This window comes from Musa acuminata, chromosome BXJ3-11 (assembly GCF_036884655.1).
Source record: "Musa acuminata AAA Group cultivar baxijiao chromosome BXJ3-11, Cavendish_Baxijiao_AAA, whole genome shotgun sequence".
Classification (NCBI taxonomy): Eukaryota; Viridiplantae; Streptophyta; class Magnoliopsida; order Zingiberales; family Musaceae; genus Musa; species Musa acuminata.
The window spans coordinates 9,394,891-9,460,261 of NC_088359.1; the positions used below are offsets into that span (position 1 = coordinate 9,394,891).

General features: G+C 37.3%; 9 protein-coding genes across 12 annotated transcripts; 7 read left to right on the plus strand and 2 right to left on the minus strand.

The window, feature by feature from the left end:
* The first annotated feature begins 240 nt into the window (after window positions 1-240).
* On the plus strand, window positions 241-5,315 carry LOC103971203 (ferric reduction oxidase 7, chloroplastic-like). Its single transcript, XM_009385167.3, has 10 exons — window positions 241-517; window positions 600-690; window positions 772-969; window positions 1,511-1,745; window positions 2,550-2,877; window positions 2,988-3,255; window positions 3,357-3,612; window positions 3,688-4,105; window positions 4,210-4,426; window positions 4,598-5,315. Exons 1-9 carry the CDS (start codon window positions 286-288, stop codon window positions 4,377-4,379), a joined length of 2,196 nt encoding a protein of 731 aa, XP_009383442.2. The 5' UTR covers window positions 241-285; the 3' UTR covers window positions 4,380-4,426; window positions 4,598-5,315.
* Window positions 5,316-5,408: 93 nt separating this feature from the next.
* LOC135653374 (methionine S-methyltransferase-like) lies at window positions 5,409-17,695 on the plus strand. Its single transcript, XM_065175290.1, has 12 exons — window positions 5,409-5,664; window positions 7,106-7,299; window positions 8,170-8,376; window positions 8,906-9,001; window positions 11,674-11,862; window positions 12,061-12,249; window positions 12,333-12,569; window positions 14,298-14,432; window positions 14,665-14,979; window positions 15,337-15,516; window positions 15,682-16,653; window positions 17,026-17,695. Exons 1-12 carry the CDS (start codon window positions 5,424-5,426, stop codon window positions 17,314-17,316), a joined length of 3,246 nt encoding a protein of 1,081 aa, XP_065031362.1. The 5' UTR covers window positions 5,409-5,423; the 3' UTR covers window positions 17,317-17,695.
* An 856-nt stretch (window positions 17,696-18,551) lies between these two features.
* LOC135583211 (B-box zinc finger protein 22-like) lies at window positions 18,552-26,001 on the minus strand. 2 transcript variants are annotated; one of them, XM_065175292.1, is made up of 3 exons: window positions 22,364-26,001; window positions 21,990-22,235; window positions 18,552-19,128 (listed from the first exon to the last, which is right to left on the minus strand). In XM_065175292.1, the coding sequence occupies exons 2-3, from the start codon at window positions 22,185-22,187 to the stop codon at window positions 18,730-18,732; spliced, it is 597 nt and encodes a 198-aa protein (XP_065031364.1). In that variant the 5' UTR covers window positions 22,188-22,235; window positions 22,364-26,001; the 3' UTR covers window positions 18,552-18,729. The 2 variants fall into 2 exon arrangements, with proteins under 2 accessions (XP_065031364.1, XP_065031363.1); XM_065175291.1 differs by having other exon boundaries at window positions 21,990-22,251.
* Window positions 26,002-26,233: 232 nt separating this feature from the next.
* LOC135652570 (uncharacterized) lies at window positions 26,234-33,212 on the plus strand. 2 transcript variants are annotated; one of them, XM_065173588.1, is made up of 10 exons: window positions 26,234-26,541; window positions 27,216-27,390; window positions 27,501-27,659; window positions 28,834-28,930; window positions 29,686-29,756; window positions 30,853-30,904; window positions 31,806-31,854; window positions 31,944-32,081; window positions 32,601-32,720; window positions 32,823-33,212. In XM_065173588.1, the coding sequence occupies exons 1-10, from the start codon at window positions 26,330-26,332 to the stop codon at window positions 32,956-32,958; spliced, it is 1,209 nt and encodes a 402-aa protein (XP_065029660.1). In that variant the 5' UTR covers window positions 26,234-26,329; the 3' UTR covers window positions 32,959-33,212. The 2 variants fall into 2 exon arrangements, with proteins under 2 accessions (XP_065029660.1, XP_065029661.1); XM_065173589.1 differs by having other exon boundaries at window positions 26,408-26,541; window positions 27,268-27,390.
* Window positions 33,213-34,854: 1,642 nt separating this feature from the next.
* On the plus strand, window positions 34,855-35,702 carry LOC135652220 (ethylene-responsive transcription factor ERF022-like). The gene has a single exon (XM_065173023.1). The coding sequence runs from the start codon at window positions 34,987-34,989 to the stop codon at window positions 35,566-35,568; it is 582 nt and encodes a 193-aa protein (XP_065029095.1). The 5' UTR covers window positions 34,855-34,986; the 3' UTR covers window positions 35,569-35,702.
* Window positions 35,703-37,320: 1,618 nt separating this feature from the next.
* Window positions 37,321-47,942, plus strand: LOC103971209 (protein TIC 40, chloroplastic). Of its 2 annotated transcripts, none has more exons than XR_001976120.2 (14): window positions 37,321-37,656; window positions 38,065-38,179; window positions 38,401-38,458; window positions 38,545-38,562; window positions 39,093-39,363; window positions 41,065-41,165; window positions 41,248-41,308; window positions 41,914-41,992; window positions 43,524-43,564; window positions 43,709-43,754; window positions 44,464-44,558; window positions 45,995-46,093; window positions 46,170-46,217; window positions 47,512-47,942. XR_001976120.2 is itself a non-coding variant. In XM_009385173.3 (14 exons), the coding sequence occupies exons 1-14, from the start codon at window positions 37,431-37,433 to the stop codon at window positions 47,563-47,565; spliced, it is 1,317 nt and encodes a 438-aa protein (XP_009383448.2). In that variant the 5' UTR covers window positions 37,321-37,430; the 3' UTR covers window positions 47,566-47,942. The 2 variants fall into 2 exon arrangements, 1 of the variants encoding a protein (XP_009383448.2); XM_009385173.3 differs by having other exon boundaries at window positions 45,990-46,093.
* Window positions 47,943-48,306: 364 nt separating this feature from the next.
* LOC103971210 (dirigent protein 21-like) lies at window positions 48,307-49,196 on the plus strand. Its single transcript, XM_009385175.3, has one exon. The coding sequence runs from the start codon at window positions 48,431-48,433 to the stop codon at window positions 48,956-48,958; it is 528 nt and encodes a 175-aa protein (XP_009383450.2). The 5' UTR covers window positions 48,307-48,430; the 3' UTR covers window positions 48,959-49,196.
* Window positions 49,197-49,347: 151 nt separating this feature from the next.
* On the minus strand, window positions 49,348-50,249 carry LOC103971211 (thioredoxin M-type, chloroplastic-like). Its single transcript, XM_009385176.3, has 2 exons — window positions 49,883-50,249; window positions 49,348-49,789 (listed from the first exon to the last, which is right to left on the minus strand). Exons 1-2 carry the CDS (start codon window positions 50,109-50,111, stop codon window positions 49,467-49,469), a joined length of 552 nt encoding a protein of 183 aa, XP_009383451.2. The 5' UTR covers window positions 50,112-50,249; the 3' UTR covers window positions 49,348-49,466.
* An 827-nt stretch (window positions 50,250-51,076) lies between these two features.
* On the plus strand, window positions 51,077-58,375 carry LOC135652710 (probable L-ascorbate peroxidase 6, chloroplastic/mitochondrial). The gene is made up of 12 exons (XM_065173882.1): window positions 51,077-51,327; window positions 51,427-51,552; window positions 52,822-52,942; window positions 53,012-53,112; window positions 53,232-53,319; window positions 54,504-54,571; window positions 54,649-54,735; window positions 57,174-57,248; window positions 57,327-57,404; window positions 57,507-57,611; window positions 57,792-57,872; window positions 58,085-58,375. The coding sequence occupies exons 1-12, from the start codon at window positions 51,127-51,129 to the stop codon at window positions 58,235-58,237; spliced, it is 1,284 nt and encodes a 427-aa protein (XP_065029954.1). The 5' UTR covers window positions 51,077-51,126; the 3' UTR covers window positions 58,238-58,375.
* The last annotated feature ends 6,996 nt before the right edge of the window (window positions 58,376-65,371 follow it).

A 65,371-nucleotide genomic window follows, 5' to 3' on the forward strand; every position in this document is an offset into this window, starting at 1 on the left:
AATTCTTCTTTTCTTGTTTCAGTGTGTCTTCAATTATTTTCTTGTGTAGACTTTTCTTTCTTATTTCCCGTAGTCCTTCAATGTTAACAAAGCTATCACATAGCTAAATCCTGATGTTGATCGAGTTGGTGAACGACGAGGAACTTGTGGCTTCTCTCGACGTTCTTGTCCATGTCTCACCCACATTCCCATCATGTACAATCGAATCTCTGCAAGATAAATTGAGCGGTTCTTCTTCTTGGAAGTTAACAGTTACCTGAAGCACCGAGACTGCCTCTCCCACCCATGGCTGAACTCCTTGCCCGTGAACCCCTCCTGCCAAAGGAAAAGCTCAGCCATGGCAGTGGCAAGACTACCTCTTTCTTGCCTTCTCTGGCTAGACTGGGGCTCAAATCACTGATGTGGGCAATCTTCCTGGTCTGGGTTGCTGCCATATTCTTCTTCCCCACCGAGTTGGTGAAGAGCTTGTTCTCGAGATGGACTAAATTGACTGAACAAACCGTCTTCGGGATCACAGGTCTGCTCTCTTCCTACTGTTTGATGTTTGGCTTAAGAGATGGCAGATGTCTGACTGATCAAGTGTGGCTTCAAATGTGCAGGAAGTTTCTTCCTTGGTTTCAGCGGCCCGATCCTTGTTATCGCTCTTCTCGCATTCGTATACATAATTGCCTTCCCCAGAGACGATTTCAAGTATGCGTATCGATCGTTCATTCGATTTGAGTTAACTTTTGTGCTGCAAGAATTCAGAACTAAGATGCTTCTTTTTGTCAGGAAAAAGAGTGCGAGGCTTCCGAGGTTTCGGCTCTGGACGTTCCCGGTCATCGTTGATGGGCCTTTTGGTGTTGTTTCTGCTGCGGAATTCATCGGGATAGTCTTGTTTTCCGCTTATGTTCTGTGGACGATCATCGCTTACACCATGGAGAATCGCAGCTTGATCTCAAAGCTCCTGTTCCCTTCGAATATTAAACTGTATGTCAGCTCCGACATGATCATCTCACTTAAAGATCGCGAAGTTGAATGTATTTCTTGTAGAAAATTGTTATGCTTTATTCTGCATGCTTAGATTTCAATTTTTGGGCTCCATCAACGAAACATAAATTACTTGTCAAGAATCATCAGTGGTGAGGATCTTCAGTCATATTAGTCATGTTCAGAGCTTCAGTCCATGTTGCTGCTAATGAAATTGTAGCGAAAAACAAAACACTTAACAGAGTATCACAGTATCATTAGATCTTTGCAGAAATCGTTCTCGATGTTCTTGATGATACTTTTTTTTTTTTTATGAGGTTATGGAATCTGCACATGGTTTAATTCGCTTCCATCATATTTGCAGTACTATCTGCATGCTGTGCTTTTCTTGTTCTTCTTCCCTATGTCACAAAATCATAAAACCCATAGAAATCGTCATTCTTCTTCATCCAACAATAATTTGAAGTTGAACCTGTGACTGCCATGACTTGAGTAGGTAATGCTTGGCATCCTCTCTAATGTAGAAATTTCAAGCTTTCAGGTACTTATTCTTGGAGCTGACTGGGCTTCGCCTAGGCTTGATCGGATTGTTTTGCTTGGCATTTCTATTTCTCCCAGTCGCGAGGGGATCGATTCTTCTCCGCTTAATAGACATCCCATTTGAGCATGCTACCAGATACCATGTGTGGCTTGGACATCTCACAATGGCCATGTTTACATTACATGGCTTGTTCTATGTCATCTCATGGGCACTGCAGGGGCGCCTCCTGCATGAAGTGAGCTTGACTTCCTTTAATTGTTCTGCTTAGCAATTAAAATGATCATAGAAATAAATCACAATGGTGATAGTATCTGAGATGCTGCATTTGTTTCTACTATTGCCTCCTGGATTGTTTTAACCTTATGATTTGCTTAGACAAAGTTAGATAGTTTGATTTCCACAAAGCAGAGTATATCTTCAAAAAGAACTAGTTTCGTTTGATTTCCACGAAGCATAGTATATCTTCAAAGAAGCACTAGTTTAGTATGAATTAAATATTTTTTTTCAGCGGTTAATCTGTTATTATGCTAAGCAATTGCTTGTGATACATATTATAGCAGAAATAATTCGATATTAAATTAGTCACATTCTAAGATTTTTTTTGTGGTGCATTAATGATGTTTCATACTTTCATTTTCCAGGAAAAGAGTACCTTAGATGCTGATCTTGAGCAAAAAAGAGTTACTTTTTATCTAACATACTACTTTTCTTTTCAGTTATGTTTTTATGCTAAATAATTTTTCTTACCAAATTGGACTTGCAGTGGGCTTTAAGTTGAATCATTAACATTATTATTGAAATATTATTCTGTGAACATTGATTTTGTATGTCCACTTAAGTTTTATATTAAATATTCAAAGAAGAAAATTCTGTAGATAGAATTTTACTTGTAGATTTCAGTGGACTCCCATCAGATCTGAAGGGGCTTATGTACTCATGCAACACTACATGTTTATGTACCGAATCTGAAGCGGCATGCTTGGTATAAACCACTCAGATTTATCTGCTATGTTAACGCAAGATGTGAACTTGCATGCAGATTCTGGAGTGGAAGGACATCGGAATTGCCAATCTCCCGGGAGTAATCAGTCTTGCCGCTGGGCTGCTCATGTGGGTTACATCACTCCACCCTGTGCGGAAGAACTATTTCGAGCTCTTCTTTTACACCCACCAGTTGTATGTGATCTTTGTTGTCTTCCTCGCCCTACATGTTGGTGACTTCGTCTTCAGCATCGTTGCCGGAGCAATCTTCCTTTTTGTTCTCGATCGCTTTCTGCGATTCTGCCAGTCGCGGACCACCGTGAACATCCTCTCAGCAGCTTGTCATCCATGTGGAACTGTGGAACTTGTTCTCTCAAAACCAGCAAGTATAACTTCTTGACTATTTCCAGCAAGATTGGGAAGAAGTTTATCTTTTTCAGCTGATCTTTGTTTACTTACTGATCTCCTAATCAAACTCCCTGTTCATGCACTGCAGATCTTCGGTACAACGCACTCAGTTTTGTGTTCCTGCAAGTACGTGAATTGTCATGGCTGCAGTGGCATCCCTTCAGTGTTTCCTCCAGTCCGATGGATGGCAAACACCATCTATCAATTCTTATAAAAGTTCTTGGAGAATGGACAGGGAGACTACGTGACATCATCTCCAAAGTCCCTGAGCAACCACAAATCAGCATCCCTTCACAGCCTAGGATCACTGCCTCTGTTGAAGGACCATATGGACATGAAGTACCCTACCATTTGATGTAAGCCTATTCTGTGTCAGTTGTTTCTCTTGTTTTCTTGTTCTTGCTATCATCTATTTGTTGCTTTCAGATCAACTGATCATTCTATTTGTGGCTGTCAGGTATGAGAATCTAATCCTGGTAGCTGGAGGCATTGGCATTTCACCATTTTTTGCTATCATAAGCGACATCTGCCGCCGGATCAATGAGGGCAAACCTTGTCTTCCAAAGAATGTGCTCATCATCTGGGCTGTCAAGAAATCCAAGGAGCTTTCTCTTCTTTCAGTTCTCAATGACCAGGCCATCTCTTCATCTTGCTTTAATTCCCTGCAGCTGGATATTCTTGCTTGTGTCACTCAAGAATCAGAGGCTCCACTGGTAGATGCACACTTCCAACATGTTTGTTCATCGAATTTGCTTGGCACTCCCCTAAGTTCTACTTCTTTGTTGCAGGAAGAGGGCATTATCAATGCTGATGAAAACTCGAGGTCTTCCTCCCTCTTAACCACCAGTGGAAGCAGAATGTCATGTTTGGTTGGCACAGGGAACAACATTTGGTCTGGGATATACTTCGCTGTATCCACTTTCGGCTTCGTTCTGCTCTATGGATTGGTGGAAGCATATTACATCGTGCCTTCTGCAATCTCTGCTTGGTGGTACCGCGGCCTCCTGTTTACGATCTGCATGGTTGCCAGCGTCGTCATCCTCGGAGGTTCTGTCGTGTTCTTCTGGCATCTCTGGGAGAAGCATTCAAGCAGTGCGAGGTCGACAGAAGACGATGAGAAGGAACGAACCCTGCGCAACGAAACCACCACTGCGAACTTTGCAAGCATGCTAACTACTCAATATGGCCGCCGGCCGGATTTCCATGGTACGCCTACCGCTGCTTCTCATCCCAAGTCACAGTCGAAACCTGTAACTTTCTTCCCAGTTCATGAACATTCGTAATCTACATTTCTGCTCCTTTTGGTCCAGATCTATTCGGTTCGTTCGCGAAGACGAAGGGGAGCGTCGACGTCGGCGTCATCGTGTGTGGGCCGCCTGGTCTTCAGACGAGCGTCGCTAAGGAGTGCAGGTCGCAGAACATCCGGGGAAGCTGGAATCAGCCTGTCTTCCACTTCAACAGCCACAGCTTTGATCTCTAGTAGCTCGCTCGTACATGGCATCTTCTTCCCTGGAGCTTGGATTACTAGTACGGTCATATCTCATCAAATAACCTCTCTCTCTCTCTCTCTCTCTCTCTCTCTCTAATATATGTAGATAAAATTCCTGAGATGTATACATGACTAAAGATAAATCATATAAGCAATGTCAATTAGTTACTAACTGTTCTTCCACGAGGCGACTAACACGACTCCTACAGTGAGCTCGACGACGGAGTGTAAACTGCACGTGGAGGAATTATATGTGCAATACGAGAACAGCGGTCGAGACCGGTGCGACACGTCCGCCACCCTCTGACAGACCCACGCGCTCCTCCAATACCAGACAGTGGGAAATGTTCCCGTTGCTTTTCTTTTGCTTTCGTGGCGATGCGATCCACCGGGCACCCACCACCGCCCCTCTCGTGCTCCATCATCATTCTCTCGCAGTCATTTTGGGGCAGCATGTGATCAAAGGCGCAGCATGTGATCAAAGGCGCGTCGGCGGTATCACAAAGTTGACCTTTACGTGGGCGTTTGACAGAATCGAAGCAAAATCTGCGGGGGCGGCGCGAAAAGCTCATGCGTCGTGCCCCGACATGCGGCCCGGATACAGAGAGGTAGAGGGTGCTTTGGTCCATGTGCTGCGACCCCACCAACGGTGGGTCACTCTCGTGGCCTCAAGTCGTGACGTCGGTGTGTCGATGTGTAGATAGCCTCCTGGGCCCACACAATGTGTCTCTGGTAGCGTCCGAAGGATCATCGAATATTTGTTGTACTCGGGATCTTGGCGTCCCTTCGTTCTTTCATCGACGGCCAAGAATGCTTGTGGGAGTTGGGAATCGAGAACCGACAAGGTGGGGCTCCGACCGATTCCCTCTCCTTGTCAACACCACTCACCGACGTGAGCTTTTGAAATAACTAACCCTGCTTGTCCAACATGCTTTGATACAAGAGCAATAGTTAATCGACCGCGATCCATTTCTACACCCAACACAACGAGAGAGAGAGAGAGAGAGAGAGAGAAAGAGAAAGAGGCGAACAGAAATGGCGATGGAGATGGAGATGGAGATGGAGGGCTTTTTGAGGGAGTGTGAGAGGTCTGGCGACGCCGCCTACGCCGCTCTCAAATTCCTTCTGGAGAAGCTGGAGAACCCCGCCACCCGATCCGACGCCCGTGTGTTCCTCGCCCGCGTTCAGCAACGGTTCCACGCCAAGGACGACGCTGATCGATGCTTCCGCACCTACCATTTCCGTATCCACGACGTCCTCCTCCACGATTTCCAAGGTCGACGGTTCCCTCCTTTCTCAGTCTTGCTCCCGCTTCTGTCTCCTCTTTCTATCGTCACCCTGTCGTTCTTGATCCTCTTTAGAATCTATCTTCTCACTTAACTTACTACACAGGAACTTGCGATGTTTCCGATTGTTAGCTTTATGGATTCGACTCAGTTTTGGATCAGATTCCATACGGATCAATCTGTCTTCATCCTTTCTTTATCTGGTTGACACACATATTGGACGTCTGATATAAATCTATTATGTTCCATTTCTGTTTCCATTAAAATTTGAACTTTAGGCTTGTGTAAATGACAAATCACACTGGATATTTCTTATCTTTTGTTGTTTGTTCAAGAAAATGGCTGCTGGGGATCCTGATTCGAGTTGTCTGTTAAGGTTGACTTGGTTCTAACGCAAAGGTTGAACTCAGACAAATGGTGTAGTGTGATAGGACGTAGTGGAAGAAACGTACTGAGATCTGGATTATGTGTATCCTCGTCCCACGCTAATGATTTGTTGTTATTCATTCGATGTCATCAATTGCTTACCTTTTATTTACACTCTTTTTATCCGGTGGATGCAAATTGCATCTAGTACTTAAGCCCATAGGTTATTTGAGTAGCTTTATTTGGTTATTGATCTGGACTTGTTATGGGAATCTGACGACAGATATCAGAATTCTGTTTAACTGATTTCCGTTTTTCAGTAAACCTACCTATTCATCAAAAATCAAATCAAAATTTTAGAATTTTTCTCTTTTTTGGTGACGATTTTTAGTCAACCTTGTTCCTCTCAAACTTATCTAGCAGTCCCAGGAGAGGCAAGGTTGGAGTCCAGGTTTCACATAAACATGATGTTGCCAAAAAAAGGGGGAAGAACATTTGTAACAAGATACCCCATGTTTTCCAAACATGAATGTGACTGGGTGGGGTCAATATTAGAACTTAAGGCTTATCTTACTTTTGGGGGAGCCCCCGACGATTGGAGTTTATATTCAAGGATAGTGTCTAGATATTACAGGTTCCAAAAAATCAAGGTAAGATTAGAAACAACAAAGAGGAAAAAGGTCAACATTTATATTTCTACTTATGACGTGGAAGAAGATACTTACCTGCTCATTATGCTCCAAGAATGCAATTGAGCTTGGTGTTGCTAAGTAACCCATCGCTAACTTCTTGTTTCCAGTTTTGGTACTTAATATATGTATTACTCGTTCTTTCAGATTATTTGAATGAAACTACAATGTGGAAGCATATATTTCATTTACTAATGCGCTTACATGGGCAAGTAACAAGTAATATTTGTTTCTTTATATGTTGAAAATTTCTGCTGGTTGAGTATTGAAAATTTGGAAGCTTGTTTTATGCTTACCAATTGGATATCAGGTTAGACTTATTCTTCTCAAAGTTAGTTTCCTCTCATTGCTGATCTAACAATTTACAATTCACCAGGATTCCAAAAGAGAAAGAAGCTGACCATGATGGTGATCCCTAGCATTTTCATTCCAGAAGATTGGTCTTTTACTTTCTATGAGGGCATAAATCGCCATCCTGATTCCATTTTCAAGGACAAAACTGTTGCTGAGCTTGGTTGTGGAAATGGATGGATATCCATTGCACTTGCTGAAAAGTGGTCCCCTTTAAAGGTTTAATTCTGTTTGCCAGATACTCGTATCCATAATTTATACATAAGTCATGTTTCAGTTCATCCTGGATAAGTGATTTGCTATATTCCTTGTTAAAAAAATGATGAGTTTTAAGTCATTTACCATCGGCGTAGGCTACTTATGTGTATCAAAATATCATCAGACACAGTTTGAAGCAAGGTCAGTCATACCGAAACGTACCGCCCGTACCGGGCGGTACGTACAGCTACAGTGCTATAGTATTTTACTATAGCACTGTAGCACTGCTACAGTATAAAAACATAAAATTGTTCGGTACACCGGTACCGTACCGTATCGAGCCCGGGTCGAAACGCCGGTATGGTACGATACGGCGAACCTTGGTTTGAAGTTTCTCCATTTGCTTCTAGTTTCAAATTGGCAATCTTTATGCCATTAGATATATGGCTTATAGCTTGGAATTATTGGTACCTATTTATTCCTTTCTATTTGCAGCAGTGGTGCATGCTTTCTTTAGGTTCTCGGATCTTTGAAGAGTTTGGATAAAGAGGGAAGAATGTGGAATTTGATCTAGAGAAAGTTCTGTGCAATATGCACGTGTAAAGATTTAGAGACAACGAATGAAATAAACTCTTCCAAAGAACTTTATGGTAAATAGTGCATCAACTTTGATGCTCATCTTCCATATTCTTGTTTTAACACCTTTATTGTATAAATAATTATATAGGTATTTTTTTTCAAATAAATTGTTACTTATACAACAAGGTTGGCATGTTTTGTGTTATGCTTCCCCTGATTGTAAGTGCCAATTTCTTCATGTTCTTTTTATTTTAAAGTTATTATGAATTTGTCCTCATAGTAATCTCCAAGTACTAATGTGGCTCTATCCAGGTGTATGGGCTTGATATTAATCCAAGAGCTGTCAAAATTTCATGGATTAATTTGTTCTTGAATGCATTGGATGAGAATGGGTGTCCTATCTATGATGGAGAGGGAAAAACTCTGCTTGATAGGGTGGAATTCCATGAATCAGATCTTCTAGCTTATTGCAGGAAAAATGATATACAACTAGAGCGTATTGTTGGATGCATCCCTCAGGTACTGAACAAAGTTTTTGAAAATGTGGAAAACCTAGTTTTTGGCAATTTAGCTCATCTGCGACCAATGTTATTATTCAATTATGCTAATGTACAAACATGATGGTTTGTGCCAAATTAGGACTTCCACACATGTAAAACCATAATTTATCTACTTCAAATGTTGGTTGGTTATGTATGTACATTCTTTCCCTTTGTGTGGTTGGATTGGGTTACTTAATACTTGTCTGACCAATCTGAAGTAGACTTGTCCTCTTTAATTATACTTTTAACTTCCATATCTTGAAGTTTCTTAGCTTATTTTAGTTGATTGTTTTGCAATTCTTGGAGTCAAACTTTCAGCAACATGATCCTTCTAAAATCTTAAGCGCAAATATGCTTTATGTTCACATAACTAAACACACAATTTCGTGGCAATCATCCTGAAGTTATTTAGTAATTTATCCATGTCTTCACTTGTTTGTATTATCGATAGATGATTTGAGATATTTGTTTTCCTGCATGATTTGGTTTATGCTATCCTTTGTCAGATTCTCAACCCAAATCCAGAGGCCATGTCAAAGATGATTACTGAAAATGCAAGCGAGGAATTTTTGTACTCGTTAAGTAACTATTGCGCTCTTCAGGTTGGCACACAAACTGCATATGCTTTGTTTTGTTTCCTTTATATTCATCATGGGTTTCTAAAAGGTGGCATTTGCTTATCTGCATGTCGATATGTAGGGAAGTTAATTTTGATAAAATTTTTAAGCCACAAAAAAATGTCATGCTGTTCCCTGATAATTTATTGTAATGCCTTTGAGTGTTTAGATGGTGTTTTACCCCCTTTTTTTACCTATTTTATAATTTAGATAATTCTGTATTGGTTAAAATCCTTAGATAAAGAGGATCCTGTGCCTATTATAAATGTAACTTTAAAAACAACAAATAGATCCTCGACAAGATTATGTTATGGAGCATTTGTTTATAACTGGAAGTGCAGTTAAGATGGACCAAAAAAAGGCAAGCTGAAAGTCCAATTAAGTAATGTAAAATTATTTGTACAAAGCTCAATGGCCGCAAAAGACTCATGTAACTACCTGGGATGTTACTGCTTGTTGTTGTTCGTGTATATAGGGTCTTGAAATTGTAAGCTTTTCTCCGCTAAGTAAGACTAAACTGTTATGGCTGGATACAATATCTATGTGAGCTGCACCAATGCCTTTTACTTTCCAATTGTAGTGGGTGTGGGTTTTTGGGTGAAGATATATTCTACTTGCAGTGTAATGGTATAACTATGTGTTGTTGAAAATTAGAAGCATCTTTGTAAGAAGCAGGACCTAATCTAGTGTTACTCTAATTGGTAGACTTTTACTTGGAGCTTTGATCAAATAACTATGATTAGTAGCCAAGGAATCTACCAAAGAATGAATGTTAATACTTTGCAATAGTTCAGAATAGTTGTGCAGAATGGGGCCTTTAGAGACTCAAAGGAATTTGCCGTATAAAAAAATTTATGGGACAAGCTGTAAAAACCTGATTCATTTGTACATGGTGGTTCATGAATTGGCTGTATGCATCTGAAACTTTGATGAGAATCACATGCAATTGGAATTCATGCAAAGATCCCAGCTACTTTACACTAGTCAGTATATGAGGTTACAAATAGTGTTAACCAAAATGCCAAGTATTGGTCGGATGACAGAGTCAGACAAGCTTTTACCCATTGTGTGGTGTTGGCTATTGATCACAAACTCGAAAACAAAAGGGCTCATGGAAGAGTCAGCTAATTGATATCAATGGAAGAAGAAAAAGTAATGCCCATCAGACACCTGTTGCAAGCGGTGCAACGACCCATCCTTAGCCCCTTTGTTGTGAAATTGTTATGAGCTTATGAAGTTTATCTTTTTATTGCATTGCCCATAAAGTGTTTGTGTGATGTTTATTTGTGTTACCCTGAGTTTATAACTGGGAGGAGCGACAATGGCAGCTTTTCCATGCATTCACATTCATTAATCCGCTTGCAAGTCCCTTTGGGACTGCACAAGGTTATGGGGAGATTGACCCTTTGCAAACAGAGACCGCAAGGGTGCTGTACAACTTAGACCAATTGCTGACGCTAGCAGAATATAATATTATGCTATAATGTAATTTGTTGTAGTATGTCAACGACTCAACAGGTTCATTTTGTATTCTTTTCTGAATTATAATTTGAAAGGAAAATTCTGTTATTGTGGTCGTTAAGTAGCTTGATCAATTGGGAACGTTGTGTTCTTTGTGACATGAAGTCATATATTCCCAGCTGTTAACACTTTAGATGCATGTAGGTCTGTTAAGTGGCACCTTCCACTAAATTTATTTCTTAGTGGCATCATCCAACCATAAGTTTATCTTATTACAAATTTCTGAACAACCATCATGAAAACAGAGATGTTACCTTGGTCATGATATTATTTCACATGAACCCAATTAGTAAAAAGTTCACAAGTTAGAAGAAGGCACAGTCTAGCAACTATGCATGGAACCACTTGAGAAAGCAAAGTCCCTAACAGAAGTGAATAGTGATTTTTGATGTAAAGAAAATGTATAAAGAAGAAATGTTTTGTTTACTTCTTTACTTTGTAAAACATAAACAATAAAGAAGAAATGTGTCCTAATATTCTCTTAAGCACCCAACACATCACGAAGTACCAGACATGTTTGAGAGTTTCAGATATGTATTAGTGTCCGACATGCACACGGTAATCCTTTTGAAGTGTTTGTGCTTTATGATTCGTAGCTGTCCTCTCATGTCTAGTGAGATGTTCCATCCTTGCCCTTTTACTATCAATTATGTGAATTTCATTTTATATCATTGTGGGTTCATTTTGAAGATGTTGGACTGCATATGTACTTTTTTTGTTATTTATTTTGCTCCAGTATTATGTTTAAAGTTTTTGTGACAAATGATATGGTTAGTAGTTCATGACCTGAAAGGCCAGTAACTTTCTAGGTCTCTAGTGCCTTTTGGAAAATAATCATTTCAATATGAATATTAGTTTTGCAACCAGTTCTGGGTCCATTCATCTATGTTATCCTAGTTCTGCATGACATTCAGACTTTGCAAGAAATTTATGCCTGTATAGGCTTGTGCATGCAAGATAAAATTCAGTTGAGCAATCTTTGTTACTTTCTTAAATGAAAGCCTAAAACAATTGAAATTGATATTTTTGGATCTCTTATCTTTCCTTTTAGTTTACTTTCTAATTCAGAATGGTAGATTTTCTATATGTCATATCCTTCTATGATTTATAATTGTTGCATAAAACTATCAAACTAGGGCTTTGTTGAGGATCAATTTGGCTTGGGTTTAATTGCACGAGCTGTTGAGGAAGGAATTGAAGTCATAAAGCCTATGGGAATTATGGTATTTAATATAGGAGGACGTCCAGGGCAAGGTGTTTGCAAACGATTGTTTGAACGTCGTGGTTTCCATATCACAAAGCTTTGGCAAACAAAAGTTATGCAGGTATATGAAATTGACAATCTTTGACTAAATCTGACTGTGACTGCTTGATTACCTAAAGACATCCCTGGAAATCTATATTTCTTGAGTTTTTGCAGTCAAGATCATTTCGTATTCTGTTACTTTCAAGTGTAATATGTTTTCCTTGGTCAACATTGTTCTGAAAATCTAATATAATCCAACTGAAATGAGTTGTCGTAGGCTGCTGATACAGATATTTCAGCCTTAGTTGAAATTGAGAAGAACAGCCATCATCGCTTTGAATTTTTTATGGGTCTTGTTGGTGATCAGCCTATTTGTGCTCGTACAGCTTGGGCATATGTGAAGTCTGGTTGTCGTATTTCACATGCTTTGTCTGTCTATAGTTGTCAACTTCGCCAACCAAATCAGGTGCATTATTTGTACTTTCTTTTTTGTTCTTTTAGAGAAATTTGTGCAGTGCGCATAACTAACAATTTGTAGTATGTTGGCAGGTGAAAACCATATTTGAATTTTTAAGAAATGGTTTTCGAGAGGTCAGCAGCTCCTTAGATCTGTCATTTGATGATGATTCTGTTGCTGATGAAAAGATACCATTCCTAGCTTATCTTGCTAGTGTATTAAAAGAAAATTCATTTCTTCCATATGATCCCCCAGCTGGAAGTATGCGTTTTAGAAGCCTTATAGCTGGATTTATGAAAGTATACCATCACATTCCACTAAGTGCAGATGTAAGCAGTTAAAATCTGCATGCCACCTTTCTACTGCAAGAAGTTTATTTCCTGCACATGCTTATATGTGAATGGTCTACTTTTAGAATTGGAATTTGCAAATGCTACTGTTGTTTACAGATTAAGTCACAGAAATCATAGCATAGATTGTAGACCATAAGCATGTAAAATTTGATGATTCTTCATGAACTTGTCATAAAAGTTGGACATGCATTGAGTGTCACTTGCTTTTTAAGTCAATTTTGTAATTGTTTTATCTCTGGTCAGACATCAAACATGCCACTGCAGTCTAGATTGTTTTTCGGTTTTAAGTTTGCATTTACATATTTATTGATATAAGTTTTGGCCAGTGGTGTTTCATGAACACTCTTCATGATGATACTATGAAGATATGAGGCCCATTTGTAGTCTAATTCTGCAAGTTGCATAATTGGCAACTCTTATTAGGAAAATCTGTACTAACTTATATACAGCAAGATGATAGAACTTCCTCTTGTTGAAGAGTACCACATGAAATGGTTTCTCCAGATGTGTGACAAAATTTATGTATTTCATATATTTCTTCGTTATCACTACTGCAATAGTATTATGTTCTCTAATGCTGATAAGTGAATATGCTTCTAATAAATGTTAGATTCAGTGAACAGGTGTTCATGCAACACTGTTTAGTGCATTTGAGTGGGGTGCAATATTTGGCTTCATATGCTTGTGGTTTTCTGTTAGATTATTCTTATAGTTGCTTCTATTAGTCCCTCAACTCCTGCTAATTTTTGCATGATATGTGTAGCTCTCAGAGCTACAATGACTTATTCAATTTAGTTATTTTGATCAAGCTAATTTCTGTTTGCTAATAGACACAATTTCTTTGAACTTTGAGCTTCATTGGTTGGTTGCAGTGTCCTGCCTACAGTATTTTACTCTCTAATTTTAATATATGATGACAATCATAACCTCATATACTGGCCACAGACAGTTAGCTAACTGCAAATACATGACTGTTTAAGGAGAACTATGATTTTAGAACTGTAACCTCTGGAATCAAACAGCAGAAAAGCATTCTTTTTTATGATTTTTACTGCAGCTAGATTAAATTACAAGTCACTTACTCCAACTTTTGACTTTTGTTTAGTTTTCTTTTAACAATAAGTTAAAGAAAGTTTACATAGTTGAAATAAGTTAAAAGTTTCAAGCATGCATTATCCCCAAGCCAATGTTGCGGTGCCCCTGGTTCGGTGTAGCTTTCTTGGAACAATTTTTCATTTATAGTGCCAAGTGGCACAGACTGTAGCTTCATACATCAACTAGTATAACAGCTCATCGTTGTCATAATGACATAGAAATGTTTTAATTGAAGGTGTGGACATTATTAATTGATTGTGGATTTATTAAAACAGAACATTCCACTACCCAATTTCTGTAAGTTTCATGCTTAAACCTTCCATGCAATTTTTTAATAATAATATGAGAAATAATATATACTCATATGAGTTAACAATTACTTGAGTTGCTATTATTGTCTATTGAAATATTTATAGGTGTCCATATAGCTGATCCAAATAGTTGGGAGCATGACATGTATTTTTTGACACTATTATAACCAAAGACAATTATTGTGTCATCAATGTGAAATAAACGGTGCCATATATTTGAGTTTCTTTTTGTGCTTGGTGTTGTTCTAAAGAAAACAAAGGGTGGCATGTTGACTTTATATGTTTTCTGGTTTACAAGAATGTTACAGTATTCCCTTCAAGATCTGTGGCAATTGAGAATGCTCTTCGGCTCTTCTCTCCACGACTTGCTATTGTCGATGAACATTTGACTAGAAACTTGCCAAAGCAATGGCTGACATCTTTAGAAATTGAGGTAAGGCCCTACATCAGCTATGCTCGCTCTTGCCCTTCATGGTTGTACATATGTGTGCATGCCTTTAGTAGCCTGAAAAAAGCTATGCTTGAGCTCAGAGCTTACTGTGCTTATACTAGCTTGATGAAGGATTTTGTATGTAACTGTTTGGTGCACACTTAATTGTAAAATAATGATGCCATAAGCTAGCACTGTTCATGTTAATCATATGATGGGATTTCGTTTACATCAGGGAACTAATGATGAACTTGAAGATATCATTACCGTGATTGAGGCACCGCGCCAGTCAGACCTGATGATTGAGTTGATTAAAAAGCTAAAGCCACAAGTTGTAATTACTGGCATGGCTCAGTTTGAGGCCATTACAACTTCTGCATTTGAAAATTTATTGAATACTACTGAAGAGCTTGGTGCCCGTCTTTTCTTGGATATATCAGACCACTTTGAGATTTCAAGTCTTCCTGGATCAAATGGAGTGTTAAAGTATCTTTCTGGCAAGAGTCTGCCGTCACATGCAGCTATCTTGTGTGGACTAGTGAAAAATCAGGTAAAAACTATTTGTGTCTCGATTTCAGCACTTGAACTCAAATGCTTTATGTAATTGGAAATTTGGAGATGGGCAAAATTTTAAGAACTTGGTTTTGTTGTTTGTCCATATATTTCTTTGGTTTAACAGGAAGCTCTTTAGCAAATTATTTCCCCAAGAAACACCTATTTAGCCAAGAGAAAGTTCCTCCACATCATGACATTGATTGTAGGGCATGTTTGATTAAAAATTTACTATATATTTACCCTTTCCTATATTATCTTTAGGACAGTTCTCTGATTTAACAGTTTAGATCAAAAAATTAAATAAGTAGTCTTAATGGCTCTTTGAATGGTGGAATAATAGTTTTCTTCTCAGGTTTATTCTGATTTAGAAGTGGCCTTTGTCATATCTGAAGATGAGTCTGTATATACAACATTGCCGAAGACTGTGGAGTTACTGGAAGGGCATACAGCATTATTTAGTCAGTACTACTATGGCTGTCTGTTCCATGAGCTGCTCGCATTTCAGCTAGCAGATCGTCATTCACCTGCAGAGGTGCCTCTCTCTCTCTCTCTCTCTCTCTCTCTCTCTAACATGCATGCACAATCATGCACGTGCATTCATGTTCTTAGCATTGCTACTGGCAGTTATGATGATTCTTGCAACAAATCTTAAGTAATTACCTGTAAATTTCTGCATAGTTTTGTGTATATTGTGCAGAGGGTATGTCCAGACAGAAACTCGGCTAAGTTGATAGGATTTGCAAGTTCTGCTGTTTCTGCCGTAAACAATGCTGAGCTTTCCATCACTGATCATAAGGACAATTTACTGATTCACATGGATGTAGATCAAAGCTTCTTGCCAATACCTTCTGCCGTAAAAGCATCCATCTTCGAGAGCTTTGCAAGACAAAACATGGTTGAGTCTGAAACTGATGTTGGTTTTGGAATTCAGCAGCTGGTAAGGAATAGTTATGGGTTCCCATGTGATGGTTCTTCAGAGTTCATTTTTGCGAATTCTCAGTTAGCCCTTTTCAACAAGTTAATTCGTTGCTGCATACAAGAAAAAGGCACCTTACTTTTCCCCTCGGGCACAAATGGGAATTATGTCTCTGTGGCAAAGTTCATGAATGCAAACATTTTGACTGTCCCAACACAATCAGAAATAGGTTTTAAGCTTGTTCCAGATACACTTGCAAGCTTGCTTGGGACCTTAACAAACCCATGGTTGTACTTGTCTGGACCCACCGTCAATCCAACAGGCTTGCTATATGACAACAAAGAGATTAGTGAAATACTTGCTGTCTGTGCCAAGTATGGTGCCAGGGTGGTAATTGATACTTGTTTCTCAGGTCTAGAGTTCCGCAGAGATGGTTGGGAGGGATGGAATCTGAAAAATTGTCTTTCGTCACTTACATGTACTACTACGAACTCATCCTTCGCTGTGTCTCTGCTTGGTGGGTTGTCATTTGAGTTGCTCACTGGAGGTCTTGAGTTTGGATTCTTGATTTTGAATGAGCCAACCCTGATCGATGCATTTTCTACCCTACCGAGCTTGGGCAGGCCACACAGCACAGTCAAATATGCCATCAAAAAGTTGTTGGGTCTCCGCGGCCAAAAGTTTCAGCAGTTCTCTCGAGTCATGGATGAACAGAAAGATATTCTAAGAAGTCGTTCTGATTGCTTGATGAAGGTATATACTGTTATGCATTTAGAGTTTCAAATCAATTCAAATATTATGAGGACCATAGATAGATAGCATAGAAGAAATTGGACAAAACAATGTTTTAGCTATATAGTTCATGACTCACGAACTCGAACTACTGCAGTCTTTAACTGCTTGATAAATGCTATATATAAAATATTTATTTGTTTATTTATTTGTCTACTTTTGACTTGTATCCGAGATGGATAAGTTCACCCGAATGGAGCCTCAAAGGTTGGCCATAAGAATCAAAAGTTGTTTTAAGACCCATCTCATCTTACACTTTTACTTCTTTAATTTATTTTTCAAGTAGACAGACTTTCTAAATTATCCTGGTACATTGTTCCTTCTCTTTTGCAGACACTCCGAAGCTGCGGATGGGACGTCGTTGGCTGCTGTGGTGGTGTTTCTATGGTAGCTAAACCAACAGCTTATCTGGGCAAGATGCTTAAATTAGATGATTTCGAGGCCAAGCTTGATGCGACCAATTTCAGACAAGCTGTTCTAAAAGCTACTGGTCTGTGCATTAACAGTGGATCATGGACTGGAATTCCGAACTACTGCCGCCTCGCTTTCGCCCTCGAGAATTCCGAGTTTGAACGGGCATTACAATGCATCACTCGGTTCAAGAAGTTGGTTCTCGAGAATTGAGTATGCTTGACTACCTTTCTTTCTCATGTGATGTGACTCAGAAATAAATAGAACCTACAAAGGTAAGGTCAGCGCATTTTCCATTGGGTATCCCCCCTCCAGGGGATTTCACGTAAGCTTCGTTTAGCTTTTTCTGCCTTGGAATTCTTCATCGGCTCATGGCTTGGTTTCTGTGGCCTGCTCACATGGACATGAAACGAGCGTTCCAGTCTATTGCTGGTTTGTCAGGTTTTGACCTGATACGCATGTTCCCTGAGCTGTAGTTTCTAAGAATGCAGACTCATAATTCGTGTCATCTACCAGGTTTGAAACTTGAATGCAGATGATGATGGCTATCGATCTATCAATCGGTAGTTCCATGATGGTAGCTGTAACTCGATGTCTTTGTTTTACACTTAGCTCTTTCAGGTTTTAATCTCTGGCACTAAGTCTTGCAGGATTCTCATGCGTCAGGAAATTGAAGACACGGGTTTGATCCTCATCGGGAGAGAATCTCTTTCTGAGTTCGGGAATCAAAAGGTAATTTCTCCTTTGAAAGTGGGCGGGCTAGAGATCAAGTCAGATTTAGCATACGAGCTAACTACCGAGATTAACATTAACAGATTGGAACTCTAGAATCATCCATTTCAACATGTTATACGATAATCAAACTTAAAAAAAGAGCCAGAAATCTCTTCCGTCAACCTTTGGCTTCATGATAAGGGTTGGTTGTGGGTGTAGGGGCTGCAATTTTCTACATATGCAGGAGCTTTCTAGTATCATCGCTTTTCATCGTCATCGACATGTCATAGGATAATCAAAATTAAAAAGAGCTAAAAATACGAAGGAGTTTTTTAGTATCATCTTTTCAATGTCAAATCTGTCATCGATCTACCTTACGTCACCTAAGCGCATCCGACCTCATGTCACCTAAGCGTTGACGAAGGAAACCGACGATCCAAGACGTGTACAGTCAGTCCTAAGGGAGACTGAAACAGGAAACAGATGAATGGGTTGATGACCTCACAGTGTCTCTAATCTCCATTCACACAACCGATTGAAGACGAGCACCTGACTTTCCTCCATTTAGATGATATTATTGACTTTGATACCTCGAAGATTAGACTCTTTTACTCTCTTTTTTTTTTTTTTTTCTACCGGATTACTATAATTGATAGATTTAGAAAACGATCGATGATCAGAACTTACGGAGGTTCTGTCATTATATAAACGAAAACAGACGTTATAAATAGAGATAAATTGAAGGAGTCCCTCCAGATTAGGAGCGAGTTGGACTATTATTGCACTCATGTACTGATCTTTCCCACACAAAAGAGTAATAGTGCAGACACAAACTCCTCCAGAGAATGCAAATCAAAGTAGTAGAATAATTTGATTTTCTGACTTAATGACAATGAGAAATGCAATTTACCTTCACCCTGTTTGATCCGGAGAACCTGGCTCCGACAGTCCGTGGCACGGATCGAATTGAAAACCACCAAGAATCTCATTCCAAGGCCATGGTGGCCTCAAACCCTCCTCCGTAACATAACCTGATGTGGCTGCTTGAAGCTTCTGATTAACAATTGAATCAGCTGTAACCAGAGATCTAAGGGGGCCGTCGCTCCTGGTACTGTTGCTGTCACCATTACCCCCGCTGCTGCTGTTCTTGTTGCTGCCGTTGGTAAGATGGTGCTGAAGAGCAACTTGTAGGCCGGTGATCAGAAAACGCTGGTGGGAGGATACGTATGGACTGGCCGTGTGGATGACCACATCGCACTGCCGACACAGTAGAGCACGATCCTCCAAGCAGAAGAAATACCCAGCTTTCTCCTGTAATCCACAGTATGAAAGATTAATATTAAAGTTATGCTAAGAGAAGAAACATTAAGACAATCTATATCTGCACCAAATTGTCACAACCAAGGCCAAAATTTTCTTGCCGTGTGTTTTAACCTGCTAGGGGAGAACAGGCAAATGTGGTGGGAACCGATATTCCACACTAATTAGATTAAAAAAAAGATTGTGAGATTGTCTACAAATAAAAAGAATGGAACAATTTGAAGCACCAAAGAGAATTAACTCCTGCTTGGTGGCAACAAAGAAGCAAGAATGGTTCTGCCTTGAGTGGTAGGTCGAAGCAATAAAAGTAGGATTTTTATCATATAAGAGATCGAACTTATGAGGGCTATCAACCACCAGAGTACATTTGCATTAACGAATGCACCTGTCGAAAGCACAACTTCATCGGTCACTTAGTTCAGACTTCAGAGCACCAGATTACATGCTAGAAGTCCCTGCCTTCTTTTTCCAGAAAAATAGCTTGTCACATAGCATGTTTTTTATGACCAAAAACATTCAACGACTGATTACAAATTATAGTTTGCAAAGAGAACTTATCATGCTCAAAGAGAAAGGAACAGAAGCAGACAAATGGAAGGCATAACGTGTTTTTCACAAGCAAAAGTCAGCAAGCCACCAAGCAATCCATCTAATGACTGATTTCAAATCATCGTTTGGAAAAGGCACTTATCATGCTCGAAGAGAAAGGAACAACAGCAGACAAGTCGAAGTCATAGCATGTTTTTTTATGAACAAAACTCAGTAAGCCACCAAGTGATCAATCTAATGACTGATTACACATTGGAGTTTAAAAAGAGCACTCATCATGCACGATATAAAAGGAACAAAAGCAGACAAATGGAAGGCTCAGCAGGTATACTCTTCATACAAAAGTGTAGCTATAAGAACTTAATATATCTTGGTCCCAAAAATAATAAACGAAGCTTACAGTAACCATCAGTTCACAGTGCATCTACTTCATATTGAGAGTTGTACCATATGAATTCTATATCTTCTTCCTCTCCAACAATTGTAGAAAATTATCTAGCTTTGTGTGGCATCCTTTACAAGTTAGCAACCAACACTATACATTTGGATCAAAGCTTTCCTAAACATTATTCTTTTTTTTTTTTATCTTCAAGGTGTATAAAACAAAACTAATCACTCTCTTCTTAAGAAAACGGATATAAGACTTCAAAACGAACAAACTCTTTTTTTTTTTTTTGTCAATTTTTATAAACTTCTAGCATTTGAACACACACACACACACACACATACACATAAGAGTACATATATATTACTCACTGCATCTTAGTGGTTACATGTCCGACTGCTTAACACATTCAGAGGATGTGTATAGCAATTACCACATTATTTAACTGCACCTGTTGGGACCAAATAACCGAAGATGTCAATAGCTTGTACCATATCTGAAGATACAAGGTTGAGTATATGCTATCATTAAAAACGTCAGTTATCATCCATCAGGCCATCCAATAAAACATAATTAGTTATAGTTTGCAATGTGTATTTTCCTAACACCTGAACCAAATGGGAAGTAGACAACAATGAGAAAAGCATTTGGTCCCTTTGACAATGAAATGAAGTATGAAAAGATTGTAAATATCTTTTTAGCGCTCATCATAAATGCAGAAGCCACAAAATTAAGTGAGAAAGAGGAAGCTTGTTGGTAGAGGAGTTATGTGACAACTTTCTTGGGCCGCATTTATGAAGCAACTGCTTTGTGTCTGCAAACTAAATCAATCTCCGCTAATTTATTTCTTTCTGTTGTCACTAGATAAGAGCCCATCAACCTTTTTCCATCGTGTACCGGATGTAGATTCCAGTTTCACTTACAGAGAATGGACTCTCAACCTAACAAGTTAGATAGGTCTGCTGAAGAAAAAGAAATTTGACTACTTGTTACAGACGCATTCTAATGAAGATATATAACAGCATCATGTGTAAATAGTAGAATTTGCATGCACTCCAAACATTTTCATGCAAGAAACTCCAAGACTTCATTATAATCCCTGTTCTAATTTACATGACAAGAAAAGTTTCTCTTATTTTTCCTAGAAAAGAACAGGGAGGTGTAGGCATGAACTCCAACCTTTTCAAAAAGTAGGATTCTGCATGTTGATTAAAATGAAACACCCCTCCAAAGACTAGAAAGGGATTGATAGAGTAGCCAACTTAGCTCTTGACCAATTTTCAACGTCAGAGTAGACACAAACATATAAACAAGGCTGAGCTCAAAAGCATTTCAATCTCAGCTGAGCAACTATCCAGCAAGGCCAGGCTTCTTAACAATAGGAAGAACATGCAATATCCTCTTTTCTCTTTTTCTTATGAGATTTGATATCTAAAGCAAACTGTTTCAAATCAAGGGAAAAAAAGAAAAAGGTTGGTTATTAAGTAAGAAATTTTGCATTATAAGATCTGGATACGATGTGCAAAGCAATTTTTCGTATCCTAAAGCTGCAAGCAACACTGTACTAAGTGAATACCAACTAAATCAATCAACTCCAACTCAAACAAGTCCAAGAGCTGTTTTTTTCCCCAGTTATTTTTGTTTTTAAGATCTGGATAGGATGTGCAAAGCAATTTTTCGTATCCTAAAGCTGCAAGCAACACTGTACTAAGTGAATACCAACTAAATCAATCAACTCCAACTCAAACAAGTCCAAGAGCTGTTTTTTTTCCCAGTTATTTTTGTTTTTATTCAAGAAATTAGAAAGAAATTAAAGAGCAAAGTGTGCAGCAAGAAAACTAAATTAGTGTATTTAGAACTAGAATTCTTTACCGAAGGGCATCAAAATGAGTATTAGGAGAGACTGAGAGATAGCAACCTGACAAATATCACAGTTGGGGATCTGCGAAGAACAAGAGTTGGGATTAGTCGGGAGGAGAGGGACTCGCTGGTGCTTCCCGGCGAGCTTGTTGGCGGCATGGACCTTCTCATCGCAGCTCCAGCACAGCGCGGCCTCGTCGGCACAGCACAGCACCGCCGCCGCCGCCCTCTCGCACACGTCACACTGTATCTTCATCCCGCTCCGCCTCCTCCTCCTCCTCCTCCTCCTCGTCGAGCAACCAAGCTGAAGAAGACCAGAACTAGAGCAATGGAAGATCACAAGATATCACATGAAATCAGCGTCCGGAATCCACGGACCAAACCACCAAACACGATTAGATTTTCTTGAGAACATCTGACAAGGACAAATACCTAACGAAGATATTACACCTCTCTGCCGAGAAACATCGAGCGAGATGAAAATACAGAAGATCGACTTCCGGGTGAATTCAAGAACCAGATGAACACCACCAGTTCCAAGACCGGCGATTCGTCTGCAGCGGCCAGTGGAGATGGAGTTGCAGAAGCTTCGGCGGCTCAGGGCAGAGAGGAGGGAGATCGAGCGGGCTTTAAATGGAGATGAAGCCGCCCGACATGGAAGTGGAAGAACAGCCCAAACCGAAAGGGATATTTTTCACGACATAGCAGTTTTGACCATTACGTGGATTTTTGAGATAGTTCCGAACAATCCCGAATCCAAATATTCTTATACGATATTTTTCTTTCCCAAACAGTACCGGTACTTTAAAACTCTGTTTAAATTTTAAAATATATTTTATTTTATTATTTTAAAAATAATATATATATATATATATTTATATTTATATATTTAAATTTGTTTGAAATTTACTGAATCAAACCCATGAGCATCTGCATGTGTCAAACCAAGAAAAGAAGTCCATAATTGAAAAATTAAAAAAAAAAACAACTCATGAATTTTGAAAAAAAATAAACCAATAGATTATTCAAATAATTGCACCTGAAACGAATTAATTTGTTTTACTTTCTCAAAATTCATCGTAAGAATTTTCAGCTTCAACGCTTACAGAATTCACAGATAAATAATCTTGATGTTTATTATTATTATTTTATAAGATCACATCTGTGAGATACCATTTGTTTGGGTGTGGGACTGATGAGAAGCTCACCAACCAATTTCAATCACGAGTTATGGCTTTCTGATGCCTCCTAACACAATTACGAGGTAATTGCAGGAGTACATACAGTCGACCAATGACTCCATGTGCTCAGATTTGAAGACCAGTCAGTACCTTTGTTCCTAACAAAGGCATAATGTTGGTTACCTCTTCGTTATTGGTTGGGAAGTAGGGATTATATATAGCCACAGACAACACGTCACAAGAGTGTCAATAATTCTGTACTCTCTCTCTCTCTCTCTCGAGGACCACTTCACCTATAAAGCGACTTAAAGAAAGAGAGAGAAGACTGTTTTATTTTTTTCTTTTTCTGGATAGTAGTTTGTCCAAAGGAGCACTTAAGATTCATACAGTCAATAACATTAAATGCATGAATAAAATGCTAATACAAATTTGTGAAGAAATGCCATCGAGCATGCTTGCATTTGTGTGCTACTTCTAAATGATACTGTTGTATTTGTATCTATTGAGAAGCCATACAGAGCTAATTATACAAAATTGTTGTTTTATAAAAGAATGTATATTTACAAGCACACGTAAAAGTGGTTCTGATGTCAAGCCAAGTTTCGTCACAATTTCTGATAACTTGGGAACTCCAAAAGTTGTTTTTGAGCTTATTTTAGGGGGGTTATCTTGATGTATTTCTGGCGACACATGCTAATTTCCTGTTTTCCTCAAGCTTCACTTGTCCTTGGTTAACTTACCAGTAGGTGGCCCAGTTACAACAAAACAATGGAGACCTGATGTAATCCAACCAAGCAGTTCTAGTAGGGTTCACCATCACGTTGTCTGGATTCTTATCATCTGCGGTCCTAATTAAGAAATCCCACATACCTCTCCAACTTTGATATTTCTGAAGCATTCCCAACTTGGGTTAGTGGGTTTTGACAAACATCATTGGTCCATAACACATCATGAGATCATGAGGAGCCTTTCTCTTCTCTATTTGTCACTATGCTTTTGACACCAGTGTTCAATACAGAAGCCTAGAACTAGACATGGAATGACCCAACTCACCACTCCCTACTTATCTTTCATCACAGATCAGATTTATCATTGCTAGGTCACTTAATTATTCTTCATGGAACATGACTTACATCACATCCCACTTGGGGTCCAAACTTGGACCACATATCTTATTGGAATTTGGACTCACACAGCAAGAATGAGTCAATCCAATACCAACTGAGATGGATATATCAAAGAAACAAATGGATTTCATGATGATGGGCACAAGAGATTGTTCTGGCCCCATCATTTATCTGGTGGAGTGTGATAAAAAAGTTCCATGGCATTACCAGACTGCCATTACTATATTGTGTGGTTCCTAGGTTTTGAATAAGGAATTTCTAGGACCTTTGATGGGTCATTCTCCTTACTCCATATCTTCCCTTCTTTGGTACTTGCATTGACCCGATGGCTGATCACTGCACTCTACAGATTAGAGAGGAAGATTAACAAGTTTTTCAAGCGGGCGATGAATAAAGTTTTAAAATAAATTAGTGGGTCAATTTATTCAATGAAGTATCAAAGTAAATTTATGCTGGTACAGATGTTCATACAAGGGCAACAAAATTGCATGATAAGCTTGTTAACACACATCAGAAACAAATTCCTTGCCAGTGCAAATGCACCATAAAAAAATATTTGCACCGGCAAGTGTGGTCATGTCCATATGGATCCCACTAATTCAAATTGAAATTTTTGTGCAAAAAAAAATTCAGAGACAGAATTTTAAAAAAGAATAAAAAAGATGTCCAGATTAAAAAATAAAAAAAGGAAAGACTGATTAAGCATATGCATTTAATCCCTTAATGAGCAATTCCCACAAAAAAGAGTGAATAATAAGAATAACAGGTTTGTAAAAATAATACAACGAATAAAAAGATGAATAATTAGAAACTGTTTACAACTAAGTAATAATCAAAGAGAATAATAAGAAAACAAATCAACTTGTGTGCCATGCTCCCTAAATCATCACTTATGTAAACTTTGGTTCTATTGATATGCTAATATAAGAAATAAAATGATGCAGGCAAAAACTCTTCAAGTACATAAATATAAATCTCTAGTGCATAAATGTTGGTTCTATATTTGCATATCATGGTGTACCTTGGTTGTCAGGGTCTGTACCAAGTTAGTAGCCACCATTAATCAAGCGAAATATATTTCTTATCACAAGTTCATATGAGCCCTAAATTTAAGCAAAACTTAGTTGTAGTTCTGTTGCTTCTGTAAACAGTAGTATATTGTCACGGACTCACGATATCTACACAATTGAATATTACATACTACTTAGGCCACTTTTTTGTTGCATCATTGCACCAATACTGTTTGGAAAACTATAACAAGTCCCACCACAGATTAATGTGTAGCAGCCAAGTAAAAGCTCACTAAAACCGTGGAAATTGTACTACAATACAGCATCAGATCACCAAAAAAACAAAATTATCAACAGTAAATACCTCTCAAAGATGGAAAATTGAGCATATGAAACCTCCAGGAGAGAAAAGGTGCCAACCTGATTTTTTAGAGTTAATTACCAATTGAGCTGTCTCGATTTGGAGAAACACACATGAAGCTAATCAAGAATCAATAGGATAAGCCCTAAAACAAGAAATCCAGTACACACAGATTACTCTTCTACATCAATAGTCTATAAACACTTGCCTACAGCAATCCGAGAAACGACATCGAGAGCAGCAGAAAACACAGAGGAAAGCGAAAAAGCACAAGAAAAAACCGGAGAAAAGATGAAAAATCGTAGCAACCCCGCAGAAGTTTTACCGAAGGGTTCGCGAGAAACCTCCCGCAAGCGTTGATGCGAGGGTTAGGGTTAGGGCTTGAGCCAGACTCGGAGAGGAGTCGGAATCGGATTAGGGGTTGCTCACGGGCCAAAACCGTGGGCCTATCTTTATATTGGACCGTCCCTGTTTAAATGGACCGGTCCGGGTTAAATTTGGGTCTGTGTCTCAAGTCCATTAACTTGAACCGGCTCAAATGCCGCTTCCAACGTTAAAATATCATTTAATTATAAGGAAATATATGATTATATATATATATATATATATATAGCCTTCGAAATCTCGCCCTTCAGAACCAGTACGCGGCCTCGCCACCGGCACTTCGCTGTAAAGACGTTCCTCAGCAAGTAAAGGAAACAGAAGATAAGGTAGGGAGAATGCGATTCGCAGTCACGAGGGCTTGCCGTGGCGGCGGAGGGAGGGCTCGCGCTGGCGCCCTCTACATTGGAGGGAGCACGACCGCGCCCATCGAGACCCCGTCACTTTTGATATCGACGCGAAAAGGCCTCCCAACTTTCGTATCCCGCGACCACCTCGCCGCCCTCCCCACACCCGATTCTCTTCTCCTTCACGTCAGCCCTCTGCACTTGTAAGTTTTATATAACTTTTTCTTTTCTTAATCATCCCACTAAAGGTGTTCGTCGAAATGCCTATTTGGAGTTGATATCGATTTCGTTATCAAATTATGATCTTGCATTGATATTGAAAATTCCTTGATATGCTTCCCGTGCCAATCTAATATTCAAAAGCGTGATTTTGATCGTTTGTGTAGTATAAGCACTTGGCTTGCAGGTCTCTGAGAGAGGTTTCTAAGGTTTGAAGATGTTATTTGCTAGTTGAGGCTGATTTCCCTTGCATTTCCCATTGCATTTTCCTAAAAGCTATTCTTTATTACTTTTTCTTTAAGGTACCCTACATGGACAAACGAGTCTTGATGTTTTTTTATTGGGGTTTGCTGGGTCCTGAGATTTTACTTCGTCGTTTGAGGTGTAAGAATAGTAGGCTGTGGCTAATAAAGTGAATCATGCTTATGGAAACAAGTTTTTTGGTCACAGTAGAATCAGATTTTTACAAGATGATCCATGTCAAATATCAGTAGTTAATTACAGCAAATTGTCTTTTTTTCTATTTGACACTATACTTTTTTAGTAAATTACATGTTGATTAAATCTCATTGTGGAAATCCTCAATATTTTTTAATCTGCTTGGTTTTGCTTCAAGAGAATGTGCTTATCGATGTTGTACATGTGAGGTTCTTTGCAGTTTAGATTGCCCTTCATCCAAAACTATTTCTAACATTGGAGGTCTGCATCAGATGCTGGGGCTGCATGAGCATTTTTTTGTTGCTGCCCCAAGGGATTCATTAGAGAGTCTACCTGAGAGTGAAGGCACTAATAAGCTCGGGGCTTCTTTTGAAACACCTTGTGGTCGTCGACTGGTAGTCCATATTTGCATGAAATTAGCTCCTCCTTATCATGCATCACAGGACAGAAAGTTGTGCAGTATTTTTTTTCCTCTTAACACTGTCATTCACTTTCTTCTTCTTAGATCAAGCCTTCAGCATATGTGGAAAAGATTGCTTCATTGAAGCCAAACTTGTGGGCTAGTATGGCAGATGAGGTGCCTGCTTGGGTTTCTGAAAAGAGAAATAAGACTTCTGTAGATCGAACATTGCGTTGGCTCGACGAATGCCTTGCTTTGGACCCGGTCTGTAAAGGGTTATGCTTTGAAACTTGGCATATATTGAAGTTTGCTAAACATATACGACATGTGAATTGGGGTGTGCTTTGTGATTGCTTTCTGTATGATGCATAAAAGGTGTACCAGAGTATGCTTTGTAGTAATTACCTTTGTTTTTTTGCTTATCCTTTTTTTATTAGCAGTATATATCTGTCCAGATTGGCATTTCTGAAATTTACCACCATTTATGAGCTGCATAAAATTTTTCTTTCATGTACAATGTTTGTTTTTTGGCAAATTCTTTTCCTGTACTCCCTTCTTTATTTCTACAGATTTATTTTTTGAATGCTGTCTCAGATTTTCTTCTTGTATTATAAATTAATGTAGTTTTTTTGGAAATACATGTTGGTATTCTGCTTCAGTTATCTTTCTTGGTTGTATTGTGATTTAATGGACACATTGTTGCGTATGTATGTGTTGTAAAATCTGCCTCAGAAAAGTTGCAGTTTTATGACACCAAAAACTTTTATCCTTCGCTACGTTTTATTCTTGTTCTGCCACAAGTTTCTAGGCAATATTCAAGTTGGTGACCTCTGTACGGACCATCTAGATGTCTTGACAGTCCATCATGCTGCATTTGTGACTGAGAATGGCATCAGCACTAGTAATCTGTAATCGTGGTTCTAAAGTCTAAACATTGGTAGAGTTTTCTACCATGATAGTAAACTAGGCGACAAGCATAAGGACCAGGGTTGATATTTTTTCTTGCAGCTGGATTGATGTCTACTGCTTGCAGCTTGTCAATGCTTTTCTCCTTGAAAAAGGGTGGCCCGATGTACTAGGCTTCTGCTGATGCATGTCTGTGGGAGTCAAATATATACACCATCCTTACATAGAAGTTGTTTTTGTGACAAACTTTTGAAACTTAGGTCAAAATAGGATGACTTCATTCTATGCTGAATTATTCACACCATAGTCCATAGCTATGCATTCTAGCATGTGACTGTAGAACATAAAATGCTTTAGCTTACTGATAATAAATTTGCTTCTCACATGCAAATTATTAGAGGTTCACATTAACTTACTAGGCTCTATTTTCTAAATTAAGAATTTGGCATTTGGTCATCATTAAACATGCTATATTCTTTTTTTCTAAATTAAGATTTGGGGTTTGGTGATTATACTGTGATATCTGATCCAGGCAGGTGGGAAAACTATGTTAGGAGTTGTTGTTGGTGGGTCCAATATTGAAGAACGGAAACACTGTGCAATCGAAGTGGCAACTCGGAATGTATCAGGTTTGATGAAATATTCTTAACTTTTAATATGCATATAGATGCCATTGCTGTTCCAGACAATGCATGTGCTATTGTTGTCTCTTATTGTTCTTTGATTTTCTTAATGTGTACATTCATCAGGCTGAGAACAATGCAACATTGGGTTTTTAAGAGATGTTTAGTTGCTATTGAATATCATATGTCATGATTCTCAGTTAATTAGTTAACTGCTACTATCTGTTATAAGTTAATTGCTTAATATATAATTAATTGCACCCAATGTTTTTATCATGATTCCCAGATGTGAAAAGGACACCTTTAAGGTTGAAGTTCATTGGTTGTTGGCTAATGAACACAAAAGTATGATCTACATGCAGTTGCCAGCATAAACTGTAGATGATGATAGGTTTTGTAGAATGTTCTTAGACTGTGTTTGAAAGTATGAACATTTGTACTTATTGACCCTGGGATTTAGTATAGTTATCTGGTGACATGATCTGTCCCATTGGTTATATATGGTTTCTGTGTTCTGCATTCTCTGAGTAAATAACTGTTAACTTTTAAGATGCATTTGCTGTTTGTTTTGTTGTAAGTTGCTGCAACAAATGGAGCAAGCAGTCACTTGAGTTATATCATGTTATATATTCATCATATGACATGCATTTTATTTGTTTGATGCTCCTATTTTTTTTTATTGTGATTAGCAGAACTTTTATCCCACCACTGTAATCTATGTTCTGATACAAAATAAAGTGCCTATGTGATGCTTGATCTAGGTTTTTGGATTGGAGGTTTTGGGCTCGGAGAGAATGTGGAAGAACGCTCAGCTTTGCTCAATGCTGTTACAGTAAGTGATATGCAGATTACTGGACATTAATGGCCTATTAATAGAAAAGATTGCAGAAGTGGTGGTGTGTAGGCCTAAATATACACGCTGGTCTGCATACTCCTTTTGCATTATGTACTATTTTTACATGTGTTTGTAAATGTAATGAACAATTGTATTACGAACAACCACAAGTATATGCCATGTATATATCTCAGATGGTTGATTTAATATAATATACAAGATTAAGAATGAACCTACTTGATCCATAGAGCTTCTTTATGGTTATTATTGAGCTAGACATAATTTCAATGGTGAGTCATATGTCAATTAGGATATTAGAGATGCAGACTAGTTCAATTTTCATGATGCAATTACTTGATAGCCTCATAAATTTTAGCTTAATTCTATCCAGTCATGGAATGTGAAGTGAAAACTGATTTTGTTGGGAAGTTGTTCTTTTATATTTTGCAAGATTGATTCAATCTTTATTTTTATCTGTTTCAAGTGCTATTTCAACCACAGTGGTTGTTTTGTTACCTTGTGAGGTATTCTTGGATCTAGGTCTGTGTTGTTTGTCATTGTTTACCTTTAGGTATGTTGTTTACCGTTGTATAGTTTCAGGGCCATTTCATGAATGATTGCATGCATAAGCTTATGTTGTAAATGGCAGTATACCTTGTAGTCATGCACACTCTTTTTCCTGGATTCATTGTTTTAAATGAAGAACAATTAGCTGAGTCCATATGCAAATGCATCGTTCTTTTGGACACCCAAGAACAGTATGTGACTGACCTGTCTTGTCCCTTAATTTTCAATAGGGTTAGAAAATCAAGTTATGATCTTGAGGTCAAATATCCAAATAATGCTTCATGAATGATCACCTTGTTTTACTGGGACAATTTGTGCTTCGTTTATTGATCAAAGAGACATTTTAGCTTTCAAATTATTAGTGCTTCTATTAGTGCAGAAATTGGAGTCTTTCAAATATTTTTTTGCTTTATCAGTTCGTGTGTCAAGGTATGGAAATTAAAATGTCAATGCAGAAACTGAAGTCTTCAGTGGCATCTATTAGTGCTTCTTGCAGGATTATGATACTTTTTGGCTTATCTTTCAGGATAATCTCCCGGAGGAAAAGGTGCGATTTATATCTGGACTTTCTCTCCCAGGTATTGATGTTATACACCTAGCTATTTTACATCATCAAGACATACTTGTGCACTCGTGTTCTTTCTACTTTGACTGAAAACACAGATGATATTAATGGCTAAATCAGTATTTTGTTAATTTGTTAAAGCAGAGCTGAATGCTGGGTGCCATTTCTTTTTTCTTTTTTGTACCAGTAATTTGCAGTGACTCGCATGGTAGAAATGGTACATATCATTGAAATCAAATTCATAGATGTGAAAAAGCAATGGCATTCTTTTTGAATCCTTTCTAAAACTTGCACATTTGATTTGCTGTATCTTGCATACTTCTGTCATGGCCCCTTTATCGAACCTGTGTAATCTGGTTATGGCCCTTTTTCCTATTACCATAACCATTATCATTGACCATTAACATCTTCATTCCCAGTGCCTATATTTTCCTGTTGTGCTGTTAATTGACTTTATTATCCCAAATCTTTACTAATATGACAATCATCATCCTGGTCTATTTATCCTCATATCTCTGGTCAGTTATTTTTATACAATTTGTCTAGATAAGCAAAGTGTTCTTTATGGAGAACTATCTTGACAAAAAAATTTATTTTCATTTCTTGGCTGCTTATTGCCCAAATGAATTTGTGTTCTGTTCTTTTTTCCTTTTACACATGATTAGCTTTCGTAAGCTCAAAATTTCTATCAGTTGCCTTGTGTCAGTCATTGATACTATATAGCTTAGGAAACATAAAAAAAGCCTCTTCCTAAGCTTTTTTCTGAGTCCTGGCTACTTTTAAAAGAATTTTTTAGCTGTTGTTTAGCATAACCTGGTTTTTGTTTTTCTGATCAATCGAATAAGTTACACTCTATTGTTGATCAATCCCTGTTGCAAAATAATTTTGGTGATACTGTGTAATCCCTCTTACAGAGGAAGTATTGCAGGGTGTGGCTTCAGGAATTGACCTTTTTGACTCCACGTACGTATTGAAACTCTAGATATTTATTTTCCAACAATTTTTTAATACTTATGATAATTATTTTTAAACCAATGCCAACACGAATGCAGGTACATTTACCATCTTACACTTGGAGGTTTTGCACTTATCTTCCCATTCAAGATTCTTGATCATAACAATCTAGATTTTCAGCTCGATGATACTGTTGGTGATCGCACAAAAATAAATTTGCGGGCAACAATCTACAGGTGTGTGATCTCTGTTCTCTTAATACATCATACAGTTGTAAATTAACACACATGGTTTCATCCGAAAAACAAACATGCATGGTCTCATAGTTCTGCTCTCTTGTATTTCTTGAAGCAGCTAAATACCTTGACACATCATAGAGTTTAAAGTGTCTTGCTCGTGAACTTTATATAGCACATTAGAAGCTCTTGACTGAGTTGGAAATCATTTCATAGTTTTTCAGATTTGACTGCTGCCATTTTTTTACTAACACTCCAGTATAGGTCGTGTAAGATTTCCTCTACAATCTCTTCTGCTTTTTGTAGTCATACTACTAGATACCTCTCAAACTTGCTAGTGAATGATGGATGGATATTCACCTTGTAATTATCACGAAGGCTATATGTGCCCAACCCAAGTGAATGACATGGAGTCTAACATTCTTAACTTCACAGCAACATGCCGTCATCGGCAAATTTTTAACAGAATTGTTTATATACCTGTTCTCTGATGTTTTGTATACACCACTTTCTCTTCAGGAAGGATATATCGGCTATTGTTGCCAACTGTAGTTGCTTCACATGCCAAAATCACACTCGAGCTTACATAAACCACCTACTTAATGTTCATGAAATGTTGGCTCATATCCTACTAGAAATGTAAGTTGCTCTTCCCAGTTATGAAAAGCACCGTAACTCGTCTACTATTATGATGGATGGTTTGCAGACTCTTGTCTAACGTGTCCTTATTACTACATGCAGACATAACACACACCATTATTTGGGTTTTTTTCGTGCTATGAGAGAAGCTATCAAGGGTGGGAAGTTTGACTTGTTCCGACAGAGATTTGTCGAGAGCAGACGCATCCATCTTACCTCAGCTGTGCTGTGCTCTTGATGGCCCCCTCTTTTCCCTTCTTTCTTTACTTGGAGCTTACAACTCTACAAGACTAATGTGAGCTCTTTAATGTTGTAATTGGTTAATTATATTTCAGCAAACAATTTTGACAAAGCAGTCTATCGGTAAGATGTAGTCTGTTAGATGACAGCATGCACAACATTCTCTGTAAACTCTATTCGAATTTTTATCACTTAGCAATCATATCTTGGAACACTTTTCTCTCTGCAATGAGCATCGAGTCATTAAACTTTCATCGTAGACTGCTGTTGGCATTTGTTGTTTTGCAGATGTCCTGTGCATTTATTTCATCAAACGTTTGGTGGCTGCTATTAATGCCTTGTAAGTAACTACCTTTGTTAGGAAGCAATAAAGAGTGTCCAAAAGACACAGCAAGAGTGAGAAGCCCGACAATAAGAACAACGAAATCCATGATTCGCATTAATTTGTGGAACAACTATAAATCAACAGCCAAGAACTATAAATAATGTACAAGACATTTATTTGTTGATAAGCTGCCATTGTTTGATGCCGCAATTCCCTTTTCCAAGGCAACAATAAGAAGAAGGATGCTGGCGAGTGAAATTAATTTGTGGGTCTCTTATCCAAAATTGCTGCCTATGATAACTATTCTTTCCTGAGAACCAAACAGAATGTGAGAATGGTTTCAGCATCAATCAGAACTTTACAGGACAAAACCAGTAGCCTTCAGCCAGCAGATGTACTTGAAAGGACAGGTCTTAAAGACTGGTACATCCCCCTTGCACAAACTCCAGATCAGTGCATGGGGTAGCCAATGATCGGTGGCTCCCCGAGACTCCATCCCTTCCTGTCTTCACTGGCTGTTTCTGCATCACCATGGCCAAAGCACTGGGATCAGAGGAAGCTTGGTGCTGTTTCCATGTCTCCTCCAAGCTCCTGCAGGATCAAATTTGTTGGTTAAGAAGAGTAGGTTTTCTTGGAATTTATGTGTGTTCTCTTCGATCTCTGTCAACAAAACCATATGAGATGTCACATATGCAGCTGTTTCCAACATTAAAAGAATAGAAAAAGCATTGCTTTGGTTGCACAGGAGGGAGGAAAGAAGATTGATGGTGCTATAGTGTTTTTATGGGTTCAAATAAAATATTATATAAATAAGTGAGAAAAAAAATATCACGAATAAACTGTTTTCATTAACAATTCCGATATATTAACATATTAATCGATGATAAACAATCCGTTAATTTTCTTAAGCATGTAATTTCATACTACATTTCCTAATTTATTACTTATTTTCACTTCCATCATCATTTAAGGTTAACAATGTGGTGTTGATGGAATACATGTTTGGGAGAGTAAGGCTGACAAATTTTGGATAATCTATTTATATAATCGATATAAACTAAAATAAAAATGCACTTAAAAAAGATGATAGGCTTCGAAGAAGAAGAAGAAGAAATATAAACACTATTTTATATTCTCACAAATTGTCACTCTCCGAATCTAAATTATAGGATCATATGTCATGTCTCCATCAGAGACTTCAATACAAACTCTCTGCATTATTGGAGCGTCTTGCCATCGATGTCCCGTCCACGTGGTGGCCTCTCGCTGCATCTCGCCACAGAAGCATCGTGTCGATGCAACGAATCCATCGACTCATGTCCTTGTCGTGCAAACACCAATCGTTACTCCCACGTAAATCGTTGCCTCGTTTGAGATCGATCGATCGATCAAACAGATGCGTAGACGAGAGATGTCGGATGAATTGACCCACCGGAGAGAACTCCCCGGGCAATTCGACAAACACGTAATGCTCTATCGGTGGAAGCCAGTTCGATCCAGCTGTCTCACGGCGATGCTGCCCTCTCGGTGACGCACTGCATGCAACAAATCCAAGATTTTGTGTCGAGTGAGAATTATGAATGTACGCTGGTCTGAGGACAGCGATCGGTGGATTCGGATGTCGTCGTGTAAATCCACTGAACCTGTATCCATCTTACGTAGTTACTTGGAAGCTCGCTTCGCTTCTCCCGTTCCCTATATATGCTTTCCTCGGACACGCTCATGATCTCATGTTGTGCATCGGTTCCCTCCTCGTCGTCCAAGTACGTTAGCAGTGTGCCGATGGAGCATTTGGAGGAGATGAGAGCGGATGGGGGAGTGCATTATCGAGGGGTGAGGAAGAGGAAGTGGGGCAAGTGGGTGTCCGAGATCCGGGAGCCCGGGAAGAAGACCAGGATCTGGCTGGGTAGCTTCGAGTCGGCGGAGATGGCGGCGGTGGCGCACGACGTGGCGGAGCTGCGGCTCCGGGGCCGGGACGCGCAGCTCAACTTCCCGGAGTCGGTAGACCAGCTGCCGCGGCCCCGGAGCTCCGACCCCCAGGACATCCGGTCGGCGGCGCTCGACGCGGCCGCGAGGCTCCGGTGCAGGACCGTCGCCACCGCCAGGGCCGGGATAGCGCCGGCCTTGGAGCGGCTGGGCAACGACGAGCTCGGCCTCGACTCGCCCAAGATGTGGTTGGAGCTGGCGGAGGCGCTGCTGCTCAGCCCGCCCGTTTGGAGCAGCGAGGCGAGCGAGGTGGAGGAGTGGGAACCCCATGGATCCTTGTGGGATCCCTTGCTGTAATCCATCGTACGTTCCCCTCGTAACGATTACCTCATCGGCTGACACCCTCGATTTTAACGAGGATGATTCACGCGCAGATGATTAAGAACAACATATCATTCGAAGCATACGGTTTATGTCGTTCTTTCCGATCACATTCTGCATTCAGATGGTGATTAATTACTCGACGCTCAAAAGCTTAATCTACGGCGTAAGAAACACAGGAGAAGAAACAAGAGACTACTCCATGTTTAATCCCCTACTCGAAATCGATCGAGCTGTTTGGCATGACATAACGCAGCAAATGTTACTCGATCAGTTCACAGAGAGAGAGAGAGAGAGAGAGAGAGAGAGAGAGAGACTGAAATCACAGGACATTAGGATAGGCTTTTGATAGATACTTGGGAGACTTTGGAGGCAAAATCTTGTAGATTCTGTCGCTTTGTTCTGACTCGGACAGATCACCTTAAATATTCTGTATCCATTGGATTTTTCTTCTCCTGAGGTAAAGAGCACTCTTCTTTCTTGATTAAGATGGGACAGCATGATAATTAAGGATACATTTCGCATTCTTGACAGCTATAATTGCGAGAGAAGAAGCTGAAGCCAGTCGAAGGAAGAAAGCAGAGATTGTGACCGTATCATAGGATCAAGTTTCGACTCTACTGCAACTCTGTGATGGGGATGGAAGATCTGAGAGATCCCCAGTGTCGGGAAAGGATCGACTGCTCCTTTCCTTGTCCCAACACTCATGCAACAGCTAACAACCGGGGAATCGAGTAAGGAGGATGCAGCACTAAGCTTCAGCGTCTCCATCGTCGGAGCTTGTTCTTGGTGAAGCAGCCGGATGCTTCCCGGCGGTCAACGGGTCTAATCTCGGTCAAGACACCATGGATTAGGGAGCTGTAAAGAAGAGAGTAAAGCAGGAAGACGACGGCAATGGGAATCAATTGCTGAGATCAACATATTGGGGGCCAACTGGGAGAGATGGGGACTAAAAGTTTTCCTCTACTTTTCAGGAGCTGTGCTACCATCTCCTGCCAATTTAGTCAAACTTGTTGTGTTCTTGGGACAGGGATCAACTTTAACAATGTCTATTTGAATATGATCACATAGCAAAGTAGAAGACGAATTGGGTTCGACAACGTGTTTTGAAATCCGACCACATTAAAAGTATACAAAATTAAGCATCACAGTGGGAGTACTATAGACGTTTTGATACGATCCACTTTTCTTTGATCTTGATATTAATATCTGAATAGGTCTTACCGACATCTTTACTTTGCAACAAAATAATTAAAATTATGGTCGGTCAACCAAAGTATCTGTCGTTGATCCATATAAAACTTGAACTCGAATATAAGATCTATCACTTGTGTAATAATTCACTAATTAATCCCGACGTCTCATGTGCAGGTCGCGTGATCCTCCTTTCGCCGTTGGATTGAGATCAATTATATTTGGATCAGATCGAAATCGGATCCGATACGTTGATTCATATCCGATCCAATTGACCCAATTGTAGCCTTAATGGTTCGGCAGGCCCCTATATGGCCCGCCAGCCGTGACAAGTGAGAGCCTCGGTTCGAGAAAGACCGGTCCGGTTGGCCCAAAATTGACACAAAGACCGAACCAAGAATGTATATCGTTGATTCGTTACGGGTACGGGTACGATCGAATGAGTTACCCGAATCCGTTGATTAATGGTCGGGTCGGGTACGATTTATTCGGTATCCCGTCCAATATCCTATGCCATCTTACCGACCCGATCTGTAGTCGTTTGCCTTCGCTCCCTCGAATCGTAAACGCCTTCTTCCGCCGTTGAGCGGCACAGCGGACGGGAAAGGAAGCGACCGGGGGAACCTCGAGCTAGGGTTTCGTTTATGCCGGAATTAATGGATAATTTCGCACTCCTCTCCTCTAAGTTCTCCGTTGTCGTAGCAGCTCCAGCTTCGTACGAGATCCTCAACAGGCGGCGATCGGCTCATTCTTCTCTTCCCTCGCTCCCTGCGAGAAGAGGTAGACGAATCGGGTGCGGTGGTAGACCTCCCGTACTCGTTTTCTTTGCTCTCAAGAGCGGAAGCATTGATCGAGCCCCGTCTAATGCCGGTAATTTTTGTCCCACATCTGTGTTCGAAGCATTTTCCTGAAATATATTGGGTTAAAGACGAAGATATTGATTGGTTAGGGTTCCTTCTTCCTCACGTAATTTGTGGGTGGGCAATTCCTTCTGTGGTTATGGGAGCAAAGTATGCTGTGGCCCTTTGGACTCTGAATTAGTGTACTATAAACCCTGAAGATAGCAGGAAAATATACATTTTGGTATTAGTTCTTAGCATTTCCTTTTATGTTTCGCAAATTTGTCTTGAGATTTTTACTCCCTGTTTAATTGATTAGTTATACATCCGTTACCTGCATCTGCTTCTATTTTTAATGTACATGTCATCACGATTTTCTCCCTAAATACATTTCTTTGATCTGGTTTATCTTTATATTTCATTTCTTGTTCTGCTATAGGGCGTGGGAAATTCAAGGCACAAGTTTTTGCAAGTGCTTCATCTTCAAGCAACAGTGAGATGACAACTAGTAGTGCAATGGCGCCACTTCCAGTGCCTTCGTCACCAACATCCATGTATATTTTTTACTGCATAGTTCTTTGTGTTTGAAGTTGAGCACACGTGGATCTTTGTGTATATTTGTAATTTGTGGGATTCAAGCATCGCCACACAATTGTGATCGAATCAATAGGTTTCTGTTTACTCAATTATGGAAGATCTTGTTTCCTTTCTTGGTGTGTGTTGCTGAGGCTAACATAATCTTTTCCCTCCTTCCTTTCTTCTTGAGAATCTGCAGAGGTTCACCATTGTTTTGGATTGGAGTTGGAGTTGGTCTATCAGTAGTATTCCAAGTTGTATGTTGCTCAGATTCCTCTTGGATGATAATGTTTTTATTTCTTTTGTTCTTTTCTTATTGAAAACAATGTCGTTTGGTTGACAGGTGGCTGCAAAGTTAAAGGTGAGCACCATTTCTTAATTATATTCCTTTCCGAGGTATGTTGTCCTTAAGAAGGTTGTTGCTTATTGCCAGATGTGCTTTAGAGTTTCAGTAGAATTTGTTAGCAAACTAGTTGTATAGTCCTTTTGGATAGGCTATATTCTCATCGTCTATATTCTATTAAATACTTAAAATGCTAATATTTTGAGTTAGGATAGCTCCTTGATATTTTTGTTTCTTCAATACTTTTTTATTTGTTATGTTGTATGCCTTTCCATTATGGTGTCTTTGGCTAATGGTGTAATCAGCCTTCAGCCTCTTTGCTTCGTTAAAATGAAATAAAATATTGTTAAGAGGGTTCTCAGTGTTGGTTAATTAATTTTTTTTCTGAAAATCTAGACTATATTGATTGAATCCTCATCTTGTTTCCTTTCATAATTAATTATACGATCAGCCATTTAGGGACTTCAAAAATAGTATAGTGCATGGCACCTAAAGAAGCTGTTGGTATGGAAAACTTGTTGACAGAACTTGTGAGTTTCTTGTTTCAGAGATTTGCACTTCAGCAAGCTTTCAAGACCATGATGGATCAAGCAGCACCTCAAGGTGGACAATTCAATAATCCTTCCTTTGGACCAGGCTCGCCTTTCCCATTTCCTGCTACAACAACATCATCTCCAACTGCATCAACCACATCACCAGCACGTGTTTCTACCCAGCAATCTGTTACTGTAGATGTTCCAGCCACCAAAGTGGAATCAACTTCACAGTCTGAAGTTGGAGATGAAACTCAATTAGAAGAGGAAAAATCCAAAAAATTTGGTATGCATCTTTAGATTCAAGTCACCTTCTTTAATATTGTTCTGCATGGTAATAAATTTCGACGCAAGTTAAACTATCCACCGTTATTGTGGATCCTTACCGGAAGCCATTCAAGATCACCTCATGATTTATTCCTCATCGTTCCTGAATATGTAAAGGGAATAAATGCCTCTGCTAAGATGTTCTCCTTATATGTAAAGGTTGCATCATTAGGCCCTTTGGACCAGAAGTTCATTTGAAGATGTTGAATAGATTAATTTAGCAGATGAGTTTACTTTAGATTTTATATATTTATAAAGAGTGGCTAGAGGGGTCTTTTGAGAAACTTGTGTTTTGCCATATGAACGTCCTATGCATTTCTATATATGTTTCCTAGGTTGATTATGAAGAAAACAAAAGAATAACGAAGAGATAAAAAGGAAAAGAATCACGTAACTGCAAGAAAGAAAAAGTATCAAGTACCAAAACCAAAAGGGAAGATTATTAACTAAGACAAATCCTGAAATTTATCTTCCCCATAAAAGGAAAAAAATATAGTTTATTTGATTAATCTTGATATAATTGTATTTTTTCCTTATTATTATTTTTCTCCTTGTATAGTTGAACACGAACATGAGTTTATCACTGAGTCAAAGGGATTCAGGTTGATCTTTATTCTTTCCATGCCTACTATAGATCTGGAAAGTATCTTGATTTCCATTGCATGATGTCGTGCTTTAACAATGTTGTTCATCTTAGAATTGCTGACATGATATATTAGCATCTGAAGGCTTTTTTTTTTTTTTATGTCAATGGATCTTTAGTTTCTTGGCACTTGACGATGATTTTACTAGATCTACAACAAGCATGATTCTGATCTTATTGAATGGAAGTTTTGTGACGATATATTTGTTCTTTCTTCGCATAAGCAATCTTATGTCAATCTCACTATTACTGACCTAATACTTTGGTTAAATTTTTTCACTAACCTGTGTGTCACCAGGAATTCAAAAGCCACAAACTTTTATCCACCATATCCCACACTTTGATCTTTCCTATTAGGGGATTTTTTTTTTTTAATATAGGACTGCAACCAACCTGGTTTGAAAGTCAACCTTATCAAACCGAAACAATCATCAGATCCTGACCCTAACCTTATAGAGTCTAACTTGACCTGAAGTTGAGATTCTTTATCCTTTGTAACCCAGCCCAAATTAAGCGCCAATTAGGTTGGGGCGATGGGCTGTTGATAGGCTGATTATCTTGTGTCTGGTTGGCATGGGCTGCGCAGATTTCAAATTCTAAAATAAAATCCAGTTAGAAAGTTTAGGTACATGCATGTTAGCGGTGCTAAATAAATTATAATAAAATATTTAGTCTGTAAATGGTATTGCCAAATTATATTGGGTTGCTTATGGGTCAATCTAACCTGGTTCAGGTTATTCCATTTCTAACTAAATCATGCCCAAAAAATACCATCATATCCCAATTCAGCCTAATGATTGAGTTGGTCTACCAGCTTAGGTTGAACCAAAGCCAAATGACTTCTTCCTTGTTACAGCAATACAAGTAGAAGATACAAATTTCTACCTTCGTGGTACAAGACATGATGAAGAAAGCAAAAATGTGTTGCAGATCTTGTTAGCAATTTCCTATAATCTTTGGCATACGGGAATCAGTTGTCTATGCTGACACTTCGCTATCTGTTGCAAATTTCTGCAGCTTTTGTGGATGTTTCTCCAGAAGAATTACTGCAAAATGATCCTTCCAATCTAAAAGAGTCAACAAAGGCAAGTCCAGCTGAGACTCAACCCGTGAACGAAGTAAGTACTTGGCATGTTACAGAGCAGTTGCTTTATTCTTGAGTGATAAATCTGCTGAAATATCAGCTTGTACTTTTTGAAGATTCCACCAAATGGAACTGTTAAGCAGGATGGAAGTGCTTCAAATGAACAAACTCAAACTCGTAAGTTATGGGGATGATTTGTTATTGGGACATGTTATGCGACCCCAACAATGGCATTTTTCTTTTTATATTTCAAAGCTCAAGGCAGACCGTATAGAGATATTATGCAGTGCCAGTTCATGAGTTTTTGCATTATTTTATGGATTTTTTAGTGCATACAAGTGGTCATAGTTTATGATTAAACATTCAGGCCCTCCTGAAATTTATTGATGTATTAAAATTGCAATCTTTTGATACCGATGAATTGATATGTCCATTAGATGTTGTTCTACTTCATTCGATGTTGTTCTACTTCATTCATTATCATCTATGATGCCGAAAAAGATAAATAATGCTGAAAAGGATAAAATTACGTATGTACGTGTGTTTGTGTTGTCTATGTGCATCTGTTTTTATGCATTCATGAATGCAAAGGTACTTTCATTCACACACCACTGTGCTGAATGGTTACATCTCTCATACTCTGTTTACCAAATTATTTTATGGTTTATGAAGAAAATAATTTATGAAGCTTTTCATATTTGTTAGCCTAATACTTGTGAAAAAGAATTTTCTCAAAATTTGTGCTATGTTCATGTAAGTTAATTTGTTCACCTTGTGCACAGGTGATTCACCATCTCTCTTGTCAGTTGATGCATTGGAGAAAATGATGGAAGATCCAACTGTGCAAAAAATGGTTTACCCGTAAGTATCATGCTAATTAATTAATTGGAATACTCCTATCCAAGCTTTACAGTCTTTCTAAAGGTTAGCTTGATTTTTTTATTTTTTTAAATAGAAAGTTATCATTTGCCTTCATCTTTGACATGAAGCTACGAGATCTCGTTGGTTCAATCTTTTCCAGGGTTGTTGACTGAAGTCAGAAAGAAGCATGTAGATGTTAGATAATGCATACAACTTGGTCTTTAGAGAAAATTCCTTGTGGCAACTTATGGTCATGTAGACCTTCATTTGTCTTTATATTATAACATGAAACTTTTGTCCAATTCTTTTGTTTGATTCTTTAAGTACATGACATTAGTTAGATCTTATTGCATTGTATATGATGTAGGACAACCTAAATGGTGATAGACTTAAGGGTTTGGGTAGAGAGTTGGTGACAAGAAAAATGGAAACAAAATAAGGGGAGGATTCAATAAAACACAATGGATTCATAGAAATCTCAATTCAAACAATGAAGGAGAAAAACATTGATATGCCCTTTTTTGTTAGCTTGACTTGGTTATGAAGTTTGATACATGATTCTCTTATGCTAGATGACTCCAATAATGTCAAGCTCCCTGCAGTTTGGGGTTTTGGAATCCAGTAATGGTGGAATTTAGGTGGTAGGATATTTGAGAAAGAGAGTAGAGGAAGATCGTCGGAAGCTTCTTCTGTTCCATTAGGTATCTAATCTGTCTCAGGTTGGAGCTTGAGCAGAAAGGACTAAATTTGTGATCTCACACCTGTTACATATATTGTAAGAGAAAAAATTCATTCAGTAACTTTTTTCATCGGCCAAAGTACAAGAAGAAATGGAAATGCTATAATAAGGAAAAAAGACAACTACATCAAGGCTAATCAATTAGTTAAATTTTCTTTAATTGGGGAAAATAAATTTTTAGAGACAAATAATCTTCCCTTTTGATATAATATATTTTCGACGGTTTTCTATCTTTGCAGGTAGGTTAAACTTCCTTATGGATATGAAATCTTCAATCAAACTAAATTTGGATTCCATCCATTCATCGTTTTCTTCTTTCATTTCCTTTCTCTTCTCCTTGATCAAGCTAGGAAATGAAGATAGAAATGTCGGAGATATTTCCACATGACAATTTATAATTTTTTTACAAAATACCCCTTCTAAAATAATAAACCATTCCGAAGAAAAAGAAAAAAATAACTGGGCTGGATTTAAAGCATGTTGGTTAAACCAGAATCGAAGTTCATCAAACACCAAAGAAATTCATGTTGACCCATCTTCTTTCCACACCTCATATATAATCAATCTGGAAAGTGTCTTTATTTCCATCAGTATATGTTGGATTTCTTTGATATAATGAAAACCAAAGAAAGTTTTGTATTGGTCTTACCTTAAGTGCTTTTTTATGTTGCACATTCATCCTCCATTTGGCTTAGTTTTATTCCTTTTTTTTATCATATTCATTACTATAATACTATACCTTCATAACCCATGAAATAGGACTGACCTTGTCTCGATGCATTCATGTGGCAGCTATTTACCTGAAGAAATGAGGAACCCAGAGACATTCAACTGTATGTGTTCATCATATCTGCTTGAGAAGTTTACTTTCCCTTCTTGTGGTTGTTCATTAGATATCTAGACATATTACCATATATTTGCAAATTCTTATAAATCTACTGGCAGACATTTGATTTTTTTTTTCTTTTGTTTTTCAGGGATGATGCAAAATCCTCAATTTCGCCAGCAAATGCAAGATATGCTGTATGACCTCAATCCTGATCTCCGTTTGCGTGTTTAAACATTTTGTTTTTTTATATTACACAACAGCTTTTGTTATTTGGAATAATATATTCTAAAATATGCAAACATAGAAATGAAATATATTTTTTTCTGAAGAAATGCATGTTAAATAAACTCTTGCATTTGATTTGTGATTGACAAGGTGGTCTTATAACAGCCATGGTAGCTAGTATCATTACACACACACACAGACGCACACACATATATATAAACTATGATGCTTAGCACTTTGTACAAATCCTTTAGATTATTACTAGATTGAAGTATCTAGTATAAAAATGTGTGAATATTACTCTTATTATGGTTAACTGCTATGATTTTGTCTTTTTTCAGTTGTTAAATTAGTTTTTATTCTTATTTTAAGTTCAACGAGCTTATCCTATTAGTATAATTATTGTTTTGATCCTTGAGTACCTTATGAGACTTGACAAAGAAATTTTTGTTGTAAATATTCTTGGGCTGCAAATAAATGAATTGCCTGTTGGATATTTGTGGTTGATTATTGAATCTTTATAACACTAAATATAAGGAATTTCTCGTAGTTTCTGTCATGTTTCTAATTTATATGCAAGTTTTTTAATGGGTTTACATTTGTGGTTTTCAACAATTTCATTAGAATTTGCATTGTTATCTCCTACTTTTGAATTTATGATTTCTTGTCCTTATTCAGAAACAATATGGGTGGAAATAATGAATGGGACAACCGCCTGACTGAGTCCTTGAAAAATTTTAATCTTAGCAGTCCTGAGATCAAGCAGCAGTTTGGTAAGTCAGAAAGTATCTCTTTGTTGATAGCAGTCGGTGTTATGGAAAAGAAGTCATTTCTGAATCATACTTATTTAAAGCTTCTTTAATTGTTGTAGTACAATTACCTTTTCAGAAAAATATCATTTTTCTTTGTTGTGTACTTTTTTGATAAGTGGTTTGGAAAAACAATATGAAAAGATCTTCAGACAAAGCATATTCATACAATAGAAAACTCTTCAATCCCTTGTTCAACCTTTTACATGGAAGAAACTTTTAGTACAGAATTGTAAATTTGAGTTGGACATGACTCCTTATTTGTAATTTTTGTTTTATGGTGAGGTAGGCTCTAAGCAAAGTTTACCCTGCCTTGGACTTTGACTGAATATAACAGATAAAGAACTCAGTAGAAAAGCAAAAAGTCAACTGCATCTCTCTGTCTATTCAGCTTGCTGCAACTATCTGTGTGTATCCTCTTTCCTTTCTGTCTTCACTTTGTCTTTTTGTTCACTGATTTCTCCTAACCTTTTTGTTCTTTTGCTACTTCTGAAAATGTGCCTATCTAATTTCCACAATTTACTAGATCTTTGCTAAGTACTTCCCTTCCACATTCCAGCTTTCTTTGTAGGCTAACATCCATCTTGGCTGTCAGACTGTCATCACCTTTCCTAACTGCCTAAGCCTAGCATCCCTTATATATGCTGTCACTCATCACTGCCACCTTTTTAACAATTGTTATGGTTTATCACTTTATCTAGCCTTGATCACCTCTCCCGTATCCTTTCTTTCCCACTTATGCTCGTTAACATCTCTATTGTATCTTTGTATTTTGCCCTTGCCTTCTGCTGGGGTACCTATTGAATTGGTTTTATGTAGCTAACATAATCTATCAACATTCTTAAGTTTGATCAGTTTGCTTTATAAGTACAATCAGGTTAGATCAGGTAAAACTTCTGTTGATGGGCTGACATTACAAGCCTTTTATGTCTTCTAGATTATTTCTATGAAATACAACCTAAAATGTTGTGTTCTTTATGGTATTGATTTAGTTGGCACTGTGAGAATCAAGCAGCATAGTTTATTTAATTGTTTGATGGAGGTTCTGAATGCCTTTGAGAACCATCTTTGTATAGTTCATCATTGTCCTTGATTTTGACTAAGCTCACAGGGCATGCACAGTGCACATGGCATGGGCAGTGCATCTGGTCTTAGGAGCTACCTGAACAGTTACATTGATGTGAGCTCATACATGGAAGCAGAAAGTATAACTGGAGAAGTATCACACTGTTTACTGTACTCCTTATGTGACTGTTGTTGAATAGCTACTCATTTTTTGATATGTGTTGAAGTAACTATTAGCAAATCTTGTAGCGGTAAACTTTGCTTATTCTTTTTTGTGGTGCTACTTCTGGTGACTTTTGCTGAAACTTATACATCTTACATTTAATGCAGAACAGATAGGGCTCACTCCGGAAGAAGTTATTTCTAAAATAATGGCCAATCCTGATGTTGCTATGGCATTTCAAAATCCTAAAGTGCAAGCTGCTATCTTAGATGTATGCTCAGACACATTTCATTTTCTTAAAATGTCTATCTATATTCTGTATATTAACATATTTTTGCATTCAACAGTGCTCACAGAATCCACTCAGCATTGCAAAATATCAGAATGACAAGGAGGTAAGTTATAGATACAGTTTGTTTGGCAATATGTCATCATGAATTTTCTTATGTAGGTATTTTTTTGGTTCTTTATGCTGTAGATAATAGTGTGAGACCATTGCTCTATCTTTCTTAGTGAGTTGTGTTCTGTAGACGTATCAAGAGTTATTTGCAATCATAGTCAGAAATTAGTTGCTGTAGTACTACGATATGAAGTTGAACTTGTAATCACAAGATGAAGGAATTGAAGTTGGCAAAAGGTTCGTAACAACTTAGAAGGTGGAAGAAACTTTATGCTTCTGTAGGATAACATGTTAGATGGTTATGTAAGGTTCTGTTGTCACATATTTAGATGACTCTTGGTTTAGCTTATTCCTTGAATGCTGAATGCTGAGCTTGAAAATTGCATATTGACATCCATCAAGAAGTTGGATTTTCAAGGGACATTTTGGAGTCATCTCAGGCTCTATAACGTTGGTTGCCTGTTAAGAAAAAGATTTAGATACCTATATAAATAATGGTGTTAGACGAGTTGTGTTAATGATTCTAGAATGATTTTTTTAGCTTTCTTAAGCCTGAGTTGTTGGTGGTTTCAAAGAACTTTGCATATTATGAAAATACATTATAATCTTATCTTAAGGTTGTTCAAGAAAGAGAAATTTGATCTTATGTAACACTAACACTTGGTTCTGTTGGCACAGTTATTCTGCATTAGCATCATTTTTTATCGCTCCTGATGCTTATGTTCTTTGATGTTGGTTATATATGTAATAAGGAATTTGATTTTGTGGTTATATAACCATATCTTATATGTAAAAGAAGTAACAAGTTACTGTAATAAAGTTTTCTACATTTGAAGCAACCACTTAATCAAGAAATTTGAACCAACTGATATCTTCATTTCATAGTTCACAACAGTGGAAGTAAGTGACAACTCACACCTTGATGACTTGATAGCTGCAGTGTCTATTTTGCAAATCAGAATAATGAGATTCCAATTACTTCTGCTCTTTATTTTATCTTTTTTCCTTTTGAAGTTACGATGCATGTTTAAATCCATGTTGATGCAATATTGGTTATGACATTGCTGGCTGATATCTTTTACTGTTATTAGCTGTCATTGTAACAACGTCAATGACCTGTAAACAATGTAGCAACTGCATGCATCTATAGTCACTGTGCATCGTCCGCATATAATTTACTTGTCATATCTGGGACTCCCTAGATAACACCATCTCAGAGTTTCCTCATATCTCACTTTATGTTCTTTCATATGCTGCGATCTCTTGTGTTCATCACTCTTTTATCTTAGATTATGGATGTGTTCACCAAGATATCAGAACTCTTTCCTGGTGTATCGGGTTAACCCATGATGGACTTCACATGCATGGGTCCATGGTTCTGACAATTCAATCTGTCCGCCGCCCGCTGCCGGCCCATCGGATGGTGAAGCTGTAAACTATGCATCACAGTTTCGAAATGCAGATCACGCTCGAGCAAATTCTTGGTAACTCACCTCAGCTGGTTATCATAGCTCCTGTGAATTGGTCTGCTGTTTTGAGTATAGATATAGGGTTTTGTAACTTATAGCATCTTTCTCCAACGTATGACTTTGCTTAGTATTGATCATACCTTCTTATTTGAAGAACCTTACATGGTTGGATCGTTTTTGTACCAAAATGAGTTTAAAAATTCAGAATATGATATAGAATGGATTCATGGGGGTAAAATTATCGAATGACATCCTTGATGATTAAAAAATATATGTTTTGATCTCTGAGGAACTCATATGTGACTATTATTCAAGTCATGATAACTTTGTTGGATAAACTATTTCGTTTATTTCATTGACCAATTTATTTTGGATTGAATTAATGTAATTACTTTTTAGATTTTATCACATGTTATTTAATCTGGTTAAAAGTTTATATTTATAACGGTAGATATCATCATCTTTATCATACAACTGATGTTTTGCCTAACATTCGGTCCAACCATTGATCTAAGATTCGACGAGATCGCTTCATAATGACTTCATAATGATCGCTTTCTGATAGTTATGTTTCGAGTCCTTATGATGACTTCAGGGGGAAGTCTTTTTGTGGGTTCTGCTCCATCATTCAAGCAAGACATCAAAAGCCATTATATCACACTCAGTTGTTGCCTCTCCCTACCCCCACGCTGTGGTCTATCCCTCCTGATCGAGTGGCGGCCTTCGCACGCTCCTGACCATGGCTGTCTTCCAGCCCAACCTCTTCCTCCTCTTGCCTCTCGTCTCGGTGCTGGTGATGGCACCGGACCTGGCCGCCGGCGACAACGCGGCCCACCTGCACTTCTACATGCACGACACTCTCAGCGGCTCCACCCCCAGCGCCGTCAGGGTCGTGCGAGTGTCCGACTCGACGGTGTTAGGCTTCGGAGACGTCGTCGTGACAGACGACCCGCTGACCGAGGGGCCGGACCTTCGGTCGGCTCCTGTCGGCAGGGCGCAGGGTCTCTACGCCATGGTTTCCCAGGGTACCGGTGACCCAGCGCTGCTTCTGGGGGTCAACCTGGTGTTCACGGAGGGGACGCGCAACGGGAGCACGCTGGCGGTGCTTGGGAGGGACGCCGTCTACTTGCCGGTGAGGGAGCTCCCGGTTGTCGGCGGCAACGGCGTCTTCCGCCTCGCCCGCGGCTACGCCCTCATCAAGACGTACTCGCTCAACACCACCACCGGCGATGCCGTCTTGGAGTGGGACGTATTCGTCGTGCAATAATTTTCGTGCTCGTTGATCGATCAAGTCCTCCTCGTTCTCCTCTCGTCCGATTTCATGCTTCGTCTGTGAAGCATGAGCAGCCTAAAATATGTTGCATTCTGTTCTCTATCGTGAAATGCATCATCATCATCATCAAGATCAAGATGAGAAGCTTAGGTCGGCAGTCGCAGTCTGATTGATGCCCAGTGATCTTCCAATCAAATAAGAAAATAAAAAGAAAGAAAATTGACCTGTCGTATCTTTTCATGTTTCGTTCTTCTCTTTTACGATGAACTGCAGTAATCTGTTGGAGATTCGGTTTGAGATCATTGACACTTTACCTTCCCAGTAGGTGAGAAAGGCAGCGGAAACCATAACAGTGCCGAAAAGAGGAAGACGACAAGAGGGACTTGAGGGAGAAACCCGTTACTGATGATTCACAATATAATCGACTTAATATGTGCACGCTATCTACGTCAATTAGAGCGCCATAAATCATATTTGACTTGGATTGATGTAGTTTATGCCTTCATGAACCCTCCAGGTACTTGTCGACGACGCTCACCAAGGTGCTCTTGGGCACGGCGCCGATGACGCTTTCCTTCTTCTCGCCGTTCTTGAACACCAGCACGGTGGGAATGCTGCGGATGCCGAACCTGGAAGCGATGCCGGGGCAGTCGTCGGTGTTCACTTGGCAGCACACGATCTTCCCGGCGTAGTCCCTGGCCAGTTCCTTGATCACCGGCGCGATCATCCGGCACGGACCGCACCACGGTGCCCAGAACTCCACCAGCACTGGCTTGTCGCTGGCAGCCACCAGATTCTCCCAGTTCGCATCCACCACCACCAACACTGCACGGCGTGCAGCGTCGAAGATTATGTTGTGATGGTCTCATTCATCTCTGCCGCACAAGCTTTTGAAGCGGTGGTAAATGCAAACATTACCTTCGTCCACGGTCTTCTTGGCTCGACAGGTGACGCGGCTCCGTCGCCCGTCGTCTCCGGTCGACGTGGAAGGAGGAGATGAGACGGACTTCCTGTGTCCGGTAGCGGCAGGGAGGTGGAACTTGTCCCTGATGAAGAAGGGTCGGTGCGCAGGTAAAGCCCAGGTGCCGGTGGTAGCTGCAGCCGAGGAGGCAATGGTGCTCACTTGGAAGCAGGCCTTCAGAGCCATTCACTTGCACCTCTCGATCTCCCCCTTCTTTCTCTCACTTGCTCTCGGATGGGAAGAAGGAAGATGGGGTCTTGCAGCTTGTGATGAGCAGCACTGATTTCTCTCTCAGTGGATATTGCGTGAGAACATGAGGCTGCCATGGCGTCAGGTCCCGAGTGGATGAGCTCTCTCCTTTTGTTGCGAAACAAAGGAATGGATAAAACGAAAAGAAAAAAAATTTAAAATTTCGAATATGGCACGTGCTCGTCACGTGACATAAAAGCACTATGTAATCCTTTGGAACCCCTCCCCCCCCCCCGGGTGGCGGGAACCCAGTCAACCCATTCCCATTCTCTCTCTCTCTCTCTCTCCGATTTGTCGCCGTCGCGCTCCATCTCCACCGTCTTCATCAGCGGCGAGCGGGGGCCCGCCACCGCCTACGATACCCGTCCGGCGGCTGAAACCCTCAACCCCAGCCGCAGCAGCAGCCGAGGAAATGACGGACGAGGATGTCTTCTAGGACGAACACCCAAGTCCTCGTCGGCTAGGAAAACATCGGTACGGACGCCCAAGATCCTTTGACCGGGTTCGAATGCAAGAATCGATCTTTTCTTTGACTAGTTTCGCAGTTCTTCGGCAGATCGATTATAGATTAGACGACGGGTTCAAGAACGCCTACTGGTAATTCCCAATTGGGGGATGCTATTTGCCTAGGTTTTCTTCACTAAGATGTGTTGTATACAAGGTCTGCCATAGATCTCAGTATTGCTGGCTAAATGTCTCTGTCGTGATCGCCCCCTTCTCTCAAGGGAGAAAGCTCAGAAGGTTATGGCGTTTCTCTCTCTTACCCAGCGAGTACCTGTCTTGCGGCTGGAGCAACCCAGGCACGATGGCGGGAATGGCGAGATGACACAAAATCAATTAAAAATATTATTATTATTTTTATGACCTTTACATTATATATATATATATATATATATTATATGGATGAGAGTGAGCGAATGTGAGTCAGATTCCCGCGAGCGATTTGGATTAGATGATGGCGGAGCGGCTCTCTTCTTCGGTGGCGTCGTCTTCCTGTTGCTGTCTCCTCCCTACCTCCAAGCGGGCGGCGATGCCGTCCTCCGCAACCCTTCCTCCGCTCCCCCACCGCTTCTCCTCGTCCTCCTCCCGCCAATCTCACCGCCTTGCTTCTTACTTGCTCACTTCTTCTTCATCTTCCCTCCGCCTTCTCCGGGTCCGCCCCTCTTCTCTTTCTTACTCTTTGATGACATCGGTGAAGAAGTAGGATCAATTAGTTGTTTGATTTGTGCTTTCTTGGTTGGAAAATCCCCAGAGGCCTGGGATCCACCCTCGCAGGACCATGTTGGTCTTGTGCGCGTCTTCGGATCCAGCGCAGCTGAGAAGCGCTAGGGAGGACATCAAAGAGCTTCTCAAGACCACCTTCTGCCATCCGATTCTGGTATTCAAATTTCGTTGTGTCATGCTTTGAAACAGTTGGTTGGTAATTAGTGATCTGAGGGGGTAATTGAGCTCTCTGATCCTGTTAGAGTGCTTTTAATAGTATACGAATGTATATCATTGATCAAATCTATATTGTATGGGTTGTGTTGTGATGTGGTCTTATATTTTTATACGAGGTAATAGTTTATGGGTGGAATCCATTTTTTTGCTATTTGTTAGCACCTTTCTTGGGAAATATGATAGAGTTTATGGTCCTACTGGTTTTATTAACCATACGCTAAACAAAATTTAGTGAAAAAAAATGGGTTTTTATTTTATACAAGGCTGAAGCAGAGAGAAGGAGCCACATCCGAATATGTTGTACTGCTTTGTAGTTCGCTGGTTGTGTTGGTAAATATAAATTGGAGACTCAGGTTAATTGGGTCCATGCAAAAAAGGTTTAAGGAACGTCAAAAACCTTTGGCTTGACTTCAAATCTATATATCACTTTGTGGTTGATGAAGGTAGGAAGGATCCATGTAGCTGATTGAGAGTACCTGAGACTAGAGGCTTGGATTTTGTTGTCAAACATGTACTTTCTTTACTTATGTTGGTCAGAAATTATCCTTAGTAGTGGTCACTCACAAAGCCATTCTTGAACAGTTTACAAACGGTGCTTGTTTTCAGATAGATTGTTTATAATTATCTTTTTAAAAATTGATTGAAATAGTGATTGTTCAAGCTACAGTTCTATCTCATTGGACTGCACAAATTGTCTGTGTTAATGAAGACATGAAAAAAGTAAATCTTTTCATACTTTTTTTTTTGGCTCTGATCACTGCTGATTTCAGATAGATTGCTTCTGTTATTTGAACTGATTATATTTGATCAATCTCTTTTTAACTGATTCGTCTGATTGAGTATCTGTTTTCTATTGTATCTTATTCTTGTGTGATAAATTGTCCTATGGCTTCTATTTATTTTCACATTGCCATTGTTTCATCATGTTCCAAGCTTATCAATAGGGCCTATATATGATCGTTCTTTTTCTTTTGGATAAAGAATGTCTTTGCTCTTCTTATCTGAACATTGCACTCTTGCTTTGTGCTGATGCATATGCATCTTTTAGCAAGGTAGTGCTAGAATAGGCAAAAAAGTATACTAATTTGACATTATCTGGTTCCTACTTTAGCAAACATCATAACGATTCACACTTCAATTTTTCCTGGTTGATCTATTAGGTTATTTAAAATAAGGTATCATATGATGATGATATATGACCACACAGGTTCGCCTGGGATGGCATGATGCCGGTACATATGACAAGAATGTTGTGGAATGGCCAAAATGTGGGGGAGCTAATGGAAGCTTGCGTTTTGAAATAGAATTAAATCATGCAGCCAATGCCGGTAATGGTTTTCTTGCACAAATAATCTGAATTACTGTTGAAACTGAGGGGGACTGACTTGATACTGCAGGTCTTGTAAATGCTCTAAAGCTTATTCAGCCTATTAAGGATAAGTATTCGAGCGTTACATATGCAGATTTGTTCCAGTTAGCAAGTGCCACAGCTATTGAGGTCATTTTCCTGACCTAGTTGCTTCCAGTGCCACTGGGCTCCTATATAGCGGATGTTCATTTTTCTTTTACTTGTTACTGTAACACAGATCATATTAATCTGCTGTTGTTTTCTATCAGGAGGCTGGTGGTCCCCAAATTCCTATGAGGTATGGGAGGGTGGATGTTTCTGGGCCGGAACAGTGCCCTGATGAGGGGAGACTTCCTGGTGAGATAGCAATGCAAATCTTTCAATTCTTGGATTCTACTGTTTCTGTGGACATTGACTCATTTTCTGGACATTAGATTTTTATAAGTTCTGTTTCGCACAAAGATTTTAACTTATTGATGTTTAATTCCTTATCCATGTATACTGAGAGTAAGATTCTTCCTTTTGTGTTTCTTGCTTATCTTAGGATGTTTGTATGCACATCATATTTTACTTCAATTTTCTAGAAAAATGATAATTTTATGCATTTTCCTTCTTTCACGATATTGGACCAACTGCATATATGCTATTCATCATTGGACTTGGACCAATATGCCTTCTCATTTGAGTTATTGATCACATTACTCAATGTCTAAAATTCTGATGAGTTTCCTTTTTCGAAGTGTTTGAATGAAATTATGCATATGACATTTTTCATAGTGATTTTTATAGTGAAAGCAACCTGATTCAGAAGTAATCAATTTTTCTATTTGAAAATTCTTGGATACTGAAAATGAAAATCATGTCTTAGGAAAATATAAATAAGAATTACTATGTAACTGTATAAAATTGCAATGAACATTTTGGCCATTCTTTTCTTCCCATTGAGTTATCTTAACCTACAATAAAGAGTTGAAAGTAACATATCATTAAATACCTATTAATTTAACCAGTGAAGTTTATGAATGTCTATCTTTGACTTCTACTAGTGCTCATAACAAGGGAAAATGCACAAGGAAAATCATAAAAGGGAAAAGATTCACAAGGAAACATGTGTCCTTTGTTTCTGACATATTTTATTGTTCCATATGATTATGATTTTGGTAAACTTGTTACCTTTGGTTTTGTGGATTTTGGATCAAGGAACAGTACCACCACACAGAGTTAATTTCAAGTTCTTATGTACAACACTCTTTGAGTTTATGACACAATATTTGGAAATTCACCCTTCCAAATTGTACCGATGATGTCATATAGTGTTGTTGACATACACTTTGTCCCTATCTTTATTGCAACAACTTGCAAATAACCTCACAACCCTAATGCGGTGCATCGCTATGGTAGGTTTGTGAGCTTATATCATCATCATAATTATTATAGAGCAGGGACTTGTCTATAAAGATTGTGACCATAACTTATGTGCCTAGTTTTGTTGAGGTATTTCTTTTCTTCCTAGTGTCTCCATTTTAGTTTCTTTGTTTCAGATGCTGGCCCATCTTCACCAGCTGATCATCTACGGGATGTTTTCTATAGAATGGGCCTTGATGACAAGGTTTAATCTTATACAAATGTTCCAACATATAGCTTAATATAACTTTCTTTTAAAAAAATTGTTTTTTCTGGAGGTAGGAGATTGTGGCATTATCTGGTGCACATACACTTGGACGGGCGAGACCAGAACGTAGTGGATGGGGAAAACCAGAAACTAGGTATACGGTATGTTGACCTCTTGTTTAGCTCATTTATATGTGTAGTAATAGATTTGCTAAACAGTGATGCTCTTTTCTTTCTAAGATGAGGTAATGATAGAATATTCTCTAAAACAAGGATTGAAATTTCGTATTGTATCGGAGTTTCAAGCTTTGCTCAATACGATATAACTAATTTAGGCGTAAAATCCTCTGAAAATACCTGAAAATAAAAAAAAGGTAGGATAAGGTTTTTAAGTTAGAAATAAATATAGTAATAGTATAAGTTTAGCAAAATCAATGTAAATTATGTAAGAATAGTATCATATATCTTTTTTGAGTTTTAAGGAGTAACCTTGTGCAAAGTTTGTATTTTGGTTCGTTACGGATTGTCCTTCTATAAATATTGAAATATCTATAGAAAAATCATTTGAATTGTTAGATTATTTTATTACAATATAAACTTTAAAATTCAAATAAATTAAATAATCACATATGTAGATATACCTGATTGTTGATTCTACCACCAAAACGAATGACAGGCCTTCACGGGTGGTGGATCGGGGTCCTCGATCCTATGCATCTACATATCAATATGATATGTATGTTGGACCCAATCCTGAAGTTGATCCCACGATATAGTGTATTGATACACCGTATGCCATTAGTGCATCACTGTGATGAATCACATCTGTCTGAGGTGGCTCTTAAGGCATGTATTGATGAATATCAGAGCTTCTATTGATCTACTTTCGCTACAGAGCTTCTATTTTCGCTACTGTTGCTCGAAGGAAGTATGATCAACTATCACCGTACTACTGTTGGCTGCATGATTCTCCATAAGACGACGTCTGTGAATACGATGAGCTTCGTTTTATGTCCATATCATATAAGCTCTATCCCATCCACTCAAATTCATCCACTGCCTTCTCCTTCCTCTTCCGTGTATAAACTTGACCAGTACCTTCTATGATCTGAATCTTGGGTGGCATGTGTAAAATATTGCTCATGATTAAAAAGTTATTCCTCTTAATCCTTATAAATTAGCTTCAATTCAATTCACAAATCATTATTTTGTAGAGTTTAGGAGAGTGCAAATGTGAGAAAAAATGAGTTTGAGATAGTTGAAGAGAATGTGACAGTGAAATGAAGTGCAATAGGGGGGAGGATGGGTTTAAAAACTCATGAGAAAGGGCTTCAATGATCAATTTGATAATTGGAACATTGTTACAAGTCGGTAACAATCGAAATTTTGATTGTTACCATCCGATATAGCCCCATATCGTCCAATACAGGGTGATATCCAGCATTTCGCTCGGTAATGGGCAGTCCGCGTACCAGTCTGCTGGCGGACCGGTATGTGCTGCCGGTACCAGGCGGCATTATTCGAAATTTAAAAAGTAACCCCAAAACAATGTTTTTTGTTTAAGGCGATGATGGAGTGGTAATATTCCTTTTCGAGTTTTGTCCCCTTTGGTCATTTTCAAAATGCATAGTATAAATGTTCTTCTAAAGGCATAATTTAGAACTTCCATATCATTTAATTGTACAATAAATTTACCAAATGCTATTTGTTTGTGGATTTTGAAAAAACTTCATTGACTAAGGTCTATGTGGAGGTTAATTTCACAAATTGCAATTCTGGATAAAAAAGAATGATACGGAAAGCTTTATGAACTAGAAGAGCAGGCAACATATATTAAGTTATGCTCTCAGAAGTATCCTTTTGATCTTTCTGTTTTACCTTACCTAAGCTATAACTCAGCTACTAGTGGTTTCACTTGTTTATCATATAAAGAGATGATTAAATTATGAGGAATAGATCAAACCTTGTTCCTTTTCTAATGCTCGTTAATTAATCCATCATGTCTTTTTATATAAGTTGTTTTACATGTTTTATTTGATTTTCCGGCTTTTTGGAGTTGATTTCTTGTGACGTATACCATATTACTGGCAGAAATAATATCTTTTGTTGTTTGAAAAATTCCACAAAAAATGGATGCCAATGTCTTTGTTGGCATTGCACATTTTACAAATTAAATGTGATTACAGATGCTGCTTTTAAAAATGTGAGCGTTCCAATGTGTTGGACTTTCTAAAAAGGACAAATATTTGGATGATTAAATGAAGAGTAATAAGTGACATGAATTTCTTGTGTTGATTAACTTGGATTGTTTTCAGTAATAAAGGAGCTTTTGGTCTGTTATAGTTTCTTGTCTCATTGTGTCGATTGCACATGTGTTAGCATCTTTGAGCATTAAGTTTTATGTTCCAAGCATGCTTCTTCATTTAGAGCATCACGAATATTCTCGTCACTTGCGCAATTTTGGTCAGAACTAATTCCATTATATATTGCTTATCGTCTACCAAGTGATAGACTTGGTGCTTAGTTTGTGAAGTTAGGGAGTGGATTGTTGTAAGCTAATTGTGATTTGACCACATCCTTAATGTCACGTTGCTTGACAGAAAGATGGACCTGGTGCACCTGGTGGACAATCATGGACAGTACAATGGTTAAAGTTCGACAATAGTTATTTCAAAGTAAGGTTTTTCTTTCATGCCTCTCAGCAATACCAAAAGGCTCCTCAGCAAAGTGAATTTGGTTTGCTAACACTTTAGGATATCATGGAACGGAAAGATGAAGAGCTACTAGTTCTGCCCACAGATGCTGTTTTGCTTGAAGATCCATCTTTTAAGGTAGACGTAGATACTCTTTTTTGACTGGGATGAATTCAGTTGTCATTCACATTTCCGAAGGTTACAACTTACTAATTTGCTATTGTATACACACAAGTGTAGATCTATGCCACAAAATACACAATGGACCAGGATGCATTTTTCAAAGATTACGCTGAGGCTCATGCTAAACTCAGCAACTTAGGTGCCAAATTTGATCCTCCGGAGGTATTAACTGAACTAAGAATATATATATATATATATATATATATATATATATATATATATATATATATATATATTTTGCTTGCTAGTTCCAAAGGGGGGGAGAGATCAAAGGAAGACAAAAAGTAGATTTCCCTCTGCAAGGCCTTTTAACACAGTGATGCTGCGGTGTTATTTTTCCAGGGGATTTCAATAGAATATGACTCGAAGACTGTAGCAGCAGAGCCATTTGTTGCAGCAAAGTACTCCTATGGTGAAAGAAAGGTACAAATCTAGCCTACTTCCCCTGTTATCATTTTCTTTCTGGAAGACAATTTCCGGGATGCATATGCAGAACCACATAAAAAAGAAATATATTTCTGCTACTCTCATGGCTTGCATGATTAAATTATCACAAAAGTGGACTTTTTTTAACTGACAATAAATTTAGAAAAAGTGGTTTACAACAATTGTGAAACTTGTTTGATGAATCACAGAAAGAACTATCCGATGCTATGAAGCAGAAGATAAGGGCAGAATATGAAGCACTTGGTGGCAGCCCAGATACGCCTCTCAAATCTAATTACTTTTTGAATATCATGATCTTGATCGCTGGTTTGGCATTTTTGACATCTTTAGTTATGAACTGAACATCTTATCTTCGTTTGTCTCTGCAACCAATATTAACCTTTTGATATTGGAGATGAGGGTGCTTGTTTACTAAGAATTTACCTTTGATTGTGGAAATGACTATATTATACTGTTGAAACGTAGTTGATTCCAAACGACATTTTTTTGAAGGTGGGATGGTAAAAGACCAATCTACCCTTTTGACTCGTCAACAGCCACCTTCTAAGGGACCCTAGTTTGTCATAATTATAAATTATTTAAAACAAATTATATTAAAATGATTATAATAATTCTAATATTTCAAAAAATTATATTAATGATGGGTGAGTCCCAATGTTTATTTGGTTTTGTAAAAGAAAATATACAAATTTTGGCCCATATAAATTTTGAACCTATGACCTACACGTTTTTAACACACTAACCAATTGAACTAATAGACTATTAATAAAATTAATCAAGATACTTTAACTAACTGAGTTAATAGGTCGACTAAAAGATTATTATAATATTATATTTTTTATGTTTCTATAAAAATATTATATAAAGTCCTTAAAAAATTATTAAAAATAATAATCATGAATTTTAGATTTGAGGTTTGTTATCATTTATTTTGATATTTTTAAAGAAATGATTATAATTGTGTTAATGATGGATGAGTCGATTTGGTCTTGTAAAAAGAATTAAGTTTACAAAATTTGGCAATGTAAGTTTCAAACCTATAACCTTTACATTATTAGTACGATACTCTAATCAACTGAACTAATAAGTCACATACAAATTTTAAATATGTGACAAAGATGCTCTAACCAATAAAGCTAATAAGTCGGTTAAAAGATTACTATAATATAGAATCTTTTATAATTTTACAAAAAAATTATATATAACCTTTAAATAAATTATTAAAATATAATAATAGTGGGTTTTAGATTTGATGTTTGTTATCATTAATTTTGATTTTTTTTAAGAAATGACTAAAATTGTATTAAAGATGGATGAGTCTCACGATATCCATTTGGTCTTGTAAAAAACAAATAGTTTATGGGATTTGGCCCATGCATGTCTCGAATATATACGATCTTCACGTTATTAGCATAACGCTCTAATCAACTGAGCTAATAAGCTACCTATAGGTCTCAAATCTGTGAACATGATGCTCTAACCAAATAAGCTAATAGGTCGATCAAAAGATTATTATGATGTCGAATCTTTTATAGTTCTAAAAAAATTTATATAAAATCCTTAAATAAATTATTAAAAATATAATAATCATGGTTTTTAGATTTGAGGTTTGCTACCATTAATTTTGATTCTTTTTTAAGAAACGACTAAAATTGTATTAATGATGTGAGTCCTACTATGTTCAATTGGTCTTGTAAAAGAAAAAATAATTTACTAGATTTGGTCCATGTAAGCCTCGAACCTACAATATTCATGTTATTAGCATGACGCTCTAATCAATTGAGCTAATAGGCCAACTATAGGTCTTAAATCTATGACGAAGATGCTCTAATCACTAAGCTAATGGGTCGACCAAAAGATTACTATGACATCGAATCTTTAATAATTTTTTTTAAAAATATATAAAATCCTTAAATAAATTATTAAAAATATAATAATCATGGTTTTTAGATTTGAGGTATGTTACCATTAATTTTGATTCATTTTTAAGAAATGACTAAAATTGTATTAATGATGGGTGAGTCATACGATGTCCATTTGGTCTTTAAAAAAAAAAATTATGAGATTTGGCCCATGCAAGTCTCAAACCTGCGACCTTCGCATTATTAGCACGATGCTCTAACTAACTGAGCGAATAAGCCACTTATAAGTTTTAAATATTGTGATAAAGATGCTCTAACCGATTGAGCTAATAGGTCGGTCAAAAAATTATTATGATGTTGAATATTTTATAGTTCTATAAAATAAAATTATATAAACCCCTTAAATAAATTATTAAAAATATGATAATCATGGTTTTTAGATTTGAGATTTGTTATCATTAATTTTGATTCTTTTTTAAGAAATGATTAAAATTATATTAATGATGGGTGAGTCTCACGATATTCATTTGGTCTTGTAAAAGAAAAAAAATAATTAATAAGATTTAGCCCATGTGGGTCTCGAACTTACGACATTCGCATTATTAGCTCAACACTCCAAATAACTAAGCTAATAATAGGCCACTTACAAGTCTCAAATTTATGGCAAAGATGTTCTAACCAACTGAGCTAATAGGTCGACCAAAAGATTATTATGATATCGAATCTTTTATAGTTTTATAAAAAAATATATAAAACCCTTTAAATAAATTATTAAAAATATAATAATTATGATTTTTAGATTTAAGGTTTGTTACCATTAATTTTGATTCTTTTTTAAGAAATGACTAAAATTATATTAATGATGGGTGAGTCCCACGATGTCCATTTGGTCTTGTAAAAAAATAATTTTTGAGATTTGACTTATATAGGTCTCAAACCTTCGACTTTTGCATTATTAGCATGATGCTTTAACTAACTAAGCTAATAGGCCACCTACAAGTTTTAAATATGTGACAAATATGCTCTAACCAACTTAGTTAATAGATCGGCCAAAAGATTATTATGATATCGAATCTTTTATAGTTTTATAAAAAAATATTAAAATATAATAATCATGATTTTTAGATTTGAGGTTGTTATCAATAATTTTGATTCTTTTTAAGAAATAACTAAAATTGTATTAATGATGGGTGAGTCCTACGATATCCATTTGGTCTTGTAAAAAAAATAATTTATAGGATTTGGCCCATGCAGGTCTCAAACATGCAGCTTTCGCATTATTAGCATGACGTTCTAACTAAATGAACTAATAGGCCACCTACAAGTTTTAAATCTGTGACAAAAATGCTCTAACTAACTAAGTTAATAGGCCGGCCAAAAAATTATTATGATGTTGAATCTTTTATAGTTCTACAAAAAAAAAAAATATAAACCCCTTAAATAAATTATTAAAAATATAATAATCTTGGTTTTTAGATTTGAGATTTGTTACCATTAATCTTGATTCTTTTTAAAGAAATGATTAAAATTGTATTAATGATGGGTGAGTCCCACGACGTCCATTTGATCTTGTAAAAGAAAAAATAATTAATGAGATTTGGCCCATGTAGGTCATGAACCTACGACCTTCGTGTTATTAGCTCAACACTCTAAACAACTAAGTTAATAGGCCACCTACAAGTTTCAAATTTGTGACCAAGATGTTCTAACCAAATGAGCTAATAGGTCGACCAAAAAATTACTATAATATCAAATTTTTTATAGTTTTACAAAAAAAAAAAATACATAAAATCCTTAAATAAATTATTAAAATATAATTATCATGGATTTTAGATTTGAGATTTGTTATCGTTAATTTTGATTCTTTTTAAGAAATGACTAAAATTGTATTAATGATAGGTGATTCCCATGGGATTTGGCCCATGCAAGTATTGAACCTATGACCTTTGAGTTATTAGCACGATGATCTAACCAACTGAACTAATAAGTCAGCCAAATGATTATTATGATGTCGGGTGAGTCCCACGATATTAGCACGAACCTGCGACCTTTGTATTATTAGCACAACACTCTAACCAATTGAGCTAATAGGCCACCTATATGTCTCAAATTTATGACGAAGATGTTCTAACCAACCGAGCTAATAGGTCAGCTAAAATATTATAGTTTTTATATTTGAGATTTTATAGTTTTATAAAAAAATATATAAAACCCTTAAATAAATTATTAAAAATATAATAATCATGGTTTTCAGATTTGAGGTTTGTTACCATTAATTTTGATTCTTTTATAAAAAAGACTAAAATTTATTAATGATGGGTGAGTCCTATGATGTTCATTTGGTCTTGTAAAAGAAAAAAATAATTAATAATATTTAGCCTATGTTGGTCTTGAACTCGTGATCTTCACATTATTAACTCAACACTCTAAATAACTAAGATAATATGACACTTAGAAATCTTAAATATGTGACCTAAATACTATAACCAACTAAGCTAATAGGTCCGTCAAAAGATTACTATGATGTCGAATCTTTTATAGTTTTATAAAAAAATTATATATATCATTTAAATAAATTATTAAAAATATAATAATCATGGTTTTTAGATTTAAGATTTGTTAACATTAATTTTTATTTTTTTTAAAGAAACGATTAAAATTGTATTAATGATTGGTGAGTCCCACGATGTCTATTTAGTCTTGTAAAAGAAAAAATAATTAATAGGATTTTGCTCATGTAGATCTAGAACTTATGACCTTCACGTTATTACCTCAACATTCTAAACAACTAATCTAATAGAACACTTACGAGTCTTAAATTTGTGACCTAGATGCTCTAACCAACAGAGCTAATAGGTCTGTCAAAAGATTATTATGATGTTAAATCTTTTATAGTTCTAAAAAAAATATAAACCTTTTAAATAAATTATTAAAAATATAATAATCATGATTTTTAGATTTGAGATTTATTATCACTAATTTTGATTTTTTTTAAATAATTAAAATTGTATTAATGATGCGTGAGTTGCACAATGTCCCGTTGGTCTTGTGAAAGAAAGAATAATTAATGAGATTTGGCTCATGTAGGTCTCAAACTTGCAACCTTCATGTTATTAGCTCAACACTCAAAGCAATTAAGCTAATATACAACTTATAATTCTCAAATTTGTGACTAAGATGCTCTAATCAAATGAGCTAATAGGTCAATAAAAAAAATATTATGATGTCGAATCTTTTATAGTTTTACAATAAAAAATTATATAAAACCTATAAATAAATTATTAAAATATAATAATTATGATTTTTCGATTTGAGATTTGTTATCATTAATTTTGATTTTATTTAAAAAATGATAAATTGTTTGGTCTTGTAAAAAATAAATAATTCATGAGATTTAGCCCATACAGTTCTTGAACCTACAATATTTATGTTATTAGTATGATGCTCTAACCCACTAAACTAATAAGTCAATAAATCTCAAATTTTCTACGAAGATTTTGTAACCAACTTAGCTAATAGGTCGGCCAAAAGATTACTATAATGTCAATTTTTTTATAGTTTTATAAAAAAATTTATATGAAACCTTTAAATAAATTATTAAAAATATACTAATTATGGTTTTTAGATTTGAGGTTTGTCACCATTAATTTTGATTTTTTTAAGAAATAACTAAAATTGTATTAATGATGGGTGAGTCCCATGATATCTATTTGGTCTTGTAAAAAAAAATAATTTATAGGATTTGGTTCATGCAGGTCTTGAACTTGCAATCTTGATGCTCTAACCAATTGAGCTAGTAGGTCAATCAAAAATTTATTATGATGTTAAATCTTTTATAGTTTTACAAAAGAAATTATATAAACCCCTTAAATAAATTATTAAAAATATAATAATCATGGTATTTAGATTTGAGATTTGTTACTATTAATTTTGTTTTTTTTTAAGAAATGATTAAAATTGTGTTAGTGATGAGTGAGTCCTACGATTTTCATTTGGTCTTGTAAAAGAAAAAAAGTATTAATAAGATTTAGCCCATGTAGGTCTCCGAACTTTCAACCTTCACGTTATTAGCTCAAAACTTTAAACAATTAAGTTAACAGGCCACCTACAAGTCTCAAATTTGTGACCATGATAATATAACCAACTTAGCTAATAGGTCGGCCAAAATATTACTATGAAGTGGAATCTTTTATAATTTTACGAAAAAAATTACATCAAACCCTTAAATAAATTATTAAAATATAGTAAACATGGTTTTTAGATTTGAGGTTTGTTACCATTAATTTTGATTCTTTTTAAGAAATGATAAATTATATTAATGATAAGTGAGTCGTATGACGTTCATTTGGTCTTATAAAAAGAATAATTTATGGGATTTGGCCCATGCAGGTCTCAAACTTGCAACATTCGCATTATTAAAATGACGCTCTAAATAACTGAGCTAATCGGCTACCTACAAGTTTTAAATATGTGACAAAGATGTTCTAACCAACTAAGTTAATAGGTTGGCCAAAAAATTATTATGAGGTTGAATCTTTTATAGTTCTACAAAAAAAAATTATATAAACCCCTTAAATAAATTATTAAAAATATAATAATCATCATTTTTAGATTTGAGATTTGTTACCATTAATTTTTATTCTTTTTTAAGAAATGACTAAAATTGTATTAATGATGGGTGAGTCCCATGATGTCCATTTGGTCTTATAAAAAAAAAAAAAATTAATAAAATTTAGCCCATGTAAGTCTCGAACATGTGACTTTCATGTTATTAGCTCAACATTATAAACAACTAAGCTAACATGATATTGACAAGTTTTAAATTTATGAGATAGATACTATGACCAACTAAGCTACTAGGTCTGCCAAAAGATTACTATGATATCGAATCTTTTATAGGTTTACGAAATAATTACATAAAACCCTTAAATAAATTATTAAAATATAATCATCATGGTTTTTAAATTTAAGGTTTGTTACCATTATTTTGATTTTTTTTAAGAAATAACAAATTGTATTAATGATGGGTGAGTCTTATGATGTCCATTTGGTCTTATAAAAAAAAATAACTTATGGGATTTGGCCCATACATATCTTAAACCTAAGACCTTCACATTAGCATGACGCTTTAATTAACTGAGCTAATAGGCGACCTATAAGTTTTAAATCTGTGACAAAGATGCTATAACAAACTGAGCTAATAGGTCAACCAAAAAATTATTATGATGTTGAATCTTTTATAGTTTTATAAAAAAAATTATATAAACCTCTTAAATAAATTATTAAAAATATAATAATAATCGTTTTTAGATTTGAGGTTTGTTATCATTAATTTTTATTCTTTTTTAAGAAATGACTAAAATTGTATTAATAATGGGTGAGTCCCATGATGTCCATTTTGGTCTTGTAAAGAAAAAATAATTAACATCCCCATGTAGACCTTAAACTTGTGACCTTCATGTTATTAGCTCAAAACTCTAAACAACTAAGCTAATATGCCACCTACAAGTCTTAAATTTGTGACCAAGATGCTCTAACCAAATGAGCTAATAGGTCGGCCAAAAGATTACTATTATGTCGAATCTTTTATAGTTTAAAACAAAAACATAAAAC

What these genes read in the sequence shown, in the direction of transcription:
- LOC135652220 (XM_065173023.1), top strand. Translation starts at nt 34,987, where the DNA reads ATGCTTTCCTCGGACACGCTCATGATCTCATGTTGTGCATCGGTTCCC.
- LOC103971203 (XM_009385167.3), top strand. Translation starts at nt 286, where the DNA reads ATGGCTGAACTCCTTGCCCGTGAACCCCTCCTGCCAAAGGAAAAGCTC. An exon ending in AACCGTCTTCGGGATCACAG is followed by an intron (nt 518 to 599) that starts GTCTGCTCTCTT and finishes TCAAATGTGCAG; the next exon opens with GAAGTTTCTTCCTTGGTTTC. An exon ending in TTCCCCAGAGACGATTTCAA is followed by an intron (nt 691 to 771) that starts GTATGCGTATCG and finishes TCTTTTTGTCAG; the next exon opens with GAAAAAGAGTGCGAGGCTTC.
- LOC135583211 (XM_065175292.1), bottom strand. Translation starts at nt 22,187, where the DNA reads ATGAAGATACAGTGTGACGTGTGCGAGAGGGCGGCGGCGGCGGTGCTG. An exon ending in CCAACTGTGATATTTGTCAG is followed by an intron (nt 19,129 to 21,989) that starts GTTGCTATCTCT and finishes TGTGGATTACAG; the next exon opens with GAGAAAGCTGGGTATTTCTT.
- LOC135652570 (XM_065173588.1), top strand. Translation starts at nt 26,330, where the DNA reads ATGCGATTCGCAGTCACGAGGGCTTGCCGTGGCGGCGGAGGGAGGGCT. An exon ending in CACGTCAGCCCTCTGCACTT is followed by an intron (nt 26,542 to 27,215) that starts GTAAGTTTTATA and finishes GGTTCTTTGCAG; the next exon opens with TTTAGATTGCCCTTCATCCA. An exon ending in GCTCATATCCTACTAGAAAT is followed by an intron (nt 32,721 to 32,822) that starts GTAAGTTGCTCT and finishes TACTACATGCAG; the next exon opens with ACATAACACACACCATTATT.
- LOC103971210 (XM_009385175.3), top strand. Translation starts at nt 48,431, where the DNA reads ATGGCTGTCTTCCAGCCCAACCTCTTCCTCCTCTTGCCTCTCGTCTCG.
- LOC103971209 (XM_009385173.3), top strand. Translation starts at nt 37,431, where the DNA reads ATGCCGGAATTAATGGATAATTTCGCACTCCTCTCCTCTAAGTTCTCC. An exon ending in GAACCCAGAGACATTCAACT is followed by an intron (nt 43,565 to 43,708) that starts GTATGTGTTCAT and finishes TTTGTTTTTCAG; the next exon opens with GGATGATGCAAAATCCTCAA. An exon ending in CAGCAAATGCAAGATATGCT is followed by an intron (nt 43,755 to 44,463) that starts GTATGACCTCAA and finishes GTCCTTATTCAG; the next exon opens with AAACAATATGGGTGGAAATA.
- LOC135653374 (XM_065175290.1), top strand. Translation starts at nt 5,424, where the DNA reads ATGGCGATGGAGATGGAGATGGAGATGGAGGGCTTTTTGAGGGAGTGT. An exon ending in GGCAAACAAAAGTTATGCAG is followed by an intron (nt 11,863 to 12,060) that starts GTATATGAAATT and finishes GAGTTGTCGTAG; the next exon opens with GCTGCTGATACAGATATTTC. An exon ending in ATCGTCATTCACCTGCAGAG is followed by an intron (nt 15,517 to 15,681) that starts GTGCCTCTCTCT and finishes TATATTGTGCAG; the next exon opens with AGGGTATGTCCAGACAGAAA.
- LOC103971211 (XM_009385176.3), bottom strand. Translation starts at nt 50,111, where the DNA reads ATGGCTCTGAAGGCCTGCTTCCAAGTGAGCACCATTGCCTCCTCGGCT. An exon ending in CAAGAAGACCGTGGACGAAG is followed by an intron (nt 49,790 to 49,882) that starts GTAATGTTTGCA and finishes CACGCCGTGCAG; the next exon opens with TGTTGGTGGTGGTGGATGCG.
- LOC135652710 (XM_065173882.1), top strand. Translation starts at nt 51,127, where the DNA reads ATGATGGCGGAGCGGCTCTCTTCTTCGGTGGCGTCGTCTTCCTGTTGC. An exon ending in CCTTCTGCCATCCGATTCTG is followed by an intron (nt 51,553 to 52,821) that starts GTATTCAAATTT and finishes ATGACCACACAG; the next exon opens with GTTCGCCTGGGATGGCATGA. An exon ending in TGATGAGGGGAGACTTCCTG is followed by an intron (nt 53,320 to 54,503) that starts GTGAGATAGCAA and finishes TCTTTGTTTCAG; the next exon opens with ATGCTGGCCCATCTTCACCA.